Below are 69285 nucleotides of genomic sequence, written 5' to 3' on the forward strand. Positions count from 1 at the left end.
CCAGTGATGGGCCTCTTCCATTCAGACGTATCTTTGGGATATTCTTTTTCCAGCTACTATTAATATTTTTTAGTGAGAACAAAAAAGTATTTTGTGCATATTTAATAAATATGAAAATACTAACATTTCTTTTTAAAAAATCTTTTTATCTTTTATTTTATATTACTTAATCTATTTCTTAATTTATTTCTATTTTTGTGTTTTATAATGTATTTATTAATGGAGAAAATACATATATAATTTATGAATATATAAATATACATACATTGGAGTGGATGCTCTCAAAGTTTTCAGTGATAGAAATGTATAGTCAAAAAATTTAGTGATCAAAAATTTGGAGTGTGAACTTGGAATTTAGCAGATTTAGGTTTAAATAGGGCTCTGTCACTTATTGGCTACATTCTCTTGATTAAAATAATTTATTGTATGCCTTATTTTATTAATGGTAAATTGAGATAAGGCACATAAGGCAGTTACTACAAAGCCTAGCACATAGTAAATGTTCAATAAATATCAGTAAATATAATTATTGTACCTATATATCTCCAAGTTCTCCAGGTTTCCAGGGTCACCCTTTTCTTTAATATTTCAATAAAATAATTCAACTCCTCCCATCCCACTTATGGGAAAGCTAGTATATGCCCCTGATTTTTTTGTAGAAAGTCCTGTCCGAGTACACTGAGAGTGCTATAACAAATTACCATAAATTGGGAAATTATAAACAATAGAAATATATTTCTCACAGTTTGAAGTCTGGAAAGTCCAAGATTAAGGTGCAGGCAGATTTGGTGAGGGCCCACTTCTTAGTTCATAAGACAGGTATCATCTCGCTGTGTTTTCACATGGCAGAAGGGAAGACGGAGCTCTTTGGGGTCTCTTTTATAAAGACACTAATCCCACTGAGTGCTCTATCATGACCTAATCACCTCCCCAAGACCCCACCTCCAAATACCATCATACTGGGCATTGATTTCAACATACGAATTTTGGGAAGACAAACATTCAGCCTAGAGCAGTACTTGAATTCTTCTGCTATGTTACATTTTTTCTGGTTGCCTAATGTCCCTCTCTTGGCTCAGTTCTCTATCACCTGCAGGCTTATCTATTCCTTATCTTACATGACTCTAAGAGTAAGTATTGTAAGACTTTCCTTAAGACTTGTGGATCTATTCACAATAGCAAAGACTTGGAATCAACCCAAATATCCATCAGTGACAGACTGGATTAAGAATATGTGGCACATATACACCATGGAATACTATGCAGCCATAAAAAAGGATGAATTCGTGTCCTTTGTAGGGACATGGATGCAGCTGGAAACAACCATTCTCAGCAAACTATCGCAAGAATAGAAAACCAAACACCGCATGTTCTCACTCATAGGTGGGAATTGAACAATGAGATCACTTGGACTCTGGAAGGGGAACATCACACACCGGGGCCTATTATGGGGATGGGGGAGGAGGGAGGGATGGCATTGGGAGTTATACCTGATGTAAATGACGAGTTGATGGGTGCAGCACACCAACATGGCACAAGTGTACATATGTAAAAAACCTGTGTGTTGTGCACATGTACCCTAGAACTTAAAGTATAAAAAAAAAAAAAAAAAAGTCTTGTGAATAACGCAGGGTAATAACAATTAAGAACTGGAAAGAATTTAAAATTTAGGTATCAAACAATGCCCTTCCTAAGTTCATGGACTGCTGCCCATTGCTGAGAATGTCTTAATAATTCTGTCCAGTGTTGAGCCTGGCCTGTTTCCCTGTTGTTGGTACTATTCTTTTCCTTTCAGAAAATTTTGTCTTCCTAAATGTTCCCTGAATTCAGACCCCAGCCCCCAGTTTCTCAGACTACTGCAGGCTACTCTGTTATGCCAAGGCCATGAGTACAGCTGCAGTCTGGGCACTATACTTATCTGGGGGTGCCATTCACACTGACAACTGAATAATGAATGCTCCCTGGAGTTGTACAGTAAGATAGCCCTGCCTCTTTCCATCAAGAATGGGGTGAATGCAAAAACTTCACTTTCAAAATCAAGAAGCCCATTAGCTAAGAGTATCTTAAATAAAAATGCCATTCACTATAGGTCACTATCTCTCCCTAAACAAACAATTAATAGAAGCTTTTGACTCCAAAGTTATTAGATTGAATTATTAGGCAGAGATCAAGGTCAACATTTTTGTACTTCCCTTCTACAAGTCTCTATGCTGGAACTGGGTCAATAAAACATTTATTAAACCCCTTTCTCAATCAAGTCCTATGTGTCTAGATTTCCTCCCCTTTTCACCACCACCACTGCCAATAGCAACAATACTATGATTACCTTCACCATCATCATGACCTGCTTGATCACCCTGACCATGAACATCACCACCCCTGCTACCACCATAACCATCTCAATCACCACTATACAGCTGACTCTTGAAAGACACAAGTTTGAGTTGTGCAGGTTCACTTACATATGAATTTGTTACGCTTCTGCCATCCCTGAAACAGCAAGACCAACCCCCCCTTCCTCCTCCTCCTCAGCCTACTCAACGTGAAAATGATGAGGATGAAGACCTTAGGATGATCCAGTTCCACTTAATGAATAGGGAATATATTTTCTCCTCTTATAATTTTCTTCATGACATTTTTTCTATGGCTTACTTTATTGTAAGAATACAGTATATAATACGTATACAAAATATATGTTAATCAACTTTACACCATCAATAAGACTACTGGTGAACAGTAGTTAAGTTTTGGGGGAGTCAAAAGTTATATGTGGATTTTCAACTGTGTAGGGGTCAGTGTCCATAACTCCCATGGTTTTCAAGGGTCAGCTGTATCACCATCACTACTATCATGAACATCACAATCACCATCAACATGAAGGACCACTATCATCACCCCAACAATAATGATCACTATCACTACAGTCATTGCTACCTACTTGTTGGCTTTTCTGAGGCCCTGTGGCAATTGTCTGAAAAGCTGTTAAAGCTCTCTAAATTCTTTATCTTGGGAATTCTATAGGCATGTCTGCCAGCTGTCTGCTTCTGACTTTTTTTGTGTATTAGCCAGATACCCTTTCCCCTCATTTCTAGAGAAAAGGATAGAACAAAACTCATTTCCAAGTCCTGATCTCTCGCTTCCACCCAGCCCAACTATAGGCTCTGACATTGGCATCTTCAGGTTTGGGATTGATCCTGAGCTTTGTTAAGCATGTAACCAAGCTTCCGTAATATTGTTTCTACCCTTTTCATCCTATTGTTTCCTTTTGTCTCTGGAGAAAACTCCCTGTTCTATTTCCTGGACCAAGTGCCATCCAGACAACTCTTTAACTCGTGAAAAGGGGTATTGGTAATTGTAAGTGACCCCTTGCCTTTACTGGCTCCTTTGGTGCTTGGCTATCCTGTGACAGAAAACTCTAGCCAGGAAAGTTTTCCATCCACTTGGCATCCCAGTAAGAGACTGAACATCTGCCACTCTTGGAGCCAGCTGGTTTCTCACCCTCCAGAAATGGGAGGTTTCTGTTGAACAAGAACAGCAGGGTTGGGACTGCCTTCACTTGGAGGGTGTGTCAGTGCAATGGTGGAAGCCTTCTCGCAGTAGCTTCATGATCCATCACTGATCCCTGAGTGGAAAATATAAGCATTGTGGCATGCCTTCACAAATAACATTGGCCACAAAGCCACAGCCTTTCTAAAGCCTTTCCATTTTATTTTTAAACTGAATATGGTCTAATACAGAACAGAGAGGGAATGGAAATCAGATTTTAAAAAGTAGGCCGGGCATGGTGGCTCATGCAAGAGGCCAAGGTAGGAGGATTTCTTGAGCCCAGGAGTTGGAGACCAGCCTGGGCAACATAGTGAGACCTCATCTTTACAAAATAAAGTTTTAAAATTAGCCTGGTGTGGTGGCACACACCTGTAGTCCTAGCTACTCAAGAGGGTGAAGTAGGAGGAGTGCTTGACTCGGGAGGTCAAGGCTGCAGTGAGCCATGATCATGCCACTGCACTACAGACTGGGCAACAGAAAAAGGTTCTATGTCAAAAACAAGTTAAAAAAAATAATAATGCTTTCCCTGTAGTTAGAAGCACTTCTATAATAGGAGCTAGAAGCAAAAAGTTGAAACAGTACCTGAACATCTCAAGTAACAAATCAAAAACTAACTTTTGGTTCAATTACCCGAATTGAATGAAAGTGGTATATAGTATAGGTGGAAGCAGGCTACAGTGACTGTAAGTACAAATTCCAGAACCAAACTGTTTGGGTTTAAACTGAGTTCCTCTGTTTACTTATGTGACCTTGATTAAGTTACTTAACCTCTTGAGGCCTTAATTTGTTCATCAGTAAAATGGGAATAATAACAGTACCTACCTCACAAAGTTATGAGGCTTAAAATGGTTAATGAATGAACAGTGCTTAGAACAGTGTCTGGCACCTATGAGTTCTATTATCCCAAAAGTTGTTTCAGTTATATGTCACTTGGCTTTTTCAGATACAATCATAGCAGTAATGTTCTTGTGAGCCCATGTCTGGATAAGAAAGAGCCGAAGCATCTACTTTAGTGTGGAGGGCTCCTCTGTCTTTTCCATCATACAATATGAGGGAGAGGACCTCACAGGGCACAGGGTTCTTAACTTGCCTTCTCTAAGAATCATCTAATATGCTTGTCAAAATTCAGGAAGTTTGAGAAAGGGTCCAGAATCTAGTTTTCACACTCCCAGGTGGTCATAAGAAGGCTCAGGGAAGTTGTAAAATGTTGCAGTAGCATAGGAATTGGCAAATTACGGCTTGTAGGCCAAACTGTATTTTCTTTTTCCCTTACAAATAGAAGCCCAATCTTGTTCAGGTATGGGTGACCACTTGCTTAATGGATAACTCCTATTCCCTAGGGAGTAAATATTGGTTAGTTCAAAGCATTCATAATGAATCTCTCCCCTTGCCAGGGATTGGTTTAGGCATGGTCTTGTGATGCAACCCGGGATAGCAAGACATAAATGAAAGTCCACTAGAGTGTTACTCTAAGGTTTTTCTAACTCTTATAAGACCAAAAAAAAAAAAAAAAGGCACTTCATGAGGATCATCCCTTTCTACATTTGGATGTTGCAAACGAGATGTGGTATTTGGAGCCAGAGCAGTCCTTGCAATCATGAGGGAAGAGCCAAGAGAATCACACAGAATCCTTGGAAATGTTGCACCTTTGAATTAATCAATCTTGAATTAATCTGTTCTAGATTTCTGTTAGGAGAGATATGGAATTCATTATATTAATTATAATTTAAGATACTTTTATGTGTCTTTACTGAAACCATCTAATCACCGTGACCCTCTCCACAAGACTCTTTGGAGAAAGGTACAATAGAGAACAAAGTTAAGTGGATGTCCCATCCTTCAAAGCAAAGCTTCAAATAAGGTCTTCTGGTAAGAAGTTCCTGATTATGAACAATAAAAAGCTGGTTAGAGCTGGGATTATTCTTAATAAGGTTTGAGACCTTAACAACATCTTTCTGAAAGATAATATTCTTTATGAACAAGGGGCTAAAGAAAACTCTGTACCTTGCTAAGCTTAAGAAAGCTATTTTATATCCTGGAGAAAGGAATTTCCTGGGCTCTGAGCTAGTTAATAACTTTCAAACTAGCTTGGTTCTCTTCCCCAGGTAAAAACACCTAAAGGACGCTTGAATCTGCAAAGTAAATTTACTATTAGACAATCTCAATGCTAAGATTTTTCATCCTACATCTTTTTCACTAACCAATTTGCATTCTCCCCCATCTTCCACAAGAGATCTGTTTTACTGGGCTGTCTGACTAACTGTAGTGCTTGCCATTATTCAGTATTTAACTGCTCCTTTGAAGAAATCTTACTTTAAATGGGGTTTGTCTTCAGCATGTAGATGTACCACTTTTGGAAAGCCACTGGTAGTCTACTCTCTTGGAATTTCACACAACTTTTAACACTTTCAACAGGCTTTGTGAATTTCTCACATTTGTAGAGCTCGTTTTAATTATTAATTCATATTGGAACAGTTCTCTGATGATTCTCCAATATCATTACTATTATTTTTACTATTTATATTAGTTTTCTATTGCAGCTATTACAAATTACAACTTAGCAACTTTAAACAACACAAATTTATACTTACAGTTACAACACAAATTTATACTTACAGTTCTGGAGGTCAGAGTCCCAAAATCAAGGTGTTGGCAGGGCTGCATTAATTCTGGAAGCTCTAGGGAAGAAGGTGTTTTCTTATGTTTTCTAGCTCCTAAAGGCCATCTGCATTCCTTGGCTCATGGTGTCAACCTCCATCTTCAAAGTCAGCAGTGCAGAGCATCTTTCCATCTCTGACTTGTCTCCTTATAAGGACCCTTGTGATTATACTAGGCTCACTAGAAGATAACCTACCTCAGGAGTCGGGATTCCTAATCAATAGTGCTTTTTTTGCCATATAAGGTTACATATTGACAGGTTCTTGGGATTAGGACTTGGACACTTTTGTGGGCCATTATTTGGCCTACCACAGTACTTACTATTCCTTCTGCTGCTGCTACTACTGCTATTCTTACTACCACTCATTAAAATTTGATTGTATATCAAGAGCCAGGCACTCTTCTGCTTTACATTCTTTATCCCAGCCCACAAGCCACATACTCAAATTGTGCAAATAACTTTCTTGGGCAGGCTTGTGACTAAGCCATTGCTTTGTGATAAGTAAATGACACTAATTTATCACAAAATTGAGTTCCCCTAACAATGACTCACAAAATCTGCATTCCCACTCTTGTCTAGCACTGACTTGTATGTGCCTATGTTATCAACAATTATAAATAAGACTACAAACTTGTAGCTTAGAAAATATAGTCATAAATCTATAGTAATGGATAGAAACTGGCATTTAGAAATCCAGCTGCATTTATGAGTGGTTGGAACTAATGCTTATATATACTGGGTTCAATTAGCTTAGATCACTGAGACTAATGCTAATTAGACTCATGATTGCTACTCCTACAGGGAATAGTTAATTACACCCAGTTTAGAAACTATGACTTAACTCTTGACCAAAATACTATAAAATGCACGACCTTCAAGTAAGACCTTTGTCTAATGCCCCAAATCTATCACTGCTGTTCAAAAAACAATTTATAAACTGATGGTTGCACAATAATTTCTTATTCTTATTGAAGAGTACTATATTATCTTGTGCTGTGTAGCACCTGTTTAGTGTACTCTTGCGACTCAGATCTGTTAAATGAGATCCTCAATACACTGTGATACACTTTGAAGAGCAGCTCTGATGTATCTAACATGAGGCCCACCAAATAGACAATTCGGCACCTAAGACTTGCTAAGCATTAAAAGGGTTAGAGGCTCTTGAACTGGGTTGAACCTATTAGCTATCTGATTTAAGGCTATTTTAAGGTTGGATATAATTAAGGACATGCACCTAGTTACAAAAGGAAATTATTGAAACATTAATAAATAGTCTAGCCCAGTGGTTCTAGCCTGTTAACGATGAACACCAGTAGCATATGGGAATTATCATAAGGAACCGTTAATCCATTTAAGCATCAAATATGTCTATAGACTAAGTATATCCTGCATATCAAACTTAGATATATACATTTGTGATGAGTAATCCAAGTTTGATAAAAAAAAAAAAAAAATCATTGAATTCCTGGTAGCTTTTGGTCATTCTGCATTTTATAAATCATTAGGCAATTAATAATTACTATGATAATCGATGAGAATGACATATTTAAAATGGCTGGGCACTGCTCCTCTAGCTTGAAGAATTTGGCAAGTGTTCATGAAACACTTCTACCACACAAATACTTCCATTCATGTAAGATTAAAGCTTCAAAAGAGCTGCCATCTGACAGTTCTATACGGGAGTTAAGTCTTCCAAAAGACATGTGAAGAAGTGAGTCAAGCAATAAAATAAGACCAACTAATTAATGCTGATGAAACCTTTCAATAGCATCTTTTTCTTTATGTAACAATAACTTACAAGTAACTAAGATAGAAAGTTAAAGAAGGTAAAAAGTAGTTTAATTTCTTCAACCTGGCTGTAATAAGAGTACTTAAATCAATAAACTAGATGGGACTGTTTTTAAAACTATCTTTTAATGGAAAATGTATCTAGCTTTTAATTTGTAAGTACATGCTGTAAGTTGTTTGTACAGCACTTTACAAAAAAAATTTGCAATGTAGGGTTTTAAAGTTAGACAGTCTCATCATTTATAGTCATTTTAAAAAGTCAAAGACGAGAAAGATGAGAAAATTAACCATGTGGAAGGTTAAGTGATTTGTTCAAGGCTGTATAGTTTAGTTACAATAGAAGAGCTTAAGTTATTTTTTTTAAACCACACGGTAATAGCAACAACATATGTAGTATGGATTAGATTCTAGAAAAGTACTATGTAGGATTTTCTAAAATGTGTTTTGACTGTTAGATTCAAACTAAGGAAATCTAGAAACATTTGCAGTAATCTTATTTTCCTTAAATGAAGGAGGAAAAAACCTCTCATTTAAACTGACAGTATGGTATTGGGTTTCTATTTAGTCAATCTTGGCTCACTGCACCTCTGCATCCTGGGCTCAAGCCTCAGCCTCCTGAGTAGCTGGGACCACAGGCACACATCACTGCACCCGGCTAATTTCTCTATTTTTGTAGAGACAGGGTTTTGCCATGCTGCCCAGGCTGGTCTCAAACTCCTGCAATCCGCCTCAAGCAATCCGCCTGCCCCAGCCTCCAAAACATGTATACATACGTAACAAACCTGCACATTGTGTACACGTACCCTAGAACTTAAAGTATAATAAAAAAAAATTATGGGATTATAGGCATGAACCACTATGCCTGGCGATACAATTCCTTTTTATATTTCCTTCACACCCAGTGAAGGGGACAACCTGCTTATGTTTTTCTCTGCAGCTGTCTGCTGATACAGATTGAGTTTCCCTTACAGGAAACACTTGGGACTAGAAGTGTTTCGGATTTCAGGTTTTTAAGTATTTGTGTATTTCCCAGTTGAACATTCCTAATCTGAAAATCCAGAATCTGATATGTTTCAATGAGCATTGTCTTTCAGTATCATGTTGATGCTCAAAAAGTTTTCGAGGCCGGGTGCAGTGGCTCACACCTGTAATCCCAGCACTTTGGGAGGCCAAGGTGGGCAGATCACCTGAGGGTCAGGAGTTGGGCCAACATGATGAAACCCTGTCTCTACTAAAAAAAAAAAAAAAAAAAAAAATTAGCCAGGCATAGAGGCGGCTGCCTTAATCACAGCTACTCATGAGGCTGAAGCAGGAGAATCTCTTGAGCCTGGGAGGTGGAGTTGCAGTGAGCCAAGATCGCACCACTGCACTCCAGCCTCGTGACAGAGCGAGACTCTGTCTCAAAACAAACAAACAAACAAAAACTTGTCCATTTTCTCCAAGTATTACCTGCAAAATAAAATATTAACTCTTCTCTTGTGAATGATAGTGGACTGCTAGATAATGTACTTTCTGCATATTCCCACTGCAGAAAAGTTTAAGCTGCAAGTTCTGGTTAGGTCTGTTCATTCAGTCACTCAATCATACATTTAACCAACCAATCAATGTTTACAGATCACCAACTATGTATTAATCCAGTGATCTTAAATGGAACCAAAACACAACACATTTTTAAAGAATTACCATAAGTTTTATTTTTGCTTAGTTTTATTAAAAAAATAAATATGTCATAAAGCTTTCTTTTTCCTTAGGGAGAAAAAAAGGAACAAGTCTCATAAAACCAAATAAGCAATGGTAAGGTGTCTTAACTTGAAAAAGATTAGGAGTCACTGGTTTACAAGTTATAATTGAATGAAAGAACTGTAACAGCCACAGTTGGCCATTTCATGCCAATGGCAGCAAACAACAGGATTAACTAGGGCAAAATAAATAACTGTGTGGAAGCCCTGATAAGTGCTTAATAAACAGACTGATTCACTGAGACATCAGTACAGATACATCTTGCTTAAACAATACAAGTTCCTGAAAAGTTCTGTGTAAATGATATAACCACAAACATACCAGGAGAGCTTGGTAACTGAAAGAATTCCATAGTGAATCCTTTTGTGAACAACTACTTTCACTTTTGTAAATCCAGGTATTTGCTTTTTATAAGGAGTATACCTAGTTGCTACCTCTCTGAACTGAGGAAACAGCATATTCACCAAACACTGTGCTCCAGCTGGGCCACCGGCACAATTTCCAAGTTTGTGTTTCTATTAAGTAAGTAGTGTAAGTAAGGTAGTCAGCCAGGGAACCCAGCTCTATCTGACAAAGCAGGTGTAGGAGTGGAACTGCCATCTACCAATAATTCCAGCAAATACTTTTGCTAATATACCTTGTGCAAAACACAGTAATAACCTTAGCAATTCGGCTGTAGATGTACTTCCTTTTTCTAAAACTTTCAGTCACAAGTGAAGTCTAGAACCCCAAAAGAAAGTAATACTTCTAATCCTGAAGACTGCCTTTAACCGAATTAGCTGTCCAACTCCTTCAAATTGGAACGGATGATAGTGAAAGAGACTGAGTTTTCCAAAGTTGAAGGTTAACAACACAAAAATCACATTTCATATCACTAGTTAGTGAAAAATTTTGCTGGTGACAAACATTTTTCAAATGGTTTTTTGTTGTTTTAACTTCCTCTAAACAGAACTCTGAATTCTGGGGCAAACTCTGCAGAAGTTAAAGTCACTGATGTTCTCTGGTTGGCTGATACATTTTAGTACTACCGATAGAAATAAAAATTTCTTTCTACCCACCAGAATTTCATGAACTTATACCAAAGCAGTGATGCTTTGGACAGGGAATATGCATGGTAGTACTAGTTCCTGTAAGTTTTATCAAATGTAAATAAATAAATAGAATCCTCCCATGGCTCACAGCCTCCATTCCATTTGGTCAAACTTCTATCAGGCCCAAGCCACATTTAAATTAGGCTGTTCAGTTTTTCAATTTAATGCTCCTAATAACATTGCTGTCTATATGTACAAGTGTGAATGAAAAGAGTGTGTAATCTGTAGTCTTTTCCACACTGAGTACACTAATAATTAGTATATAATTAAAGAGTAAGTGGTCATTTTAAAACTTGTATTTTTTTTAAAAAAAAAAAAACATTTTCTAGCACTTTAAAAAATGGGTCTGAAAAGTGCCCTATTAATGTCCAATGCTGTTCCCCACCCAGTCCCACCCATTCAAAACCTGCTACAAATGCTGGATTGAGTTCATATCAAATAATTTAGCAGTATCAAGATTTTTCAAATGGAAACAGTGTTACTGACTTCTTCATATTGGATAACAAAATAAGGGTAACTCTGGTCATCATTAAAAATGACAAAAATCTGAGGCTCAAAGAAATTATCCACACAAGAGTCATAAAGGTCACTGGTGACACTGCCAGGATTGACTGGAGGGGGCCTTCTCATGCCATGACTGCCCATTGTGTATCTGCCCGTCAGCACTTTGGCCAGAAACATGAAATGGACTCCTTTGGAGGACTTCTTAGAAAAGTTATGAGAGTAGCTTGCCTTCTTTGCAAAATAACTGCCTTGTCCAAACATTGTAGCATGCTTTCCACAGACTCGAGGGTCAAAGTTGTGTTTGCAGATTCCATCTACCACATCCTGGGATGTTCCATGAAATAAATGTCTCTCATTTATTATCCTGTCACGGCCAAACATTTTCCTGTTCATATATTCCTTTTTCCTAATGGAAAGAACAGACAGGGAATTCAGAAGGATGAAATACAGGTCAATTTAACAGGCATGATGTAGTCATAAACTTCTCTTTATGGTTTTAATGAGTAGGAAATATTAAACTAGTTATCAAGGGCAAAATGCCATCAAAGATTCCATTAAAAGTGGAAACTTACCTTTCCACTGTAGAAAAGCCCTTTTCCTTCTTTCTCCACCAATCATTCACTTGCTTTCTCTTTCATCTTAAATCTATTAAGAGTTCTCATATGTTTTCCTTCCTCCGGATGCCCTCCTTGCCTAATTCCTCCAATCTGAGGGTCTCTTAGATTCTGAGATTCCTGAAATCTAAATGTATTCCTTCCCTTTGTACTACATTAGTTTGTTGACTTGAGAGGCACCACAGTAAAGTGATTAAGAGCAAGGCCTCTGGTGCCAGACTGCCTGGGTTCAAATTCCAGCACCGTATCATAATAGCTGCATGACCTGCAGCAAGTAAGCTTTCTGTGACTCAGTTTCTTCTTCTCTGTAAAATGTAAACTGTAATAATCCTACTTATGGCTGTTATGAGGATTATATGTCAGTTAATACACAGAAAATACGAACATAAATGCTGTGCAAATGTTTACTATTATGTTCCTCATTTGACATTAGCTACAATAAAGCTCTCTTGAACTTCATACATCTGACTCACCTTTTATATTTCTCCCAAAGAAACTGGTTTTGGACTCTCAATATCTGCAAAATTCTGTATTTAAACTCAGGCACAGTCTTATGAAAAAGATTGTAAATGATCCGATAACTTTTATCCTCTGCAGAAACAGGCACTTGGATGAAGTCCTGAGATGGATGCATATAAACCCAAGTTTCAGGGTAAAAGTTTGCTGAAGTGACCCCATCTGGGCAGATGATTTGTGATGAGGAAGTTGCTTCAAGAGGTGGAGGAGCTTGTGTGGGAACCCCACCAAGTGTCCTAAAATGGAGAGGAAGAAACATCAATGTAAAACATTAAGAAGTAAGTACGCCTCACATTATAGTGCTCTATATCAGTGTCTACTTAATATTATAATCTGTATAGCTTAAGTGCTTATTTAAAACATAAAAAATGCTATCTATTAAATAAAAAAAAAAAGTCTTACAGCAAACATTGCCTGTACATGAATAACCTATTATTAGCCTTCTCTGGGCCTCCTTCCTGTGGAGAAAATTCTGGAATGTATAGCTACAAGGCAAACAAGCAAGAGCCAATTCACAAATACCTTTACTTTTGAATCTTAGACTCCTCTTTATTACCTATAGCTAAAGAAACTTTGTTATATGTTTTCTTCCAAATGTGCTGATACTAAGCAGAAAAGATTTCATTACCAAAGGATGTGTGGGTGGGAGACAAAGTAAGGCATGAAGCAAGGAGGGAGCTTATAGGGAGAAAAAAAAAGCTACTTTAATTTCTGTATAAAAACAAACAAAAATTATGGAACAGGACCTGAATGCTGATAAATATTTGACATTTGCTTCATTTTCCAAGATCACATATAGAAACAAAACCACCAATACTATTCAACTTTTACAGCTTTGAGTGTGCTTAAGAGGGAGCTAATCACTATAAACTCTAGACACCAGAATGCATATCCGTGAGCCTTTAAATTCATGTCTTTATTTTGAACAATGATTTTAGATAAGCAGCAGCTTTGGTAAGTTACTTATTCCTGCCTAGTTAAATGCTTAAATTTAAATCATATTTCTTGGCCATTTTTGAAACGGAGAAAAAGAGAAGAAGTAGAGAGCGAGGAAATCCTGACCCTGAGACCTAGTTCAGGGCCAGGTGCTATAACACTCATTGGCACATACTGGTCACAAGGAAGTAATGTGTGCCAAAATGGATTAGGAAACTGAAATTTTCGTAAGAGCTTTGTGACACAGAGACTACAGCTTTGTGTGTCTCATCTCCAAAGAGCATAGCTGACCATCTCTCTCATCATAATCATAGCCATTTAATACTATGTGCCAGTCATTTTTACATACAATGTCACTAATTGTCACAATAACTCTGTAAGATGACTTGGTTATCCCCACTTTTCAAATGAAGAAACTGAGGTTTAGAGAGATTAAATAATTTGCCCAAGTATAGCTAGCAAAGAGCAAAGACAGAATTTGAATCTAGGCCAGGCCCATCTAGATAGTTTCTAATCTCATACTCTTTTCAGTTCCGCATGTTTCACAATTTATATTTTTTTCTTTCTTAAAAACAAGGCTAGAAAGTGATCAACAGGATACTAGGATTCCAACCTAGTTTTGCCTGACACCACCACCACCACATTATCATCATCAACACACAGTCTTTTAAGAGATGACTTTCAAGAAGCTAAAAGTTACGGAAGCATGACTGCCATCTCTAACCCTCACCTTCTACAAGTGACTGTGCCTTTAATTTAATGTGCCTCAAAGTCTCTTGGTGAGACAGAGAGTCCTGGATGGGTGGATCCAGGGCTTACCAAATCTCCGAGGTGCTTTGAAGTACAGGGACAGATTTAAAGTGCTGCTGATTTATCCAACCTTCACAACGAAAGGCACAACAGTTCTTGTCCTCTGCAGCATTTTCTCAGAGCCCACACAGATTCCTTTGGATCCTCAGTACTGATACATTTTTCTGGTACAATGGTAAATTTTTCACTGGTACATTTTCCTGAAGAGAGGCCTCACTGCTTTAATCAGATTCTCAAATATCTGTAACTCCTTAAAAAACCATCACTATTCTGGAGGAATGGCGGGGAAGCAAAGAATATAAGCCCCTTATTTTTATTTAATAGCTCTTCCCTCTATCCAGCTTTGCAAACAAAAGGGTAAGTCCCCAGCCCACCAGGTTTTCTATTATTATCAGGGGTTGAAGTTACCAACACAGTCTTCTGGTTTGAAGGAGAAAGGTAAGATTCTCTGCAAACACTCTTCCCTAGAGGTTTCAGACTGTCAGCCTGTACAGCAAACCTAGCTGTGACAACAGAAGAGATTCTGCCCCTTTTCTTTCTGATATCACTACTATGGACCCGTTCCATAAAATGAAAGCTTCAAATACAGCTTTTTCTTTTTTTGGGGGGGGATGGAGGTCTGTTATTACTAACATATGCTTGAAGATGAGCGGAGATAAATAAATCCTATCCATTCTAACATATTAAACTGGACTATGTATATGCTTAACATCCATTTCAACCCATAAATGCTTACTTGTAACAAGCCAACATCCTAACTTGCCTAAAACATAAAAATGCATATACACATCTGTCTGATGGGCTTCAACACTCTAGTTGCCATGGGTTAAAAAATATATTTCAAGCAATTGCAAATGTGCCTTTATTTTCTGAGAATGATGAGTTTGTATTCACCTCATGGGTATTCCAAAGATATACTGCATGTTTCACAGACTGACACTAGCCTTCTCTAGAGAGGCAAAGTCAAAGGGAATTGAGCTTCTACACAAGGATCTCTGAAGAATGAGCTTTCAGAATCCAAAGTCACCTTTTATTATCTCCCTCCTTCCCCTTACCATTTTGAAAGATGTTTACTAAATCAATTTCAGCGATGAAATACAAATTAATTCATTTTATCCTTTTGAGGGGGGTATTAAAGAAACTGTGCCAGGCATTCTCATGACCATGAGGTGACTGCATGGGATAAATGTTCTTTCAACTGAAAGCACTGAACCCCCAAACCTCTAAGCTTTGTTTGCTTATGCAGTCTCAATTCAAATATTCTAAGATTATTAAAGAATAAACTCCTGTTTATCAGCCCCATTAAAAAGCGAGAGAAACCTTTTAAAAACAGCTGAATTTGTAGAAAATTCATTAAGTCAACCTCCTACTTGACTCCTTCCACTCTTAGACACTGATTCCCTGAGAATTGTGGCCTCTTTAACACCTATGTTTTTTTGTTGGTTTTTTTTTTTTTTTTGACCCTTTGCATTTAAAAACACTTAAAAACAAAACATCATGCCTGTAATCCCAGCTACTTGGGAGGCTGAGGCAGGAGGACTGCTTGAGGACAGGAGTTCAAGACCAGCCTCAGCAACATAGTGAGATCTTGTCTCTACCAAAGAAAAAAAAGAAAAAATTAGCTGGGGATGGCAGCATCTACCTGTAAGTCCCAGCTACTTCGCAGGCTAAAGCAGCAGGATTCAAGGGTTCAAGGTTACAGTGAGCTATGATGATCATACCACTGCACTCTACCCTGGGCGACAGAGGAAATTCTGTCTCTAAAAAAGTTTTAAAGATTTAACAAAACAAAAACCACTTAAAAAAGAAACTTTCTCCCTGGCTAAGATCATAGCCTCTGGAATCTACTTCTAAAATATGCTTTTTGGAACCAATTCCCCTCATCTTTCTCCCTACTAGGTCCTTCAGCCCCACGTTCTAGGGTAGATAGGATCACTGCATTTACCCATCCCACCCTGGTAGACTGGCTATTTCTCTGCTCTTTTCTCATTAAAGTTTATCTACCTAATATTTCTTTGATTTGCTGATCTCTTACTTTATATCTGATTATCAGTTTTAGACAGAAAGATTAAAATAGAAAATTTTTAAAAGAAAAAAGAAAATAAAGAGTAACTATTTTTGTTCTCCTGTAAGCCTATATTATGAATATATTACTACCTAGTAGATATTGAGGGTTCTATTCCAGACCACTGCAATAAAGCAAATATTGCAATAGAGTAACACAATTTTTTAGTATCCCAGTGCATATAAAAGTTATGTTTACACTATATCACAGTCTATTCAGTACATAATAGCATTAGTTCTTTAAAAAAAGAATATTTATACCTTACTTTTAAAATACTTTATTTTAACAATCATCTGAGCCTTTGGTGAGTCGTAGTAATTTTACTGGTGGGAGGGTCTTGCCTTGATGATGGCCTGACTAATCAGGGTGGTGGTTGCTGAAGGTTGAGGTGGCAGTGGAAATTTATTAAAACAAGACAAGGAAATTTGCCACATCAATTGACCCTTCATTTCATGAAAGATTTCTCTATTGCATGCAGTACCATTTGAAAGCATTTTACCCACAGAACTTCTTTCAAAATTGTAGTAAATCCTCCCAAACTTTGTTGCTGCTTTATCAACTAAGTTGATGTAATATTCTAAACCCCTTAAAAAATCTTTACAGCATCTTCACCGGTAGATTCAATATCAAGAAACCACTTTCTTTGCTCATCCAAAAGAAGCAACTCCTCACGCATCCAAGTTTTATCACGACATAGCAGCAATTCAGTCACATCTTCAGGCTACACTTCTAATTCTACTTCTCTTGTTATTGCCACCACATGTGCAGTGACTTCCTCCACTGAAGTCTTGAACCCTTCAAAATCATCCAGGTGAGCTGAAATAAACTTCTTCCAAATTTCTGTTAATGTTGGTATGTTGACCCCCTCCCATGAATCACAATGTTCTTAATGGCATCTAAAATGGTAAATCCTTCCCAAAAGTTTTCCAATTTACTTTGCCCAGATCCATTAAAGGAATCACTACGTATGGCAGCTATAGCCTTACAAAATATACTGTTAAAATAGGAGGTCTTGAAAGTCAGAATGACTCCTTGATAAGTGGGCTGCAGAATGGATGTTGTATAGCAGGCATGAAAACACTAATCTCCCGTACATCTCCATTAGAGCTCTTGGGTAACCAGGTACATTGTCAATGAGCAGTAATAGTTGGAAAGAAATCTTTTTTTCTTGAGCAGGTCTCAATAGTGGGCTTAAAATATTCAGTAAACCATGCTATAAACAGATGTGCTGTCATCCAGGCTTTGTTTTTCCATTTATAGAACACAGGCAGAGTAGATTTAGCATAATTCTTAAGGGCCTTAGGCTTCAACTTAAAGTCACCAGCTGCATTAGCCCTTGACAAGAGAGTCAGGCCTGTCCTTTAAAGCCAAGCATCGACATTTCTCTAACTATGACGTCCTAGATGGCATCTTCTTCTAATATAAGTTTGTTTTGTCTACATTGAAAATCTCTTGTTTAGGTTAGCCACTGTCATCAATGATATCAGCTAGATTTCTGGATAACGTGCTACAGCTTCTACATCAACACTCCCTGCTTCACCTTGTACTTTTATGTTGCAGAGATGGGCTCTTAACCCTCATGAACCAACCTCTGCTAGGTTTAATCTTTTCTTCTGCAGCTTCCTCACCTCTCTCGGCCTTGAAAGAACTGAAAAAAGTTATGGCCTTACTCTGGATTAGGCTTTGACTTAAGGGAATGTTGTGGCTGGTTTGATCTTTTATCCAGACCACTAAAACTTTCTCTATATTAGCAAGAAGGCTGTTTTACTTTCTTATAATTTGTGTGCTTACTAGAGTAGCACTTTTAATTTCCTTCAAGAACTTTTCCTTTGTATTCACAACTTGGCTAATGTTAAGGCATAAGAAGCCTAGCTTTTGGTTTATCTCAGCTTTCGACATGCCTTCCACACTAAGCTTAATCATTTCTGGCTTTTGACTTAAAGTTAGAGATGTATAACTCTTCCTATCACTTGAACACTTTGCTGTTTTATGTGGGTGCTGTTCTAGGCACCCCAAAACAACTGTAACGTAAAGATCACTGGTCAGATCAACATAACAGATACAATAGTAATGAAAAGTTGAAATATCCCAAGAATATCCAAAATGTGATTCAGAGGCACAAAATGAGCACATGCTGTTGAAAATATAGCACTAACATACTTGCTTGACCTAGGGCTGCCACAGACCTTCGATTTGTAAAAAATGCAATGATCTGTGAAGTACAATACAGCGAAGCACCGTAAAACAAGATATGCCTGTATAATGAAGGTATATTTGTGGCATTAATTGTATTGCTGCTTATCTTTATAGTTCATACTTTTACAAAACAAGCCTAAGTTTCAAAAAAAAATAAATAAAAAAGGAGGGCATATTCCATAATTACTTATCTTGAGATCAAAACAGATGCATTTTCACCATTCACTAAAACTTTCCAACAATGCAGAACTTGCATTCTTAACCTCACACAGAAGTTTATCTTCCTTGATTGGCTCAGCATGCCAAGCTGCTGGTCTCACTAATGAGTTCTACTATCTCACCAGGAGGACAATCTATTCTTAACTATTGGACACTGACACTATCTCCAGCTGTGCTAGTAAAATCACAGAAATGGCATTTTTACTAGTTCTAATTTTTTAAGAAACCCTACAAGGTAAAATTTTTCAAACTGGCACTTAGAAGAAAGAACACACTTAACCCAATTCAATATATATTTCTAAAATAAGTCTTACTACAAATTTCTTTTGGATACTGATCATTTCAGGAATTTTTATTTGTATTTTGTTTTTACTGTTCCCCTTGCAATCAATCACAGGATTAGAATCACTAAGATTCTGTCATAACAACTTAGGGAAAACAGTTTGAGCTAGAATAAAAACAGTAGGAATATAAAAATGGTATCTTTACCTCAAAGATCAGCACAAAAAAACAACCATTATGCTAGACCTCTAAAGTTCATAAAACCAAGTAAACCTATATCATTTTCAAAATCCGTCTCTAAAAATAGTATATCTGACTAGGGTAGATAATGATTTCCCTAAAGATACTAATTTTCAAAGGTGGGCATGCAAATGGTAATGTGCCTCACCTTTTGGTATCTATAAAGATGTGCCACTGGGTTGTCTGAAGACGAAAGGAAGAAACGACGCTTGGAAAAATGGAAGAAAAGCTCACCTACAATTCAGAAGGGTGAGTTCAGTCCTAACCTCATATTAAGAAAGCTGTATTCTCAGTATGACAAGTAATTTTAGTGAGTATCACAAGAAGAGGTGGCTTACCTAGCAAATGAGAGTGTACCTTATTTGAAAAGATGAATTTTTCCCATTCAAATTCACTCAAGTAAAAGGAAATCAAAAAATCACCTTGTAGGACTCTCCTCACTTAACCTGGAAGTTTGGCTAAGTTGTCCTGTAACACAGAAGGGTCTCATCTTGAAAGTAGTTTCATGGAAGGAAAAAATCTTCCATGAAGGAGGTGAATGCAAGTTCTGTGCCTCATTCCAGACACAACGATATTTAAGTTGTGGAAAAACGTTAACTCTAAAAAATCCAGTAAGATACTCATTCTTTTAGTGTAACTGGGTTTATTGTAGCTTATTTGCACTCCATTTACTGAGGAATTAAAATCCAAAGAATAATCTGAAATTTCACATTCTAGGGGTGCTAACCAAGGTAGACTCTTAATTTAAGGTATTTTTTCTCTCTAGTATTCAGGAGTGCATTTACATAAAATGAAAGTAAAGATTGAGACTTTATACTCAACACTTACTGTAAATATGGAAGCAGTATAAAACAGGAGCGGAAGAGGGGTCTCCTTTTTATTTCTCTCCTGAAGAATGAATTGTGGAGGATGTAGTGGTTATTCCACATCATAAATCGAACCTCTTTCAGACCCCGAGAGTTGGCTTCCTCAATCAATCGAATGACAGACTATGGAGGAGAAAACAGAAGATAACAAAAAAAAAAGAGGAAAGTTAATAATCATGGTTAAAAATGAAAATTTAACCAAAGGCAAAAGTTAACCTCACAGGAATTTCAATAAAGTACAGTGAGTCTAATTAACTTCCTTTATATGCTAAGATTTTTTTTTTTCCTTCCAAGTATGTAGGGCCCAGGGAACTATTTTATTTTATTTTGAGCCTTAATAATATTATAGAGAGTTTTCGTTCATATTTCTTAAGGGAGTTTTCAAAACAGGAACTAAAGATAGTGATGTTGGCCAGTCCCAGTGGCTCACGCCTGTGAGAGGCCTGTGAGCCACTCCCAACACTTTGGGAGGCAGAGGAAGGAGGACTGTTTGAGGTCAGGAGTTCAACACCAGACTGGGCAACATGGCAAGATCCTGTCTCCACAAAAAATAAAAAAATAAAAATTAGTTGAGTATGGTGGCATGCACCTGTAGTCCCAGCTATTTGGGAGGCTGAGGCAGGAGCACTGTTTGAACTCAGGAGTTCATTATAGTGAGCTATGATTGTGCCACTGTACTCCAACTGGGCAACAGAGCAAGAGCCTATCTCAAAATAAATAAATAAATAAATAAATAAATAAATAAATAAATAAAATTTGAAAAGGTGGTGGTATATAAAGTTCAAGTTCTAAACCCAAAAAACTTCTCAGAGGAAAAACACAGGAACAGTCTGAGTATTCTGAGAGTACATTTTAAACAGCCTTGTATTCTATTTGGAAGGTAGATAACTAGTGATTACCAAGTATTCTGAGAGTACTGTTTTTTTTTTTTTGAGATGGAGTCTCGCTCTGTTGCCCAGGCTAGAGTGCAGTGGCGCGATCTCAGCTCACTGCAATCCCTGCCTCCCAGGTTCATGCCATTCTCCTGCCTCAGCCTCCCAAGTAGCTGGGACTACAGCCACCAGCCACCACGCCCAGCTAGTTTTTTGTATTTTTAGTGGAGATGGGGTTTCACCATGTTAGCCAGGATGGTCTCGATTTCCTGACCTCGTGATCCACCCGCCTCGGCCTCCCAAAGTGTTGGGATTACAGGTGTGAGCCACCACACCCAGCCGTATTCTGAGAGTACATTTTAAACAGCCTTGTATTCTCTTTGGAAGGCAGATACTAGTGATTACTTAAGCTTACTTAATTTAATATTGTGTTTTACAATAATTAACATACTAGGTTTTCTTCTTTTGCTATTGTCTTTAAAAATAAAAGTAAGGTAGGTAAGTTGTTCCCCCCTTTTGTAATGCTGGAAATGAACTTAAATTGAAAAAGTCAGATCTTTGGAATGTGAAATGAATCTCTAAAGTCCATCTGAGGATGTTTAAACGACTCACAATTGTCATTCAGAAGCAAAGTAAACCATCATCATTTTAAAACCTTGCTTTGAGACTGAAGGGCTGTTATCACTGTCTCAGACTAAGGATGCAAGTGCACATAGGAGAAAATTGTAAATAACTGATTTATCTGACCACAGCTCAATAAACATTTCCAAGTACTTCTTCCAGAGACATGAGCGATTGTTTCCATTGGGCTTCTAAAATGCTAAGTGTAACACTTGATCCAATCTCCATAAGCCCAGGAGCCAGATATAATCAAAAGTTATACCAATTCTCATCTCGTGAAAATTACTCCATAGGTGGCAACAGGTCAAAGTATTTCATCTCTATAATGTAAGATTCTGTGGAAAGCATTTTATTTATCTGATAATAGTGGTATGTTATCTTTGGATTTCAAATTAATGGAAAGAAATACATTTTAAGAAAAAGAGAAAAGTTTTCTTGTATCATTGACACTCATAAGCTATTTGATTATATGCATAGTTCTGCCTAGTCATTGTTGTAAAGAAAGAATAAAAGAATAGAGGAAGAAAAAATAAATAAATTTGAAAAATGTACTTGTTAACAAAGAACCTGTAAATACCTCAGGATACTCTCTCCATCCAAAGTGGTCCCTACAGAAGAATTTCCAGACTGTGTGGTAAATAGAGTTGACATTGCTAGAGGGTGGTGTGGACAGCCTTCGTAGTTGGTCAAATTCAGTTGTTTCATACACATTCATGGCATTCAAATCTGCCCAAAATTCTTGTCCTCTAAAAAACAAACAAACAAACAAACAAAAAAACACCAAAAACCTGTTAATACATTTGTAAAACAAAAATATCCAAAAATCTCATTGGACATTAAAAATATATAGCATAGCCTGTTGGTAGAATTTTCTAAACTTGCTTTACTTGGAGTAAAAGCATATTTATTGCTGGTTGTTTCCACAGCATCCATTTCCTACATGCCCTTTCTAATCAAGACCAAAATTTCTAGGCCATGGAATTACAGTAAGATTGATTTAACCCCACAGAACCACTGGCCTAACCCAATCAAAATAAGTCCACCCTCCACTCTACGGTGGGCTGGCCTCAGCCAATCAGGGAGTCAGTTTTACTATGAAGCTATGTAGAAACTAAACATAGACAAAAGAAAATTTCTCTTGAAGCTTGACCTTTTTTTCAGAGGCCATCCGTTTACTTGCCAATATAGGAATACACAGTATTGCCTGATCAAAGACAATAAAAGAAGGGAAAAATAAAATGAATCCAGATAAAGCCAGTACTAATCCACCCAACATCAATATTATCTTTTATCCGGTGGGCTGAAAAATGTTGGCAAAACATGAAGAAAAAAAATAGTTTGGATTATTATGAGGTTTAGCTTTGAGAATACTTTGGTCATCTTATTATCTGGTCTACTGCTGCTGAATCATTACTTTACAAATGTCTCCATACTGCTGGAGGGGAAGTCCCACTATATGAATCAGACTCACTTAATAATTTATAAAAGGTAGACCAATAAAAACATTTGTGTTTCCTCTTTTATGGAACTTCATTACAGTTGGAAATATTTGAACCATTATTTCAAATAACTGGCATAATGGTCATTGTATTCTTCTTTCTTTTCTCTTGTGTATGTTTGAAAGTTACTATAATATAAAAAATTAAATATATGGTAACAGCATAGATATTGTAGCATAGTCTACCACAGATTTCTAAATGGATGTCTACAACACAAGAAATACTCTAGATCTAGTGGCATTCAGAAAGTACATGTGAAGTCTAGTTGCTGAGACAGATTTTCCCAATAATTAACTTATTTCCTTGCTGTAAATTAGGATTTTGAAAAGGATATTAAAGTTGATCTACAGTTGTGCCATTGCACTCCAGCCTGGGCAAAAAGAGTGAAACTCTGTCTAAAAAAAAAATTGATCTATGGGTTTTGTTAGCTAGCACATTTTCCAAAATCTGCTCTTGGAATACTTGTTTCAAAAACTATTAACAGGTATTCTGTGCACAAAAGATTCTGCAGTCAAATATTTGAAAAACTGATTATGCAAATACTTGCCGTTCTCCATCCCAATGTTCACAATTTCTGAATCAGGTTCTACACTGAAAAAAACACTCAATCATACAACCGATGATGCCAAAAAGTATGGAACTTATAAAAAGCAGTATACTCCTTTAAAATTCCTAAAGATCTTGCCAATAAACCCCAAACTTCTTGCTTAGTAAGAGTACTAACTAGTTGGATGTGGTCTCAAAAACAACATATAGTTTTAATTAAGCATGAAATAAGACAATATAACATAGTTTAAAATAATATTTGGCCACTGTTTTAAAATGATTTATGGTAAATAGGAATATTTAATTCAAACAGAAAAATGTTTCTGGGAAATCCTAAAAAGTGAAACAGACAGACAAAACAAAACAAAAAAACAAAAAAGTCCTGAAAACTGGAACTCCTATGCCTAAATTAAACGTCATATCAAGTTGCCTTAAGCAATTTTCATTAACTTCAGGAGAATCTGATGTTATGATTGGGAAGTGAGATAAAAAACTTTCTCCCTGTTAAGACTGTTTCAAGTTTCTAAACATATTTTTCCTGCTTTAAGCTTATCGCCCAGCAACTGTTCCCAATTATGAGTCACAAATCCTCACTATTTCCTTTAAGGAGTTCTTAGAACAGCAGTCATTATGTTAACATGCATTATAATATAAACAGCCAATGCTTTTTGCTGTTTAGTGTCAGATTTTATTCTGGACATCACTCTAGCAATTTCTGTTTAAGCCTGTATTACTGAGACTTCATAGATAATGATTTGCATGAGAAAGACATCTACAACTGCAGCTTTTGCTACATTCTCGTGCATGTCAGTCCTTTGGGCATTATGAAGTTTCTACGACAAATCCTAATTTACTATAATCAACTGTTCTTTGGATTGATATATCAAAGTACTGTTATAGCTCTATTTGATTTTCAATATGCTTTTTCTAAACTTGACAGAGACAAAATCACAAATTTGAAAAACATTAAATTATCTTTTTGTGAGATTAATTTTACCACCTGCTCTCCCTTAAACAGTGAATGCTTTAAAAATCTAAAGCCAACAGATTTTTTTCTCCATAATCTGCATCAGCATAAATATGTGCAATATGGATGCCAAATGTTCAACAGCCACCACATTCTTCTTTACCAAACTATTGTTTCCTATTATCAGAAAGCAGTTACGAGTCATCTATATGTGATAATCGCGATGGTGGGCTCTACTGGGCAATACACAAAGAATTAAACAGATGTAGTCCCTGTCTTCTAGGAATGTTAAGAGAGGAATAACTAACAAAATGTAGCCAAAGAAGCAGTACATCTGCCTGTCTAAATTCATCAGTGGCAAGTACATTCAGGAAATAAGAGACAAAGAATAAACATGCAGCAATATGGAAGAGGAGGTGGTTATTGGCATCCAGTAATGGATACAGGTCAGGAAAATTAAGAGGTTTTACTTTATCAATCCAAGATAGCTTTCTGCCAGAAAAAGAATCTTAGGAGCAGTTTAAATAACAGGAAATATCACTAGTAAGTCAAGAGCTGTGTGTAAGAACAAGGAAAAAGAGGTCTCCAAGCACTTTGCTTCTTGAAAGACAAGTGGAGACAGGATTGGTATAAGTAGCTGGAAAAGGAGACCTTCTAAACAGGGGTATCTGAGAGATGAGGAAATGGGAATCTGTAAATTCCTATAAGGGGATAAAACAAGCGATGTGAGAGACTTCAGGCAACGAACTGAGGATGCTTAAGTCCAGGGTGTCAGAGCCTTAAGATATAAGGTTAGGAATTTAAAGTATTGAGCAGATAAGTTAGAATCAAAGCAGTAATTACAGGATGTTGGAAACTGAGCAAGAGAGCCAGTGCTAGAGATTGAGGGTGTCTTTGTAAAAGCAAGGTGCAATAATCCTTGTGGATGAAAACTCCATCTGGCCTAAAGGCATCTCTGAGGGATGGCCAAAAAAGAGTATGAGTGATAGCCACTCTACAGGAGGATTTATATCTTGCTATTTGTATCACATGGCTAAATCCATCAGTATTCTTTTATCTAAGATACAGCCCTATCATGAACTAGAAAAAAACAAAACCTTGTGAACAGACTGCTGATTTTTGCTATTAAGAATGAAATTGAACCGCTGAAATATTAACAATTCTGTTTTTGCATGTCTCACCAACACACCACCACACATCCCACTATAAGAATCCATATACAACACTAATTTAAAATGCTGAAAAGGACGCCCATTCTCATAATTTAGATGCTTTGTAACAATGGTTCTCCTCTTATTCAACAAATATCTACACATACCAATTAAGCCAACATTTTCCGACATACATTACCAATGCACAGAGCACCAACACCCACACTAAGTCAGAAAGTATGCCACACACATTTCTTTAACAAGTATACTAATATCTTAGTATTTAAGATCCTGAAGAGAAAGTAAAAAGGACCTATGACATGAATAATAAACAGAGTTGGAATGCAAACCAAAACTAAAAAAGAAAAAGATGCTAAATGAAATAGAAAATAGTAAGAACACAACTTCTTTCTCAGATAAATAGCTCTTGGGTTTATGCATCTGGGAGCTCAGTAAAGAGTGTAACCATTTTAGGCAGTTTCTCTATTTATAAAGTGTTTATAACCAAGAAGAAAATGAGACCAAAAAAAAGCAAAGTAACTTAAAGTAGACACATTAATTTGGTACTGGGCTCTGCTTTGGCCATAAAAAAATGAAAAAGGCAAAATGACACAGACCACCAATCGAGTGGGGAAAGGAAACCCTGTGGCATAGTGGGAAATGTGGCAAAAAGGTGGTCAGAAGCAGATGGCCTACCTCTGCTGGGAAAGGTGTCAAGACAGGTGGTCAAAGGAGTTATCCCAGAGTGGATAAAATGTGAGCAAGGTCCAGCTACCAGGCAAACAATGGGAGGCAGGACACCACATGCAGAGTGACTCCATGTGTAGAAGCTAACCAAACAAGGCACACAAGAATAGTGTGCAAGAGGCACACCCAGTTCATGTGGGAGGTTAGAGTATATGTATCTATGAGAAATAAGGGATAAAACTGGACTGGATAAGTTGGCTTGGGCCAGATAATGAAGAGCTTTGTTTACTGTGTTAAGTTGTTAGGTCTTGATTCTATGGGCAGTAGGAAACACCAGTGAATTTTCAACAAAGTCTAGACTTGCCTTTATAAAGGTCACTCCAATTGTAGTGGTATAGAAGAATGATTTACTTATTTATTTTTGGCAGTTGATAGAGAAAACCATTCATCTGCTAAATATTAGGATATTTATCAATATTATTCTATGAACAATCATCTCTAGTTATTAGAACTGCACATGAGACATACGATGAAAGAGGACTAAGGAGGCAATGTAGGAATGATTTGAAGTATTTAAGAGTTAGAATTTAACTGCATGAAGGATAATTACATGTGGGGCAGAAGAGAGTGAAATGAGAGTAGGATGTGTCCCATGTTTCTGGTCTGGGTGGTTGGATAATGGTGCTATTAATGAGACAAATTACAAGACATACAGCAGGTTTAAGTGGCAAGGTGATAGAAATAAAACATAGAACTCAGACTTTGGCATAGGTTGATTAAATACAAAGTTTTCTGAACCCTACTCTGCACAGTTTTAACCAGATCGGTAAGACTTCAGAACTGTGGCTTCCTCCTGCCTGTAAGAGTTAACTGGTTTCTACAAGGATAAGCCTGTGACCTCAAACTAATTAACACATACCTTAATCAGCTAGACTCACCATATACAACTAGTAGTGCCCTTTTATTATTATGATGTAAAGTGAAAATACCTCCCAAAACAGAGTGTCATAATGATAGAAGGATAAAGATTAAATGCAATGTGGAGAGTACTGAGGTTCTGCTACTGGCTTGAGACAGGCATGACAGATGGGATATGTTTGCCGCTGCTAAAGAATTTCACAGGCGAACAAAACATAGCTGGCTTTTGATACCTGGCTTTGATATTTCCAGGACTCATTTAGCAATGCAGGAATATCTGGAAGCTTATATCCCTTCAAGTATTTTACAAGGTAATGAGAATCAAAGCCATGGCATACACAATACCAACACATTTCGTGAAAACAGTGTCATTATTAAAGTTCAGAAAACTATGTATTTGTAATTTGCTTCTTTAGAAGCAAAACTGTCACTTATTCTGTCACTAATTAAGATTTTTTGCTAACACTGCCTCAAATAAGTAGCAGAGGACTGTTGTGGGGGGGCGGCAACAAAACTTATTCATAAATGCTTACATCCAAAGCAACATCTTTTAATACTCACCAGAGGTTAAATTTTTCTTTCACTTTTTTTTTGGAGATAGGGTCTCCTTCTGTCACCTAGGCCGGAGTGCAATAGTGTCATCTAGGCTCACTGCCACCTTGAACTCCCTTGCTTAAACTACTCCCCCACCTCAGCATCCCCAGTAGCTGTGACTATAGGCACGCTCCACCACACTCGGCTAATTTTTGTATTTTTCTGCAGAGACCGGGTTTTGCCGTGTTGCCCGGGCTGGTCTCAAGCAATCCTTCTGCCTCAGCCTTCCAAAATGTTAAGATTACAGGTGTAAGCCACTGCACCCAGCCTCAGAATTTAAAATTCTATACTTAATTACCACACTATGACACTATAAAACTATTAACATAAAACTCAGATCATGGATTTATCTAAATACCTCAAAAGATTTTTGGGTAGGTAAAAGTGTTCCCCACCTTAAGATACAATGTATTTCTCGGGATCAGTTCTTGAAGAAGGGATTATGAGGCAAAATTCTATGTTGCTGCTCCCTTGGTACCTCCTGAGACATCTTGGAAATTCCTGCTTCCAAGAAGGCAGCAAGTTAGTGGGAAGGATGCTGTCTAAAATCACATTTATCTGTGTGCCAAACCTCATGTCTGATTCGTAAATTGTTAGACATCTGTAGTCTTAAAAGTCATTCTAGAAGTGAACCCAGTGAAATGAAAAAGAAAGGATAAGATATAGAAGAGAGGCAGGTAAGTTTCCTAAATGAAAAAAGATAATCTGTTTTTAAACTTTTTAATTATACATTCTCCAAAAGCATGCGGAGAACTAAACAAACATAACACAGCTTATTCTCAAAACAGACTGATACTAAGACATGGCTATTTGCATACATCTAGATGTTTGCTAAACCCCTAATAAATAATACCACACAATGAAGTCCACTGGCCCCAACGCAACCACTAAAAGCAAATTACAATATCTACTTAAGGAAAAGAACCTACTAAAATATTGTTATGCTGGCTTTTTTTGTTGTTTGTTTTCTATTACAAAACTACAGATCAAAGCAAAGAACACAAAAAGACTTTCCAATAAAATGTGGATAAGTCTAAAATCTTTCATAAATAAAAATTACACTTATAAGATCAGAAGATCTCATTGCCATCTATTTATGGTAGTGTGGGACTAAATTTTGCACCATGAAGGTACCAGAAATGTCATACAGTCTTAACTTTTATTCAAGTTCAGTCACATGTCCTAAGATCACAGAAGGCACTATAAGTGAGACAGATTTCTCAACCATGGCCTGATGAGAAAGTGAAACTTAATTTTTGTAAGAACAGCTGGGATAGAAGGCACAGGTTAGTTTTTAAAAGTTGGTAGCATGCCTTATACTACCTTATATTATGCAATCACTGATTTTTATAAAGAAGAGTAGCTATCCCCTCTGTTAAGAAAAATATTTTTAAAACTGAAAGGTTTCTATCTAATCTCAAAGTAAACAATAAAAAATGTCTCCCATGTATTCGAGGCACAAATAGTGGTTAATTCAATTTTTTGAATATAGAATTTGACATCCCTTAAAAAGGAATAAAATAGATGTGTTTATAATTTTTCCTACATAAATATAATACTATATGTAAATGATAAAATTACTTAAAACTAAGTTGCTTTCAAATATCTCAAGTCAGCACTCATTTACACATAAATACTAGTTATAGTTATCATAAAAATATTTTCTAATAATGCCTAGTAAGATATAAACCATTAGCTTAATTTATTTCTGCTTCGACTTTTAAATTACAAATGATTCCCATAAAAAGGTTTTTATTCAGAATTTTCTATTATTTAGCTTTGGCTTTTTCCCCAATTAGTCCAGATGAACTAACTGATCAATGAAAGAATCAGAAATATACTCGTTGGTGACTTACTATGTATTTGATGCTAATAACCCAGAGATGAGTAAACAGCTTTCAGGAGACTAGAGATTTGAATGCATACAAGCAAACTATATATAGAGAATTCATCACTCTGATAGTTCTTTAAACAAATTGCTGGAGAAAAAGACTTCCTATAGAAAAGACAAAGAGTCTTTTTATTGTCTAGGTTTTATAAGCTATAACAAAACCTTTCAACATAGTCTTAAATTGGTAACTTTTTCTGAGGGAGTTGGATTCTACAAAGCCAAGTTTCTGTGATAGATTCAATTTTATCAGTTAAGAGAGTCGAAATTATTTCTGAGTAACAAATTTGTAAAACACTTTACATAATGCTTCTGATGTCCGCCAGCATTTGGATAATCCAATCCAAATGTCAGAAAGCAAGCAAGCAAAGGTCCTTCTGTTTCACATACTTTGCCCTGACTCTGTTGGGGATGTCTTTCTTTTATTAGGATGAGTAATTAAACCTTAGAAGGCAAACCCAGTGTTTATCCTGTGCTAATTTTTACTCTCTAAATGCCTGGAAATGAAAGAGCTAAGCCAGGTGACAGTCAGAAACCAAAGACCAACCACAGCAGGAAATTATTTAGAGTATTTTGTGCCGTTTGCCCTCTCTATACCTTGATCAGCTGCAGGAACTGTGAAGATCACAGGGTGCATGCAAGATTCTGAAAGCACATGCACTACTGCAAGCAAAGTTCACCCTTTGATCCCCACCCTTGCCATTCAAGTGCTGGTGAAAAATTAGACCAAAGATGATCATCCAAACTCTTTGGCTATGTCATATAAGTGGGACAATTTAAGAATTCTCCAAATTAGTTCAAAAAGAAAAAAAAAAGCTAATGTAATAAAGAGAAATTCTTGTAAGTGTAGCCTAAACATCTTTTCTAATCATTACAAGAAGTACGTTTCAACATAAGATTATTCACAAATCCTTCCTAAAATCAGAGGCAATAGCACCAAAACAGAGGACTTCAATTTGCATAAAGAATACAAATTTACTGAACTCTTCCTCAGACAACTTAGTCATGGGCGATTCTCAACACACTCCTTACACAACTTTTTGTGGTACACGTACTCGAAAGTCACTGGTTTCTGTAGAAGGTGAAAAGGAATAGTTGCTCTAGCATTCTCACTCTTGTAAGAACTTATCCTTTCATTGTGATGACCATGCAAAGGTTCTTTACTTGTCCAGTGGGTGTTACCAGTAAGTAAACAGCATAGAGCAGAGAAAGATCTAGGAGACAGATACATTTTGTTGTGTGGAAACCCAAATAGGAATGCTTAGTTAACTCTCTTCTATGCTTGCCTTAGTAACAGTAACTAGCTAAGTCAGCAAGGAAAATTGGAAGTTTCACAAATGACAATTAGAAGTTTATTAATGTCATCAACTTCTAAAATTTGAGTTCCTAATCACGGAATTGATTATATTTAGCTCAAGTCTGCAATACTGTCCTCTTCACAGATTGAATATAAATCTTTACAAACAGAATTTATTGTACATAAAATCCTTAATTTTCAAAAATGTATTTCAGAATATATCACTTGTAATGTCAAATTCCCTATTCACAAGGAATTATTTATATTAAAAATCTGAAGCTTTCAGTTACTGTGTCAGGGATTGGGGTGGATTAGGTTTAATGTTTGAAGGAAGAAATTTTAAATTGGGGTGAGTCTGTATACGGTATAATTTTCAGTCCCTAGAAAGCACTGTCATAAACAATCTATAAATATAAAAATGAGCCCTATTTAGTTTTGTTAAAGAAATTCCTTCACATCAGCCGGGCGCGGTGGCTCACGCCTGTAATCTCAGCACTTTGGGAGGCCGAGGCAGGCAGATCATCTGAGGTCAGGAGGTCAAGACCAGCCTGACCAATATGGAGAAATCCCGTCTCTACCAAAAATACAAAATTAGCCGGACATGGAGGCGCATGCCTATAATCCCAGCTACTCAGGATGGCTGAAGCAGGAGAATCGCTTGAACCCAGGAGGCAGAGGTTGCGGGAGCTGAGATGGTGCAACTGCACTCCAGCCTGGGCAACAAGGGTGAAACTCTGTCTTAAAAAAAAAGAAAAAAAAAAAAAAAAATCCTTCACATCTAAAATGTAGCTTGTTTGCTCCTAGAAATGGTGAACTTCAGAAGCATTTCATTCCTTGTACAGTTTATGTTTAATGTGTTGCAAAGTAGAGGTAAAACTAAGATCTCAGGCTATCACCTATTTCAAACCCAGAATGAAAGGGAAAATGGCTTAACCTTTGGCACTGTGGTCTTTTTCAAAGATACAAAATCTTTCGAATTCACTTTACCTTAAGACCCCAATCTTATTATAAAAGGGAAACTCTACTACTTTTACAAAGTGAGTTTCTTTCAAAACTTTGACAGTGTCCAATTTGAACTAGCCATACAAGTTGTGCCAAAATAATTATCTTGCAATTTGAAATGTTTTTTCCTTTGCAAAAAATGACACACACATGTACTAAGTTTTCCTTCCACAAAAAGACAACTGCAACTCACAAATTGGAGACTGATAATTATTAAAGGTTGTTGGCCAAGGTTAAGAGGACTTAAGGTCCTAATTTAAATGCAATCCAGAATCACCACCATCAGACAAAGGATGCAGAATCTGGTGGTCTCAAATCAGGAGATGATAAATAAAAATAAAAGAAACCATGGGAAGAAAGTCATAATTTCAAATAGCTGTATTTTTGTAGCATTCCTTGAGTAGTCAAGGTTTGCATGGACTACATACTGCTTTACCCTTTAGGAATAGCACCCAAACCCAGAATAAAACTGAGGATCACTAACCACGATTAGAAATACACAGAAGAACTTACGAAGTTTATCTTTGCTTTATAGTAGATTGTAAATCTATGATCTAGAAATTCTAGTATAATAGGATAATTCTAGTATAATACAAAGTAGATTTACAGGGACACAACAGAGCTATCAGTCAAAAGTAGCATTTTTTTTTTTTTCATGCCCATTATGTGCAGAATGAAGTTTTAAATACTGAATGGAGTTACTACTATAAATTGAGCACCCCAAATCTGAAAATTGGAAATGCTTCAAACCCAAAACTTTCTGAGCACCAAGATGATACCCAAATGCTCACTGAAGCATTTCAGATTTCAGATGCTTAACCGGGGCACTATGCAAATATTCTAAAATCCAAAATCTGAAACACACTGGTCCCCAAGAATTTCGGATAAGGAATATTCAACTCGTATTCCCTTTTGTTCTTACTTACAATAAAAAGTAAGAGCTTTGGATTTAACTCAATGATAAAATATATAATGTATCATGCAATTATTTTTAGGGTATGCCACATAACCTTATAAGCTATTTCCTCCAACTGTCTGATTTAAAAGTTATAAATCTTTTTGACAAGGTTCATTTTCATTACCATAAATACATCAGGAAAAGAATGACCCCATCCTGAAGCCAGGTGGCAGCTGCTTCAAAAAGTCTAATCTGCGTATTGATGAAAAACCAAAAAGGGAATAAATGATTGCTATTGATTCCCATGATAGCTCTACACAGATCCAGTAACTTCTCTGGATTAGTATAGATAGAAGCCAATTAGTTGTATTTCATATGTAAATAGTAGCATAAAGAAGTACAAAAAATAATTCATTGGATTGCTTTATCCTAAAGCACAAGGCACACATTTTGAAAGTCACTTCAAACACAGTTCTTGCTTATGGAGCTCTCTTTCTCTTAGGCAGAAATTTTTAAAATAAATTTAAACTCATCCAGCTGTGTATATTCAAGAACTACCAAAAGTCACAAGGCATAGTAAGTTTCAGCTGTTTTCCTCTCTCCAGTGTTATCAATAACACATAATGAGTTAGTTCATACATCATCACAGCTGTGCACGCCACAGCTAACTTGGCTAATTTAACTACTCCAGTAGAGTTCAGGAGCTTGCTCTAGTTTAGCTAATTCACTATGCAAGTCATATAGGGATTATAACAGTATACGCTTTTTATGATCATTGATATACATTTCTCTTTTATATAGAGTTTCTGTGAAGTCATCTAATGGCATTGTCCCTTGGACAGATTTTAAAAATAGACTTCTAAGGGCAATTAGCAATCAAAATCACTCAGCAACTAAAACTGACAACACTCTAGCCTTAAGCCTTAAAGCAACTAAAACTCCCTATCAGTGAGCATTAATCCCAAAAGAAAAAAACCCTGTCCTCTGAAAAAAATTAATAATGGATTCAGGGTTTACAACTTTCCTCTTCCTCTTCACCTCCACTCTGTTTCAATAAATTCAGAATTAGAAATAATCACTGGTCATATGTGCACCTGCAGGTAGCCTCCAAAATAAGGTTTGCAGTGTGTCCCTTCTTGATAGGTGGAAATAACTAGAAAATTGTTCTGGCTCAATTTAAAATGAATGTAATATGAAACTAGTGGTGATCTTGTTTGCTAAAGAGAGATTTGCACAACCTCCATAATTTCAATTATCCACAACAGTACTCCACAGTGTGCAAGGCTCTTTTAAAACTGCTTAATTCTGCCATCCGATGTCATCGTCTACTAAGGATGAGTGCCTACACTGTTCGAGACTGTGCTTTCTTAATCTAAAACACAACACTCAATGTTGTTTCTCAACTGTATATTTGGAATTTGGAAATTCTCCAAGGCTCATCTCGTGTGCAAAAAAGAAGCCTCAGCATCTATATCTGGGAAGTTCATACACACTAGTATGCAGTTGATGTTGGCAATGAACGTTTGTAGATGTACAAAAGCAGAATGAGAAAGCAAAGTGAGATTACATCATAATTTCATTACAAGGAATAAATAAGCATGTATTATTGAAATCCTTTCTTAATGTGCTTTTAGTATCTGAGCATCTTGACTAAAAAGTTGGAAAGGTCCTGTGAATTTATCTAGTTCAACTTCCTTTCCAATTTCATTCCTGAGAATAAAATGAACACTATACATCTAATTGAGATTTAGGTATTAAATCCAATACATTTGCAAAGCTAAATAAAAAGATTTTTATCTGTACAGTTTGAAACTATGAACTTTCGTCTCTGCTAGAGACCCAGAACTATGAACTTTCCCCAAGTATCACACAATGAAGATGTTATGGATACAGAATATAATGATTTACCAAACCATATAAACTACTGAAAACAGTGGGATAAACAACTGCCATTCATTATTCATTATTTCTGAATCCAAAGACTGCTGGTTCCAACTTGGACATATACACAGCTGAACACACACTTCCTGGTTATGTGCAATCTGCACAGATAGACCAGCTTTACAGGCCTGACCACAGAGATTAATAGCTTTAGCCAAATAATGTGGTAACCATGTGAACCTGGGCTGCTTCAGCTTGTTTGTGAATCTCTCAGCAAGGCTCAACATGCCGTTATCTGCATCTTGTTGCCAGGAAACACAACATCGCTTTAGAATACAAGGAAAACCAGGTTGCAATGACCACAGGTCAACTTCCCAAAAGCCTAATTTTTGACACTTAGCTATCTACTATATTACAACATTTCTTCCTGTAATCTTCAGAGAACTTCACTTTACTAGTAATTTAACAGTTAACACTTTTTGTTATTTTCCCAGGATTGGACCACTTATTACCACTAACAATGTAGTAGGAGCAATGATAATTATAATAATTCACTTATACTTTTCTTTTCCCAAGTGTCAGATAAACATCAGTTTACTTCATTAAAACTGATTTGGAAATCAAGCACCCATTGCAACTACCTCATAATACAATAATGCATGCTTATGGGCCTATATCTATGTCTGTTCTTAAGCAAAATAATCTTACCAAAGGATAAAAAACACCCATATGCTCCTGACCTAAGAATTCCTGGATTTTCTAGGATCAAAATGATTGTCTTGCCTTGTTCTCATGGTAACAGAATGTCATGTGTTGGCCAATAATCCTGCTAGTTTCTTCCTGATCAATTCAAACAGATAGAAACTTAATGTACCAAGATGCTGAAGTACTCAGCGGACTGGAAATTTGCTTCATGAGAGTGAAGTGGGAGCCACTGTTCTGCAGAGTTTTGCAATCTGGAGATAGAAGGATTAGAGTGGCTTTGAGAGTATATAAAATTAATTACCCTTGACATAGCAATTAGAATTGCTAGCTCATGGGCAACAGAGATTTTGGAAAATACCTTATTAAAAATATTTTTAAGATAAAATGGAAAAACATTTTTCTCTTCCAATGCTGGTTTGAAAAAGTAAGTTAAAAGTACTTAGCTGTATTATAAGACTTTCACTACAGAAGCAAGGTGGAATCTTGAATGTAATATATTATCAAGATAATACATTTACAGTCAGGAAAACTATACTCTTGATATGACCTTACTTTTATCTCATAGGGTCTTCTATGTAATACTTTTGAATTTGGGCTTTATACTGTTTCTCTTCTTGTTCCACACTTCCCTTTTGAAACACAAAATGCAAAGTTCAAGTCTCATGATAATTAAGTTGCTAAAAAGACACATGGATTTCTGTACTATATAACTGAAATATTAAAATTATTAAAAGACAACCATTTACCCATTACTGAAGGGAACGAGATAAATGAAAAAAAAAAAAAGAACAAGTTTCTGTAATGTGAACAAGCTCTCGCACCAGTCAGAATTCAGAGGGCTGACATGAAAACTATCAGAATCAGACAACTTGGAAATGGTTTACTGCCACCATTTGCTGACTCTCTAAATACATGGGTAGTGTAAACCAACATATCTGTGAACAAAGATGACTCTTAAGGAAGTGCTTTCTCCTGGACTTCTGGGATGGTATATTCAGTGTATTTCCACTCCCCTCTCCCCACCCCCAATATGGGTCATGCATCTCAGTACTATACCAGGCCATTCAGTAGCTATGAAGGTGTTAGGTTGCCCTCATGGCCTCCCCAATCAGGCAGCATGGACAGAAGTGCTCTCCTCTCCCTTTTAATTTTAATCCTTACTGTTGGTCATACACAAATAGCTATTAACACCACACACTTTAGCTCCTTCTATGCTACAGGAGAAATAACTTAGAGATGCAAAGATTAATGCTTATTATATAGCCATTTTTGCATAAGCAACTTTACATCAGGCAACTATCATTTTCTTCATTTTAAATTTTAAAGAAGAATTCAGATGTAGAAATACCAGTTCCCTGCCAGTGAATGCTGCTTAGACATCCATACTAAAAGAACTGAGTTATGTGTATACACACATCTGGCATACCAAAACTCAAGGATAATTGTTTGAGTAATAAACATACCTTAACATAAATTCATCCCTTCACCGATTGTTAAAGGACTCTTCCAAATTAAAAAAAAAGTATCCTAAATTCTGGAAAAATTTATTTTATCTATAATACAAACTTAATGGAGAAAAGCTCCAAGGAAACTAATAAAAAGATCCAGAAGTATGGGAAGAACTTCTGAATCACTCACAGAAAAGATGTTTATACCATTCGAAATGAAGAGGGCCACAAACATCTCTGACAATACTATTCTTCTTTAAAAAATAACAGCTACTCAATGTGCAGAGCTTTAAAATTAAACAAATTAGGTGTTCATTATTTATGTTATAGTAAGATTCACCAGACTTTCTTTCAAAAGCCAGCCTTTCTTGGGTGATTAAAACAGTATTTAATTCACAATATTTAATGTATGTGCAACTTCTCAGTCACACGCACGTTGAACTGAGTGACATATGAATTGTTCAAATCATAAAACCTTCATTGTCTGGTTGAGTTAATAGCCTGCATTCACCCACCATGAAAAATCAGGATAGCATAGTCAAAAGAATAATAGTGGAAAAAAAGAAAACCTGTTACTACTGAAAGAAACCACCCTACTAAGCTTTTAGGCTTCTTTACCATCTCTATAGCATTTAACAACAGTTCTACACATTGTTATAAATACATACCCATACTTCATTCTCATTCTATCATTTTCTGGGTTACAGTAAAATCTTTCCAAGTGCTCCTGAGAATCATTGAATACACTCTGCCACTTTTGAGTAGTTGTCCTTTTGATCTGCCAATGATATGGCAAGACGGTGTGGTGCTTCAAACAATCCCTGCCATAAATACAAGTGCCTTGCAGAAAGTCCATGCAAATTTCAATTCCGTTCTCTTGGTGAGTGTGGTACTGCAATTGGTTCACGAGCTCAAACACGAGGTCAAGGGAAGCCTCTTCACTTTTGTCCTGGAAGAGCTCAGTACTCAGTTTATCACTGGTGTCCAAAATGTATTGGATTGTAAAACTGTTTTCTTGGAAAATGCCTGGAACATAATCTATGACTTTGTCTAAGCAGTCAGGACTAGTAGGAACATCACTTGAAACTGGGTGCAAGAGATCAGTCTGGAAGTGACCTGCTGTAGAATCTGCCACCGTCCCACTGAGGGTTTCTGATGGAAAGCTGTGATCTTGGATTGGAACCACTTGTTCTGGAGCTTCAGTGGAAGGATGGGCTTCCGGTATCTGGTCCCCAACATTTGTCCTATCAGGTATCAGAACAGACATATTATTTTCTGCTGGTGGGCATGATGAATTGATTTCCATGGCTTTCTTCATCATAGGTTCATGTAAGCTGTTCTCATCTGTACTCTGGTTCCTAGATCTAAAAACCCCATCAAGCGAGCCAGATTCTAGAAGAGTGTTTAATATTGGCCTCAGAGACCTCAGGGTTCCAGTTCCCAATCTTTTCTGATCCTTTTTCTTAAAACAAGTCTTCAATGGAGTGATCTTCTCAGAGAGTCTCATTTGGCATGAAAAGTTATCAGGAGGAGAGGGAGGCTGCACTACACAGTCTGGCTCAGGTTCGGTGGTTTCCATTTCCATGATGTGGATTAGTTCCAACTGCTCCTCAGAGTCTAAAAATTCTACGAGGAAAGGAAGGAAGATGCTCATTTACAAACTGACAGCAAGTGGATTTCATTCATTCACTAAAATGTTTTGTTTTTGTCCTAATTCCCTGAAACCATTCCTCTTATACTATATTTAGTTTTTACAGGTCAATGTTAAATTTTATTGAGAAATTAAGGCTCCAAAGCACCCAAGGCTATCCAAAAGCACCCAGCAGGTAAAAGTAGAAGAGTCTTTCAATAGGCCACTGGCATGCATTTGTGGGCTGAATACACAAGAGTTTGAAATTCTGCCAGGTTATGAATTTTTACTATAAGGCTAGAGTGGGGTGGGAAATGGGAGGTAGAAATAACTGTGTCTAGATGATGACAGCAGGGAAACCACACTTCCCCTCAGCTTTGCGGTTCTCTTCATAGTTGTTGATGTATCACCTATCTCATGAGTTGACAAAAAGTTTAAAAGTTCATCAAATGAAAGATAAACTTCAAACTTAAACAGTGAGTGAATTTAAGGGTATAAGAATATACACAAGAAACAGGGGCTCTCAACTGAAATACTATATGGGAGAAAGCCAGGAGTTTGTTAAGCATTTCTATATTCAGAAAGCTCTAATATACTATCCAAAAATGTTGAGTCTACTTTTGCAACCCCCAAAAACATTACCATTACTGATGGAATATAAGGGTGTGTTTAGTAACGAAGCCCCATCAGCAACAACCACTGCACACTGTGTCAGAAGACAAGCACAACTTGGTAACACAGAAAAAGCCTCCTAGTTCTCGTCCTTAGAAAAGTTACATATATACATTTTTAAAGGGCAAATGGCATATTTCTCATCCTTAGAAAAGTTACATATATACATTTTTAAAGGGCAAATGAAGGCATATTATAGAAAAACAAAACAACAATATAAAACACGCACCAAATTTCAGATTCCTAATCAACTACTGAGACAAAAAAAGTCCTTTCTTCCAAGAATCAGACCCCTTGAAAAAAACTGAAATTTGAAAACATTTACTGAGATTGTGCCAGGTGAGAAAGGAATGGTGATGAGCAATTAATCCTCTTCTCTCTTGTCCAATAAACTGAGAGAGATCTGTGACGCAAGGTCCCATGACTTAATCAAATATGCATCCTAGGTGCCCAGTAAAGTGCCTAGCTACCACAATGCACACAGCTGGTGTTCCACATATATTTTGTCGGCTGAATTACTTAAGAAAAGCACATATCAAATGCTTAGTTCTTTGGTGTTTGTGGGTCAACAACGAAAGATAAAACTGAGTGTCCCCAAAAGTGAATATTAAAAATCTAATTGGAGAGAGTCATAAATCTATGTGTAAGAAGTCCATCACATTCAGAAAAGTAAAATACAAAGCACAGTTTATAACAAAGTGTTAAATGTACAAAAGTACAAAAGGAAAAGGCAGAAAAAGGAGAGTTCACTGTGAGTTGGCATTGTTAGGGAAAGCTTCACGAAGAAGAAGGGATCTGACATGAGACATAAATCAACTGGAAAGCAGCCAAGCCAGGCGTTATTATTCATCATTTGGTGCTATTGCCTCAAGGCACAATTGGCACAGAGGGAATTGGTATTCCCTCTCCACCATACCAAACCGGACTGCGCTTTCCCCACGCGCACACACTCTAACCACTCCTATCAAACCCAATCAAGGTAAAAGAGACACTAAATCGATTTTATTTATATGTGTGTCTGCAAGCGCGCGCGCAACTTTTCCTATTATTGCCCTTCATCAAACTCGGAAACAAAACTGGGAGGAAGCAGCAGAGAACTGGAGGAGTGGCTGGAGGGGGAAAGCCACTAGAACCTAGTTCCTCAATTAGTTTTCATAACAGAAAAATAAAGATGCGAAGGACACATCCTCCGGTCTCCAGCTGCAGGCGACACACCGCGACACCCCGCGACACCCCTCACCTCGTGACGCCGGGGTTCTCCAGCACTCCCGGCCGAATGCACTTTCGGAAGAAACCGCCGCTCCAAAGCCTGCCCGCCCGCCGCCGCGCGACACCCCGGCGCCGAGCCCGGGTCCGAGCGACGCCTCCTGCCGGCCGCGGCGGTTTGCTCAGCTCCCGGTCCCGGGCCGCGCCAACTCCGCGCAGCGCCGCTGAGGCGCCGCCCGGCTCTGCAATTCCGGGTGTTCCCGGGCGTCCCCGCCCCCGCCTTCCCCTCAGCAGGCGCCTGGGCGCCCCCCAACCCCTGTCCAGCCTCCTTCGGACCAACGACCCGCCCCGGCCTCCCTACATCCGAGAGGCCACTCGCAGCGCCTTCTGCCTTTAATTCTTTTTTATCCCCTCAGCCCACCTCCCGAAGAGCGTCCAGCGGGACTTGGGGGCTCGCAGAACTGAGCTGCGAAGCGCCGGGGAAACGCGGCTGGCGCTTCCCGCGGCGGCGGGGAGGAAGACGAAGACTTGCGCGCTCTCAAAGTTAACGTGAAAACAGCTTCCAAACTTCTGGGCTGCAGCCCGAAACGCGGGGTAGCCGGAAGACTCCCGCAGCCGCCGTGCCCTCCCCCGGCTCTGGGAAGGGCTCCTCGGCGCCTCAGAGCACCCGGGGTCGGCCCGCGGGGGAGGCTGCATAGACGCGCCCCCACCCTGACCAACGGGGAAGGGGCAGGCGCCGGCGACCCCAACTAAATCCTTCGGCGCCTCGGTCTGATGTATACACCTGCCAGAAGCTCTAAGTGCCTAAGAAGTGTAACCAATTCCATCATGATGCTGACGGGACCCGAGTGAATTCGGTACAAAGGGCAGTCTCAAAATCAATCACCCGATCCGCGAGAGCCCGGCACACTCCCGGCGCGGGGCCGGAGCCGCGAGGCCGGCGCTCGCACTCCCCGCTAGGGTCCCTCAGCCCCTCAGTGCCCTCCCGGAGCCCTTTACCTGAAAGGGACCCTGAGAGAACGGACGACAGGAGCCGAGTCGAAAGCAGTGTCCGCGCCGGAGGTCAGCGCCGAAGGCGGGAGTCGGCGTCTAGGGACCACAGAGCGGCGACGCGGCCAGCCGCGCACGGGCCATTCCGCCGCCGCGAACGCAGAAAGCCTCGATCGCGCTCCGAGTCCAGCCAGCTCGCCTGTCACCTCGATCTCTGCTTTAAGTGGCTTCCGGTCGCCTCCTCCCGACGGCCCGTCGCGGAGGCGGAGCCTGGGCGGCCGGAGCGCGGTGGGGTGGGGTGAGGAGGCCGGGCGCTCAGTGGGTGCCGAGAAGAAGACCCGCCCCCTGCGCGCGCGTGCGCGTTCGTTCGAGGGGAGGCGCGCAGGTTGTGTGCCGTGGACTTGTGTTCCCGCGAGGGGGCGTGTCCTTTCTCGCGCCGGCGGTGTCCCCGCGGGTCCGCGTCTCCACGCGACTGTGAGAAAGGAAGGCGTGTGCCGCGTGGGACGGGCTCCACCTGCCTGCGGACAGATGGTGGGTCACTTTGTTCCGAGGAGACCCAGGCACCCGAGGGAGGATGTGAAACGGAACGACCCGTTTCGGTGCGGTTGGCTTTGTTTATTTGCCTCCTCCCCAGACGCCTCCAGCCCCTGATGTCGACGCACCCTGTGAGGAAGCAAACGGCTGCCTCCGCCACTGCCACCAGACGAGGTCGCCTGCCCCGCGCCGGACAGGCCGGACGGGCTGCGCACCTGCGGCGGCCGACTGTTTCGTGGGCTTTGTACGCCACCTTGCAGAAGGGGAACCTAGCTCTGAGGTTTTGATGATAAAAGCTCATTTACTTGTGTTTTAAAGCCCACAAACGCCGTAGTGACTAATTTATTCATTCAGCAAATGTCTCTCAGAGCGTCTATTACGTACCAATCATGTAGCCTGGACTTCATGCCTGTCCTCATGGAGCTTGCAGAGCACCTCTGAAATACACAGCACATACAGAATGGCCATATTTTCTGGGCTGTAAAATACTTTAAAGTGTAACTCCATATATTGAATAGATTTTCAGTAGTGAAGGAAGAAACAATACATTTAGTTCATATAATCCGTATGTATGAAAAAACAAAAGTGCTGGTAATTCCAGACATGGAAGTCAGTAAAACCTAGGAGCTAAAAGGTAATAATCATAGACATTATGATTCTAAGCCTTTATTAAACTGTTCTAAACCAGACTGGGTAAGCACACCAGCAATGAATAGATTAAGGATGTTATCTCCTCAGCAGCTTATTTCAAATTGCATCAAGGCAGGGCCATTAAACTAAGGTGAAAATGATATGGGCGGAATTCAGAGGATAATAGGTAAAAGATGAAAAACTTTATATTTAAAATCTTACTGAGACAGATCTTGGTCTGTGACTACTCATACATAGAATTGCCTAGAAGCTCATATTTGAATTTACCGTATTACTCTTGGCTTTCTATTTTTCTTGTTTGTTCTGTTTCTTTTCTGTCCTTTTGTGCCTTCTTGTAGATTATTTTTAATTCCACTCCCTTCTAACAATTAGGTTGTTATACATTCGTTATGCTTTTAGTAGTACTTCAGTTATTTATTGCTGTGTTCAAACTACCCCCAAAATATAATGACTTAAAACAATGGCTCTTTTATTTGCTCATGATTCTGAATTCTCTGGCACAGGAATTCAGTCAGGACATAGTACAGGTGGTTCATTTCTGCTCCATAATGTCTGGGGCTTCAATTAGTGTGGGCATAATGGGGCCTGGCTGGAATGGCTTAAGTGGTCATAAGTCTTGGGACTTGAGGATGGAGATGGAGTTTCATGACAAAAATGAACGTGAACATGATGTGGAAAATATGGAGATGGAAGCCACAAGCTAAGGATGCTGGAACAGAAAGAAGTCTGTTAGCTATATACCTTGGTTTTTCTCTACATGGCTTCTCCATATGGCTAATTTAGGCTTCCTCACAGCATCATAATCTTAGGATTGCAAGAGGGGACATTCCAAAAAGACAAGCCTCAATGTGCAAGCCTTTACTTTTATCATGCTTACTAATGTGTCACTGGCCAAAGCAAGTCACATGGCCAAGCTCAGCGTCAGTGTGGGAAGGAACTACACAAGATTGTGAATATTGGGAGGTGTGACATATTGGTAGTCATTTAGATTAGGGACAGACCACCTTAATCCAATCGGAGAATAATTAAAAGTTACTTCCAGGGTATAACCCAGTTCCAACTTAAAATCTTTTCTTCTTAGGTCCTGAACTCAAAATTTTTACCCGCCCAATCCCACACCCACTCCCCTTGAGGCAGTTGAAAACTCTGGCTAGTTTCTCAGCCTCTCTCCACTACTGCTTTCTGAATGTTAATTGCCTCAAAGGGAAAAATGGCACCAAACTCTGAACTCAAAATCTTGGATTTAGGCTCCTCAGACTGCTGAAGTTTTACTGCTCCAGAAAAGGTATCCTCTACAATCTCTACCTTGGATGTGGCCCATCTTTTTTTGAAAGAGGGATGACAATGTGCCTACCTGAAAAATTCATTTCCCTAGATCCCTTGCAGTTATGGATGGCTGTGAGATACACTTCTAGACACATGCTTGAGATTTCTAGAAAAGCATTTCCTTTCCTAATACAGAGTCACCCCTTGAATTTCTTCCTTTTGTTCTTTCTTCTAGAATAATAACAGGATGGAGATGGAGTTTCATGACAAAAATGAAGGTGAATATGATGTGGAAAATATAAAGATGGAAGCAACAAACTAAGGATGCTGGGGCAGAAAGATAGAAGGAAACTGGGTCACTCATAACATCTTGAAACTGCTGTAGCCATCCTAGACTGGCTGCCTCTAGACTTAATATGTTTAAAAAGTAAATCCCAATTTTATTAAACTTGCCTGTTCTGTATAGATGAACACATTCTTAGCTAATAAACTATCATGTCTCCTAACTAGTCTTCTTCTAGGCTCTGCCAGTTAGATAGTAATGTGAGTTGGTATGTCAGAAATAGAAGAACAGTCACAAATACAACTCCTGTAACATTTCCTGATAATTCTGTAAATATACCAAATTATTGTAAGATTAAGAAACATGTTAATTAAAGAAAAACAGGAAGTAGAAGAAATAACAATGCCCATAGTTGAACCTTTTAAAGTCTCATTTTGGCCACGCAGTGGCTCATGCCTGTAATCGCAGCACTTTGGGAAGCTAAGGCGGGAGGATCAGTTGAGGACAGGAGTTTCAGAGCAGCCTGGCCAACATGGTAAGACCCCCATCTCTATGGAAAAAAAATTTTTATTAGCTGGGCACGGTGGCATGCACCTCTAGTCCCTGCTACTTGGAAGCTGAGGAAGGGGGATTGCTTGAGCCCAAGAGGTCAAGGCTGCAGTGAGCTATGGTCACACCATTGCACTCCAGCCTGGGTAACAGAACAAAACCCTGTCTCTAAATCTCATTTCAACACTTTGATATAGTTATGATCTGTCTTATTTATTCAAGGTATTTTTCTATATTTTACCTAACATTATGTCATAAACAGCTTTCCATGTTAATATTGTCTTTTAAACAAATAGCTGTTTAATGTTCCAAGTAATTATATTCTTTGCTTATCTAGTTCATTCTCATTGCACATGTCAATTCACTTTTTTTCATAACTTATTCACTGCATATCTACTACATTCCAGTAACTGGACTAAATATTTTAAGTACACATAGATGAATAAGATGTGGTTCCTCCCTGAGCACTCTTCAAAACTACAAAAGACACATATGTAGATACAATATATATGTATACATGGCATATGCATGTGTATACTTTTTATATGTGACTCTAAGCTATTTAATAAGCTATTTAATTGCCTTTTTTTTTTTTTTAATTTTTTTTGAGACAGTATCTTGCTCTGTCCCCTAGGCTGGAGTGCAGTGGCGTAATCTTGACTCACTGCAACCTCCACCTCCAGGTCCAAGTGATTCTCCTGCCTCAGACACCTGAGTAGCTTTGATTACATGTGTGGGCCACCATACTCAGCTGATTTTTGTATTTTTAATAGAGACGGGGTTTCACCATGTTGGCCAGGCTGGTCTCAAACTCCTGGCTTCAAGCAATCCACCTGCCTGGACCTCCCAAAGTGCTAGGACTACAGGCATGAGCCACTGCGCCTGGCCAAATTATCTTTAAATATGCTTATAGAATGGAAATATTTTAATTTCCAATTCCTTTTATTGATAATTTCTGTCATTCTTATCTGCCGGATTTGCCTTTAGCATGACTGATCAGTTATCAGTAGAGTACTTACAATGAACAGTTTATTAATATAAAAGCCATTCCTTCTTACTTGAATTTCAAGTGACCCAAGGCCTCCAGTTTTCATTTTCATTAACAGTAAGTGCTATCAAATGTAAATACCAATATTCTATTGCTTTCTGTTTTCATAATTGTTAATTTCCTAACATCCTTCTTGTGGAAAGATAATCATTTTTTGTTACCACATAAGGAAACAGTGAATAACATGACTCAGAGCAGAATGAAAAACCCGAGATTTGAAAACAAAGGCTTTGTCTTTTAGCTTTGCTGTACTAAAATACAGTATTTCCCATGCTGTATATGGGAAATACAGCCAAGTTGTGTAAATGGCAGACTGACAACTCCTTATCTAAGAGGGCTAAGTCCAAGCTATAATGTTTTCTATGAGTGTATATGTAAGAGTAATTTATTCTTTAACTCAAAATTGCATATGTGCATATATCTCATATATCTAAAGTGAAAGAGGCTGGATGCAGTGGCTCACAAAGCACTATAATCCCAGTGCTTTGGGAGACCAAGGAAGGAGGATTGCTTGAGGCTAGGGGTTTATGACCAGCCTGGAAAACAGTGGGACCCCATCTCTACCAATTTTTTTTTTTTTTTTTGAGACAGAGTCTTGCTCTGTCACCCAGGCTGGAGTGCAGTGGCGCCATCTCGGCTCACTGCAAACTCCGCCTCCCAGGTTCACAGCATTCTCCTGCCTCAGCCTCCAGAGTAGCTGGAACTACAGGCGCCCACCACCACGCCCAGCTAATTTTTTGAATTGTTTAGCAGAGGCGGGGTTTCACCGTGTTAACCAGGATGATCTCCATCTCCTGACCTCATGATCCGCCCGCCTCGGCCACCCAGAGTGCTGGGATTACAGGCGTGAGCCACCATGCCCGGCTAATAAAATTTTTAAAAAGAAATTAGCCAGGCATGGTGGCAGGCACCTATAGTCCCAGCTACAAGGCAGTTGAGGCAGGAAGATCACATGAGCCGAGGAGGTGGCAGTGAGCCATGGCCACATTACTGCAATCCAGCCTGGGCAACAGAGCAAGACCCTGTCTAAATAAACAAGTAAGTAAGTAAGTAAATAAATAAATAAATAAAATGAAACTATTATTATCTAGGCAACTGAAGTACTGTTTTTTTTTTGTTTTTTGTTTTTTGAGATGGAGTCTCACTGTGTCGCCCAGGCAGGAGTGCAGTGGCGTGATCTCCGCTGACTGCAAGCTCCACCGCCTCCCGGGTTCACGCCATTCTCCTGCCTCAGCCTCCCTAGAAGCTGGGACTACAGGTGCCCGCCACCATGCCCAGCTACTTTTTTTGTATTTTTAGTAGAGACGGGGTTTTACCGTGTTCGCCAGGATGATCTCGATCTCCTGACCTTGTGATCCGCCCGCCTTGGCCTCCGAAAGTGCTGAGATTACAGGCGTGAGCCACCGCGCCCGGCCGTACTGTTGTTTTTAAACATATAAAATTTATTATTAAAAATAATGTCTTGATGTTGTTATAATGAACTAACTCCTGGAACTTACCCGAAGGAAGATTTCCTATTTCCCTGCACTCGTGGGATTCTAGAACAAGATAAGATTTGGGCTGTAATTTGTTTACTTCTAGTAGGTTTTAAATATGATGTTGGTGGGAGAAGATTAGAAAATGCTCCTAGGGAATATGTCAGGCAGCAAGGTAGGGAATTAATGAATTAAAGGTAACCTCAAAGGTAGGTTGGTTTAGAGCCTGTCATGAACATGCTTTGATAAATGTAAACTTAAAATTCGTATTTTCACAAGGTGATGCACCTTGCAGACCATTTCCAAGTTTTAAAAATATCTCTCAGTTATAGTTTCCTCCCTCTTGAAACTCACTTTTTTCTCTGCCTCTGACGAGGCAGCAGAGTGCTTCTGTCTGGGAAAGGTGAGGGTTCCAAGGCCTAGTAGGAAATGAAACAGATAAAGTGTGAATAGGACAAGTTCTAAAACGCTTAAGCAAGATCACAAACTATTCTGATTATCTAAGATTTGCATTTGTAAATTGCCTAATCATCTGCTTGACTGTTTTGTTTTCTCAAGATCCCTGATACTCAAGTGTTCTCTTCGATCCCCTTCAGTTTTGGACCTGTTGAGTAATTCTTACAGCACATACTGAAAGTACTGTCTCATCTAACTGGCTTTAGTTCTATATGAGATGATTTCCTCAGAGAAATCCCCAGATGTTTTCCTGATCATTCAATCAATTGATTCAACACACATTTATCTAGTAGTAGTTATGCAATGGTGACTAAGACAGTCTCCATTTGTCAGTTTCTTGTAGGGAAGTCTGTGAACTGACCACCCAGAATCACTTGGGAAAGCCTGCTGCAGATGCCCTAGTCCCACCCTAGTCCTCCTGAATCTCAGAGAACAGGTCAGGAGAATCTGCACTTTGCAAAAATTCTCTAGGCACTACTGTTTTAAGAGCTCATAGTCTTTTAAAACACTTGCGAGTGGGGAGGAGGTGGCTTATGGGTGTGGCCAAGTAGGAAGACAAACACACTAGCATGGTAAGTGCCATAATAGAGATTTACATGCAAGGCCAAATACAGTCAGCCCTCAGCATCTGCACACTCCACATCCACAGATTCATCCAACCATAGATCAAAAATATTTAGGAAAGAAAACAGTAAAAAAATTAATGCAAATAAAAATACAATATAACAACTATTTACATAGCATTTTATTAAGTAGTATAAGTAATCCAGAGATGACTTGAAGTAGATAGGAGGATGTGCATAGGGTATGCAATTACTATACCGTTTTCTGTAGGGGACTTGAGCATCCATGGATTTTGGTATCTTGGGAGTTCCTGGGACCTTGTGCCTGAGAATACCGAGGGACAGTTGCATAGAGATGATGAATTAAGTCTAACTATATTGTCAGAGAAGAGGATTACCATCAGCAGATTTCTTGAAGTAGCTAGAAGTATTATTCTTTAGAATGTTAAGAGACTCTGCTGTTTTTTACTTGGGGTACATCTAAAATCCAATAGAAAAAAAAATTTAAAACCTCTACTTAAAAAATAAGTGAATTCCCAACTAAAATTAAAGATCTTGATAATCGTGTGCAGAGATCATCTGAGTTAACAGCACTTCTACTTGTGTGAATTTATCCTGAGGATATACTTAGAGTTTATGTGCATGGGTTTGGTTGCAAATATCTTTCCTACAGCAAATAAATTGTGACTGAGTGCTCATTTTCATCCAGCCCCAGACACAGTTCTCTGTGGGAAAGCTTTCCTCTCCCCATTTCTTATACTGTCAAAGACATTCTGGGACATGAAGAGTTCCCATTTTTGCTATTCAGGCACTGAAAAGCCAATACTCTGTTTTTATAGTAAAGAAGGTTTTTGGTTTATTTGTTTTGTTTTCCCCCAGCACAGTAATAGAATTTAGAAATTGAATTCATTAATATTCCTTGGCAGCCTCACTATGCAGTCTCCTGTACACGGCATATGTTTTCATGTTGATGTCCAAATTCAATATGGTGATTTTGGCAGACTGGACATCCTAGCCATTCACTAAAGAGAGATCATTCTGATGCTCACCTGCCTTTTATCTCTGACTCCTCCACTAGGTAGATAGCTCCTGGGTTTTTAAACTGGCCTGCACATGAGAATCACTTGAGCCACTTTAAAGAAATAGATATAAATAATATATATTATATAAATACATTTATTATGTAAATAATAATAAATATACATTTACTATATATAAATATATATATATATTTAAATTTCATGGGCCCTAGGATATCTGTTGAATAGGGACTGTGTTGTATTTGTCTTCTCCTCTTTGGTTCCCAGTAGGGCACTGGACATAAGTCATGTAATCAATGACTTCACTTATTCATTCAACACATACTCTTGAGCATTTGTGTTCTAGGTACTTCTAAGTGCTAGGAATACAGTAGAGAATAAAATAAATGGTCAACTCTTAGCATTCTAATAAGAGGAAGACAGGTGGTATCAGGTGGTATCAGGTGGCGATGAAAGCTGTAAAAATAAAACGACATGATAAGGATAGGACAACCACATACTTTATCAAAAAAGGACACTTTGAGAATAATTATTCACAATTATGTCAATATAGTACAGCTGAAATCAGGACTTTCGTGGAAAAAACAAGATATGTGGTCACTCTACATAAGGTGTTAGAGAGTACTGTGGAAAAGGAAATGAAGTGTTTTCAAAAATATGATGTGCTGTTACTAGAAGGCCTCCCCAGAAAGAAAACATTTAAGTAGAAGCCTGAGGACAATGAAGGCATAAGGGAAAGAGCATTCCAGGTAGATGGAATAGCATGTGTAGGGACAAGCTTTGCATGTTAGAGGGAAATCACAGAAGCCAGTTTGATGGGAGTGGAATGAACAAGAGTACTGTTGATGAGGTCAAAGGGATGGCCAGAGGCCAGATTTCATAAGATCTTTTAGGCTAGGCCCATGGTAAGGACTTTGGATTTTACCCTGAGACAGAAATCTATATAATTTACCTTTTAAAAGGATCACTCTGGTGTTGTGTGGAGAGGATGGAAAGAGTGAACACAGGAAGATTAGTTAATAGACCAAGCAAGAGATGGTGGTGGCCTGGATCATGATAATAGAGAGAGGTGGTTAGATTCTGGACACATGCTGAGGGTAAAGCTGAGAGGATTTGGTGTATGAGGGAAACTGAAGAGCCAAAAATGGGTCCTCAGTTTTTGGTTTAAGCAACTAGAAGAATGGATCTGTCTTTCACTTAGATGGTGAAGATTGTAGGAAGAACACGTTTTGGGGAACAGGGAGAAACAAGAATGTAGTTTTGGACTTGTTAAGATTGAGACATATTAGATATTTAAGTGGGATAGTGGGAAATTGCATAATTAAGTCTAAAGTTTAGGGGAGACATTGGAGCCACTTGCAACCATACCTAAGAAAGTCCCCATTGCCAAACTTACGTAGCAAACATGTTCATTCATCCATTTTACATGTAGGTTAATTAAGAGGTCTTAAAAGTGTGTTTTTTAGAAGAGGAGCAGTGGGCCATATTCTGCACTTGCAGAGGAGGGAGATTTATTTTCACGAAGTCTGGGAGTGAGGTGTTGCCCAGTAGTGTGTCCACTCATATCATATTTCTCTTACAGAAGGAAGCTGTAATCCCTATAAACATGAGCTAATTTAAAGTTCCCATTACCCAATTGTGACCTGATGACCCCATTCTGGGAAGCTGACTGAGAAATGACTTTGAGGCTAAAGAAATCAAACAGTTGATATTTGTGTGTTATGTGACATATTCTTTCTTTAGAAAGAAAAAATAGCCAGGCCAAGCATATGAAAATAAAATATCAGTACAGGCTCATGCAAGTTCCTAGTAATGTAAGCCTAAATTTGGCCTTAAAACAAAAACTTATAGTATCAATTAGCATTCCCATTATTTATTGGCTTCTTGCCTACAGACTTTAAAGAAGCAGCTGTCTTTTATTTTCAAATGCAAAACAGATGGAAATTTATGGTACCAGGAAAATCTATACTAAGCCAAATAAAACACTTGCAGCATTATTTACTGTATGCATTATTTTTACTTCATCACCTGCCTGAGACTCTTTGGTTTTTATTTTTCACTTTCTGAAGAGTTAGCTAAATTAGAAATCAAGACTCTGAATGACTTTTTCTCAATTATCAGTGTGTTTACATTGAAACAAAGATAACCTCTTGGTTTGAAAGTTTTGCAAAGTCACCAAAAAACAATGTTACTTTGGTTAAAAATAACTCTCTATTGAAATGAAGTAAATGTCAGCATTAGAGAAATGGAAACCAAAACTTTTTATCAGACCTCAAAGTTGAAAGGCAGGAAATGTTAGCTGCATTGACAGAACCCTAGGTACAGGGAGTTGGTGAAAATAAATAGTATGGTTACACAGATAAGTGACCCAGAAAAGAACTTGTTGGTTGACATAATTTTTATTTATTCCTCTATTTTGTTGAATGCCTGCTACAAGTAGTTGCTGGGCACACAATGGTGAGAAAAGCAGACATGATCTCTGCCTTCATGTTGCATATGGAAGAAGACATATTAACTCAAATAACCACTCAAATCAACTTACAACCGTAAACTTTAATAAGTGCTTTGAAAGAAGCTTTTCCTGCTGAAGAAACATTTGGTTGGCTCTGATGATGGAGTAAGCATGAACTAGATCAAAAGGATATGGGTGGGAGCAGCTAATGGTGGTCAGGGGACAGAATGTTAAGTGCAAAGCCAGAATCGTGAAGCTGTGGCATGCCAAAGAGAACCACTGTGTCTGGAAAATAGAAAGTGAGAAGGAGAGTGGCTGGATATTACTTGGAAATGTAGACTTTTAGGCCTCCTAATTAAGAATTCTGAAGAAAAATGGATGTCGTTGAAGTGCTTTAATTAGGAAAATGCCATGATCATATTTTAATTTTTAAAAGTAAAACCGTAATGAGGGGAACTTTCACTTCCAGTAATGAATTAGGCAATTCGGCTAACACTCTTACCAAGTAAAACCACAAAAGTTGGACAAAATATTTTGAAATTTACTCTGAGAGTTAACATGACAACATCTGGAATAATATCTGGGAGAAGGAAACTCAGACATGTGAGTAGAGCATTTAGAACCACTTTTCCAAATAGGAGTCTGAGAAGCTGAATAGAAATTTTGACAGACTAACAAGGATAGGGAGATAAAACTGAAGTTCAAGGAAGGTCAAGGGGAGTGATGCCAGGTTTTGGGTTGGGACCCAAAGGACTACGTGAAAGTAAGGGTAAACCAGAAATAGGCCAACCTTCCTGGAGGGTTGAACCACCCACTTCGGATTCTCTCAGGCCTTCCAACTGGATTGAATTAAGGTGATGTAGGATTGGTACTGGCCTTAATCTCTTACTAGAAGCACATATAAAAATTCCTTGAAGAAAGATAACATTCTTCTTGGTCTCAAACTATTTTTACAATGATCCAAATGCAATATCTAGCACTCATAAAAAATAACCAAGAAAGCATTCACAAACTGGTGGGACAAGTCAAAGGACAAAGAAATCAAATTGAAGGTCTTCCTACAGGCCAAAATAGGGCAATTTGAATGATAAAAAGAATAATGATGGTAATTCATTAAAAAATAGTGGATAAAAAGAAAATCCATGAGCCTATAAAAATACTCAGAAAAAGTTGGGGGCCCTGGCACAGTGGCTCATGCCTGTAATCCCAGCACTTTGGAAAGCCGTGATGGGTGGATCACTTGAGGCTGGGAGTTTGAGACCAGCCTGGCCAACATGGTGAAACCCTGTCTCTATTACAACACAAAAATTAGGTGGGCATAGTGGCAAGTGCCTGTAATTCCAGCCACTTGGGAGACTGAGGCAGGAGAATCGCTTGAACCCTGGAGACAGAGGTTGCAGGAGTAGCCACTGAACTCCTGACTCTTTCTAAAAAAAAAAAAAAAAAAAGGAGCAAGAGGGGGTACAAAAAAAGAGGGAAAGCTTTTCTTTATAGAAGAATGCTAGCTAATAAATGTGGACAGATTGACAGAATTGGAAAATCACCATTTTGCAATTACAAAAGTAATAATAATAGTATATGAGGTAAACTGAAGAGCCGGGAATGGCTCTTCATTGACAATGAAAGGATAATCAATGGATACTAATGCCACTAGGTGAGAGGTTGGAAAATAGTCATAGTTTCCAAGTATCTTCTTATACATTACTCATTAATAACAAAGAGATAATCTGACAGTAGAGAAATCCAACACATACCACCTTAACCAAATGATCAAGCTCAAAAATGAATACTGATGGGACTAATGAACATTACAAGCCTTCTGATATTAATGAATAAAGGAGGACAAACCATCATCTATGTAGTGTTGTTGCCAAAATATTTAATTTAAACCCAAGCATTAGACAAATCCAAATAGTAAGACATTCTACAGAACTCTTTAAAAACTATCGATGTCATGAGAGGGGGAAGAAAAGGCAATGGAACTCTTCTAGATGAAAGGAAAGTAAAGGCTATGCCTAAACCTAATATAGATACGGGATGTTTTAAAATGCTATAAAGGATGTTATTTAGGCAGTTGAAGAAATTTGCATATGTAGTGAATATTAGATATATTATGGTATCAATGTTAAATTTCTTGAGTGCGATAAGAGAGAGATTGTGATCATGTAGGAGAATATCATTGTTCTTAAAAGAGATACATGTTGAAATGTGTAGGAAATGAAACATCATTTTATATGTAGAGGACTTTCAAATGGTTCTGTAATATCTGTATCTGTACATATGCATGCAGTCTTCATTTTGCAGGACTGTAAAAAGATACGGTAGTACAAGATTATAAAAATGACCATGCAAGCTGAAACTACAAAGTGATCTTAATAATCAATGGGGAAAATCACAATTGTTCTGTCACCTTTAAAAATGTTAACCAAAACATTAAGAACACTCTTATGGTCAGTCATAAATGCAGAAAATTGTTATTTAAAAAAAAAAAGCAAAACTAACTTGTATTTAGTGCACTGTAATTTAAAACATTAGAAATATTGAGGATTAAAGTGTTTTATTTCTTTGTTAAAACTTACCAAAGGCCAGGCGTGCTGGCTCACACCTGTAATCCCAGCACTTTGGGAGGCCAAGGTAGGCGGTTTGCTTGAGCTCAGGAGTTTGAGACCAACCTGGGCAACCTGGTGAAATACTGTGTCTCTAAAAATAATAAAAAAATTAGCCAGGCGTGGTGGTGTGTGCCTGTAGTCCCAGCTACTCAGGAAGCTGAGGTGGGAAGATGGCTTGCGCCCAAGAGGCAGAGGTTGCAGTGAGCCATGATCATGCCACTGCATTCCAGCCTGGGTGGCAGAGCAAGACCCTGTCTCAAAAACAAACAAACAAACAAACAAACAACATCAACAACAAGAAACTTACCAAGAATAATTTGAACAGTGCTGCTTCTTCTGATTATATAACTTATCTTATGGATGAAGCATCTTTTCTCCACTTTCACAAATCATATTCCTTTCTAAGTTTGGATTAGCTTGCATTATTTTATCCTTTGCATTTTCACTGTTGTGAAATGTTTCTAAAGAGATTTTCTAATTCTATCAAACTACCTACTTTTTTTGTGAAGTTTTTTGGCAATGTCACTTCCTCTGGGACATCTTCATCCTTTTTTGTCACAGCCACTGTCTTCATTAATGTCAAGAATTTCACCTTTACTAAGTTCCCCTGACTGCATACCTTTAGTCTTTCTAATGATCACAGTGTCAACATTGCCATAGCCAACTATCTTTTCTTTAACTCTATGTTTGATTTGAATTTCACTTCCAATGTTACTGCTTCTCATGTTTTTCCTTCACTTTCATTTTCCTTGGCCAATTTCCTCTTTTTAATATCTATTTTGTTTTGTTTTGTTTTGTTTTGTTTTTTTGAGACAGAGTCTTGCTCTGTAGCCCAGGCTGGAGTGCAGTGGTGCTCACTGCTACCTCTGCCTACCTGGTCCCAGTTCAAGCATTTCTCCTGCCTCAGCCTCCTGAGTAGCTGGGATTACAGGCAGGCACCACCATGCCCAGATAATTTTTTTTTTTTTTTTTGTAATTTTAGTAGAGACAGGGGGTTTTACCATGTTGGCCAGGCTGGTCTTGAACTCCTGACCTTGTGATCCACCTGCCTCGGCCTCCCAAAGTGCTGGGAGTACAGGCATGAGCCACTGTGCCCAACCTTTAATATCTATTTTTATAAAATATTATGTGAGTTTATCACTGGGAGACAAAGAAGTAACACAATTTCATGTCTTGCTGTCTGTGCATGAACTGAAAAACATATGTGCAGTGATCAATTGCTGACAGATTTTGAAAGCAGTGAATGATTGGTCGCTGTCACTGATCATGATGCACATTTGTTAATTACATAGTGATTGGCAGACTGAAGTTCTTGCAGTGAAGTTTGTACTTTGTGTAATTACATTTAGTAAGCATAGTCACTGAAATTTGAATCATGTCACTGGGTAACTGCCTTTGTTTGTGTATATATATGTATGTGCATATATACATAGTTATGTGTGTGAATCTAGAAAAAGGGTATATAGATAGCCCATTGTATTATTCTTGCAGCTTTTCTGTCACTTTCAAATTTATCTTTTTTTTTTTTTTTTTTTTGAGACGGAGTCTCACTCTGTCGCCCGGGCTGGAGTACAGTGGCCGGATCTCAGCTCACTGAAAGCTCCGCCTCCCGGGTTTACGTCATTCTCCTGCCTCAGCCTCCCGAGTAGCTGGGAGTATAGGCGCCCGCCACCTCGCCCGGCTAGTTTTTTGTATTTTTTTTTAGTAGAGACGGGGTTTCACAGTGTTAGCCAGGATGGTCTCGATCTCCTGACCTCGTGATCCGCCCGTCTCGGCCTCCCAAAGTGCTGGGATTACAGGCTTGAGCCACCGCGCCCGGCCTCAAATTTATCTTAATAAAAGTTAGGGGTGGGAGAGTGGGAAGGAAGCAGATCATAAGGAGATAAGACAATGCAATAGAAAATCTAGAGAAAGAATAGATAATAAAAACAGACAAACAGGGAATCCAGAGACTAGAAAATCCTATGGAATCAAACCACCTGGATTTGAATCTCACTTTAATTATCAGCCATGTGATCTTAGACAAGTTATGGAATATCTCTTGTTATCTAATATGTTTCTCTTAAAAATTAGGGCTAAAAGAATATCTACTTCATAGGGTAATATGGATGGTTAAATAACTTTCATATATGAAGTAATTCTAAGTGTACAGATGTGTTAAGAGGGGGAGACTTTACTATCTTTAGATACTAATAAGAATCCAGAAGAGAGAGGTTGAAGCTAGGAGAAGAGATAGTTAATGGTGTATCCTTCTTAAGAAGGTGGGAGGGGATGGGATCCAAACAAGAAACAGAGGAGTTGGTCTTGCACTAAGACCATCTCTATTTTAACAGGAAGGAGAGAGAATAGGATGGGTGAAGGTATAGGTTGGATAGTGTATTTGTTAGGGAGAAGAAGTTATTTAATTTTGTAGTCTCCAAGAAATAAAAGGCGAGGCATCTTCTGAGCATGGACAGCACAGTAGGGGATTAGAGGTTGAAGACAGCGTGGAAGACTTGAGATGACTCTTGCACAGAATAAGAGAGCCTGCTGGCCAAAGAACTATAACAGCATTGTTGGCAGTGTGGAGGGCCCAGAGTTGCTGACCTTAAAATTATAGTTCTATCAGTCTGCCCTTTTGTGTTTCTTACTTCAGCTGCCAGTGGCTCGGCTGCCTTGGCGCAGGCATGGAGAGTGTGAGCTGTTGAGTTCATCCAGGATTGAGATTTTTTCAGATGGATGTGAGGAAAAGATAGACAAGAGAATTTAAGGTATTGGCAAGGAGATTACTGAAAGTATGTACCATGAAATCTAACCTGGGAGGGAATTAGTCGTAGGTCGTAGGAGAGGGCTTAGTGATGAGGGAGAAAATAGAGGGGACCATGAATTAAGAAGGATCTCCTTGAGGCCATTGTAGTAGTCCTAGTGAGAAGCGTTTAATAAGCAAGCTGATCATTTCCTAAATTGGGGAGCAATGTGCTGTGTGAACAGGATGTTCAACTGGGGCCCTTTCTCTTTTAGTTTTGACTGAGACCCTAAAACCTTAAAGGAAAACAGTAGGTGCCAAAATGAGGAGCTATATCACTTGGCGACGTTTGCCAAGGGAGGGTCAGTGTGGTTGTGTGACCCTTAATTCCTTAACCACCTGTAATGTGTACAAGTATTCAAATTGAGAAATTGAGAGACCTGTTTTCTTTGGAGAATTGTTGGAGTGCCTTGGGTGTTTCTTTCCCTCTCTCACGGGGAAAGGTAGTGGTATCCCTGTCTCCTTAGCTCAAATAAGGATACTGTATCGAAATCACCTGAAGAGGTTTAAATGTGCCTCTGGAGTTTGAAGAGCATTAAGGACTGGTACAAGTAGCTCTGTGCAAATCATCCAGGTTAGAGAAGGTGGGGAGGAAAGGGGAGAAGTGGGCAGGGGCACTGGGAGCAAACTGCGCATCCACAAGCAGTGAGGCAAGGGTGGGTGACTGTTTCTCCTGAGCCAGATGTGGGCCTGTGGAGAAGCTTGCCTGGGGCAACCTCAGATGCCAAAACTGGCTGGAGGGGGTATGTGACCACAGGGAAGGGAGTGGCCAGGGGCTAAGGAGAGAATTATAGGGGGCGAGCCTGAGGAGAGTCATTGCCTTCACAATGGGAGAATAGTTGGATGTTCCAAAGGGAAGATCTCCCTGAAATTCACAAAAATACCCAGTGAAGGAAAGAGTGAGCAACAGGATTCTGCCATGCCAAGAGGCTTCCATAGGTGACTGCATCTCTGCCTACCAAGTGGGACCTTGATGACCTCTCCTCCCTTTTCCTGATCCAACCCTTGAAGGACACAGAGGTAGTTAATTGGGGGGTTAAGAAGGTGGGTGTGGGTGGACAGAGAGTAAGGAGAGGGAAGAAGCAGCCATCTGTATTTTCATCCCTTCTCCCCACCCCCTCAGGTTTTCCAGTCTGCTGCAGCAACAAGATGGGGGTGGGGAGGCTCAAACTTTATGAGTGTCATTCAAATTTTATTGAACATTTTAATTACTGAACTGAGACCATTCTTGTGGCTGAGTTACCAGGAGAATTTTTATGACCTGAAAGAAGCCAGGAAAGTAAGTCTGCACTAGGAACAAAGAAAACAAACAAACAAAAAAACAACTAGCCTATAGAGGAGTTGGAAAAGCGTGATGGATATGGTTTAGATCTGTGTCCCCACCCCAATTTCATGTTCAGTTGCAATCCCCAATGTCGGTGGTGGGGCCTGGTGGGAGGTGATTGGATCATGGCGTTGGTTTCTCATGAATGGTTTAGCACCACTGCCCTTGATGCTATTCTCAAGATAGTGAGTTCTCGTGAGATCTGGTTGTTTGAAAGTGCATAGCACCTCCCCACTCTTGCTCCTGTTCCTACCATGTGAGATGTCTGCTCTCCCTTTGCCTTCCTCCATGACTGAAAGCTTCCTGAGGCCTCCCCAGAAGCAGAAGCTGCTATCCTGTCTATACAGCCTGCGGAACCGCAAGCCAATCAAACCTCTTTGCTTTACAAATTACCCAGTCTCTGGTATTTCTTTATAGCAATGCAAGAATGGACTAATAGAGTGATTTAGACAAAAAAAAAAAAAAAAAAAACCAAACTTGTATTATCGTTCTACTCTATAAAATTCAGTTCATTCACTATAATACTGATTGCATCAGGTTAGTAAAATAATGATAACAAGGTCCAGAATGTGGCTGTGTATGTAGCTGGCCCTGATGGAGTGGACTAGAAGGTCATTGAGGGTGAAGAAGTCAAGGTATGAGAAGACTTGGTGATGGCTGAGTCATCTTTGTAGATAATGAATTCTTCCACGATGCTGGCAAAAGTTGGGGTTTACAGACTGCAAGCCCAAAGTCAGTGGTTCTTAAACTTTAGAGTGTATTAGAATCCACCTAGAGAGCCATTAGAAGATAGAGGGGCCCAGGCTTATTGAAGTAGGATAGGGCCTGGGCTTCTGTATATTTTCAACAAGTTCTCAGGTAGTATGAAATATACAACAACATTTGAGAACCTCTACCCAATATTTAGTGGTGAGTAGTAAGTGATCAATAAGTACACAACCATATCTACCCGAAGAAAGGAAGAGAGAGCAATTTAGCCAAAGAGAAGGAGTTCCCAGGAAGCAATTTTTTCTTTTTATTACATGAGGGTAAAGAAGGAGTAGTCCTTCTTTAGTCTAAGAACAGTAATAGGGACAACTAGCCTCTCAACCCATTATCGATAACTGTTCTTTTTCATTTTTTTTTCTTTTTGTGAATATGAGTGTTGTGGATTGAACTGTATCTCCCCTGAAAAAGATCTATTGAAGTCCTAACCTTTAGTACCTCCAAATATGACCTTATTTGGAAATAGAGTCGTGATAATTTGGAAATATATGTAATCAGTTAAGATGGGTCCCTAATACAATATAATTGGCATCCTTATAAGAAGATGGCCACATGCAGACACAGAGACATACAGTGAGAATGCCATGTGATAATGAAGGCAGAGATTAGAGTTATGCGGCTGTAAACCAAGGAAGGCCAAACCACCAGAAGCTATGAAGGGAGAAAGAAGGATTCCTTGATAGGTTTAAGAAAAACCATGGCCCTGCTGACACCTTAATGTTGACTTCTGTCTTCCACAACACTGAGATGGTACATTTGTATTGTTTTAAGTCACCCAGTTTCTGATACTTTGTTACAGAGGCCCTGGGAAACTAATACAATAAAGTTGAGATATTTCTTTCTTGGTGTGCCATAAATCATCTCTCCTACATTCGGCCCATGTTGTGTTTTTGTCCCCTTTGCAATGAACTTACAGTCTCTCTCAGGTCAGAGAAACCATGTTCGAATCAGTGGATGATACCATTAGAACAACAAGAAAAAGAAAAGTCTACTGCTTCCCAACATGCTTAAGCTAAAAACACAATATACTTTATATGTTCTTGATGGAGTAGTCAGCCCCCACACTGGCGTCTGCATTTATTATTGACAAATGAGTCAGTTCATATGAGATTGGTAGCTTATTTGAGTAGGTGTATGCTAAAGTTATTTTGAAAAAAGGAAAATAAGCCTATAAATATACTTATATGCTACTTTCATGAGAAAGCACTTCTCATGAGGAATCTTTATTAAACCAGTTTTCGCAAAAGTGCTGAGAAAACTCAGCAGTCATACATAATGGGTTTCACTTTCAAAAGTCCGCCCACCTCCTTTGACTTTCATAACTTCTCTCCTCTCCCTAATATTGAAGGAAACTCTTGGGCCACAGATGGCCCAACAGACCACACTAACTGATCCCAGGAAATATTAAGTTTCCAATTTATTTAGCAAAGCCTACAGAAACCAAGCAGAAGTGAGGTGCCATTCAGAGTAAGAACAGAGAAACATACCAATCCCATTCCCATGTCCAGTGGTCCCTAAGAGAGTGCACGGCTGCCTGTGACCCATCAGATCAAAACATACTATAGTCCAGAAATGCTGCTTGTAGAAATTCAGCTTGCAGAAAAATAAGTCAAAGGACAAGGTAAGGGACTGAGTTGGCTTATAGATTCTAGAGAGAAGATAGAGCCAATGGTTGCTAGCTGAGCAGAGTAGTCGAGGATTTATGCCTGGAAGAGGGGTTTTGTGTTAAATCTCCCTTTTTATGTCAGGACCTTGAGCGTGGACTATAGGAGCAGACAGGGTAACGTCAAAGGGGGATCTGGCCTAAACATTTTTTTTTTTTCTTGAGACAGAGTCGCACTCTGTTACCCAGGCTGGAGTGCAGTGACACAATCTTGGCTCACTGCAGCCTCTGCCTTCTGGGTTCAAGTGATTCTCCTACCTCAGCCTCCTGAGTAGCTGGGAGTCAGGTGCGCACCACCACGCCCAGCTAATTTTTGTATTTTTAGTAGAGATGGGGTTTCACCATGTTGGCCAGGATGGTCTCTATCTCCTGACCTCGTGATCTATCCACCTCGGCCTTCCAAAGTGCTGGGATTACAGGCATGAGCCACCGCACCCAGCTGGGCTAAAGATTCTTATCCCAGCTTTGACTGCACATGCATGCTTTCCAAGCTCTCTCTTGAGTCATAATCCAGCCTTCTGTAAGATATTTTCACTTGGATGCTCTGCAGCTACCTGAGTTAAGCTCATCATACCTAAAAACTTAGTTCACATCTCACCTCCATCTCCCTCCCCAAAATCTGTCTCCTCCTCTTGAATTTTCTTTTTATGTACTCTCCCCAACTCCCAAAGAGAGTTGTCTGCTTGTGCTGTCTCAAAATGCTTTACTTCTCCCACGTTCTCTGATCTGCCTTCAGCATCCTAGATATTTCCGAAGCTGCCTGGTTAAAGCCTCCAGTGACCCTGGTAGCATGCAACTGAATAGTCTCTTCACTTGTCTTCATGCTCATTGCTCAACAGCATTCAAGCTGCATACTTCTCAGCTGACCATTCTCCTCTCTTGATCTCTAGTACGTTACCCATCTAGTTTCCCTTCTACTTTGGCTATTTCTATATAGTCTTCTTCAACTTCTAAAATATAGAGTTCCTCTGACATTTCTTTAAATACTATCAATATATACTGATAAACTATATTTCTAATAGGCCCCAGACATGCAAATGTAATTAGTAACTCAACCTTTCTCTCTGTCTCTCTCGATGTCTCTCAGGCATCTCAAACATAATACACACTCCATCAAACTCTAGATTCCCTTGAAAGCCTCCGAGCTCTGTCAATCCTAAGTCTTTACAGCTCAGTAAACTGCACTCCATTTAATTCAGATCAGAAATCTCTCCCTTTCCCTCATCTCCCACATCTAATTCATCTGTAAGTTCTGTGGTTCCTACCATCCGTTCACCACTTTGATTTAAGCCAACATCTGGACTCTGGAAATGGCCTCCAAACTGATTTCTCTGATATACTTCCTGACATCTTCAGTCCAACTCTGCCCAGTATCTTCACTGAGAACAGCTGGAGAGTAAACATTTAAGAACTTACTGTGGCTCACAAGGCCATGCATAATTGGGCTTTTGCTAGTCTCTCTGAGCTCATCTCATTCCGTTCTCTTCTTCGCCCACAGAGCTTAAACCTGCTGTCCTTTCAGTTCCTGGGGCTAGCCCAGCTTTTTCCTGCTTCAAGGTTTTGCATAAATTGTCCCCTTTTCCTTTGAACACTCTCTGCCTACTCCATATATATATGGAATATATATATACACACACACATATATATGTATATATACACACATATATGTGTAATTATATATATATGTATATATCCTTTGCCTAACTACACTTAACATTTGGTACAGCAATTGATACATAGTAGGCTCTCAGTATTTGTTGAATGAGTGCAACGAATGGATCTGACTGGAAAATTCTACCAACAACCCATTGGTCAGTGAGGAGGACAAGGGGAAACCACTCACTAAGTGCCAGAAACTGCCTGTTAGAAAAACAGAATGTTCTTATAGATACCTATATTTCCTTTTCCTTAAAGATTCTTATTTCATAGGGCAGATTAAAAAATAATCAAAATATTCAAAGAACAATATGTAGTGTGAGACTATGTAAATACTTTAAGCAGAAGTTAAGATATAAATAATAAATAATAAATACTGGCAGCAGTACAGAAGACAATTAATTGCCAAATGATTAGTACAGGCTCATGGTTTACAACACTTTCATCAGTAAGGATTTGTTCATTATGCTTTTCCAACAAGGACCTCATATTTTTGAAAACATTTGCTTACTAAACAAACTACGTTTACCATTTGATAATTGTTTTTCACTTTAAATCATATGTAATCCCCAATTAGACGTATATAATCCCTAATTAGGGCAGTTAGTCAACATAACAATGCAAGCCAAAAGCAAGATCAGGTATGTTTGTTTTAATGTCAATAAAATTTTACTGAGCTTTTCGAAATATTTAAAATATCTTGCCAACCCCCACCTGGTGTTTCATTCAAAGCTTTAGCTCGTGTATTTTGTAAAGAAAATAATACATATGGTTTGTTTACCATATGTATCTTTTTTCTTCATGAAAATCTCCCTGTGTCTTTTTGCAGATTAGTAACTGTAAGTGAATCCGGTTCCTTGAGGGAGAGAAAATTCTATCATAGTGGTATTTTGAAAATGAGTTAATTGAGGTTTTGATAGTCTACCAGAGCCAGGATACATAGCAGACTCCACCACAGAATCTGACGTGCTTCCTGTTTTCTCTACTCATCATGCAGCAGTAAAAAGAGAAATGAAGAGAAAGAAATGAACAAAACTTTCCTTTTTAGTGAAACTATTGGATTTCTTTTTATCCTGCCTTAATGGTAGGAAGTAACACTACACACTAGTCCAAACTAATTTAACTACTAAAGCTCTAAAGTTCTTTGTTCTTCCTTTGAACATGTATATGTAGTTTTAATCATTTCAGACAGCATGGGTTCTCAAGAAGTAATTTTTGTCAAGGAAAGGAAGAATATGTAAATATTTTATATACATAATATGAACGCTCATCCATATGCTTTAAATGGGTCTGAAATAATCAAACTAATGATATTTTTCAAGCTGCCACTTTGAGAACATTTCCTAAAAACTGACCATTATTAGCAAGATCAGTGTTTCTATAGAGGTATTTAAGATATTCAGGTAAATCATGTTACATAAGTTCTGAAGATGAACAGTGTTAATCATATAGTTATTGAGCAACTTAACACCGGAACTCAAGATATTTCAATTCATAATTTTGCTAACAGGTGCAGAATCTTCTATTTTTTTATAGCTTTTGTGTGGGAAGCAAGCTGTAGTGGAGTTGGTGGCAATTTTATCTTACTAGACAAATGCTTGATAGATCAAGCATTTTTGGTACTTAATGTGTCTCACAATAGACCCAAATTTCACTTCTTTTTCCTGTTGAGATGTTCACAAACATCCCCCATCTTAAGACTTAAAAGAACTTTACAAATAAATATCATTTTCCTGCATGTTTTAGCCATAGACAAGATGAAACAAGTACATTGACTGTTCTGAGGTTATGAAGTCTCTGCAAAGCTGGAATACAAAGCTGTAGGGCTTTTGTCCATTAGGTATATATAAACTTTTTATTTCATTATGGTAAAATATCTGTAACAAAATGTGCCATTTTAATCATTTAAAGTATACAATTCACTGGCATTAGCAACATTCACAATGTTATGCAATTATCACCACTATTTCCAAAATTTTTCCATCACCCCAAAGAGAAACTCTATCACCAGGTACATTTTTCATGCAATATGTTGAATAAATGTTTATTCACTAAGAAATAGTTCATCCATTAAACAAATAGTTATCAAGTATCTACCATGTGTGTAACCCTCTGCTAGAAACTAGAGATGAGCAATGAGAACAATGTGAGATGAAAAGAATAAACAATGGAGAGAGTGGCCCATTTTCAGAAATTGGTGCCTCTGGAGGCCAGCTGACCAACTAAAACACCAGTAATAACATTAATACTGTCTAAGCACTTTAGTTATATTAATTCATTTAATGTTTACAACAACCCTATGAGGCAGGTACTATTATTATTATCCTGATGTTACAAGTGATGAAACTGAGGCAAAGGGGGGTTAAGTAACTTGCTCAAGGTCACACAGCTAATAACAGTTGGAGCTGGGTTTCCAACCCAGGCTGACAGACTCAGAGTATGTACCCTTAACCACTGTGTGCAACCTAAACAATTTTTTTTAACTGAGGCATAATGGACATACAATAAAATGCATGCAATTTAAGTTACGATTCAATGAATTTTAACAAGTGACTACAACCATGCATAGCATAATCAAGAAATAGCACATTTTCCTCACCTTAAAATGTTCCCTTGCACCCTTTTGCAGTCCGTGCTCCCTGACCCATAACCCTTAGTTTTAGGCAACCACTAAACTGCTTAATTATAGATTAGATAGATTTTCCTTCCCCTAATTTCATATAAATAGATTCATACAGTACTCTTTCCGTCTGGCTTCTTTTGCTCAGTAAACTTAGAGATCACTGATGTTGTTGCATGTGTTAGTAGTTTCTTTAACAGTTGAGTAACATACTACTGTATGTATATATCTCAATTTGTTTATCAGTTCATCTGTTGATGGACCCTTGGGTTGTTTGCATCTTTGACTACTATGAATAAAGCTGCTATAAGCATTCATGTACTAATATAAGCAAATGTAGGGTTTAATTTATTTAGGATAAATACCTACACATGAGATTGGTGGGTTATATAGTAAGTATGTGTTTAACCTTTATAGAAACTATTGCCGGGCGTGGTGGCTCACGCCTGTAATCCCAGCACTCTGGGAGGCAGAGGCGGACGGATCAAGAGGTCAAGAGATGGAGACCATCCTGGCTAACACAGTGAAACCCTGTCTCTACTAAAAAATACAAAATAATAATAATAATAATAACAGGGCGTGGTGGCGGGTGCCTGTAGTCCCAGCTACTTGGGAGGCTGAGGCAGGAGAATGGTGTGAACCCGGGAGGCGGAGTTTGCGCCGAGATTGTGTCACTGCACTCCAGCCTGGGTGACAGAGCGAGACTCTGTCTCAAAAAAAAGAAACTGCCAAATTATTTTCCAAAGTAGTTGTAGTGTTTTATGGTCCCACTAGCAACGTGTGAGAGTTCTGACCATCCATGTCCTTGTCAACAGCGAGTATTTCAGTCTTCTTAATTTTGGCCTGTCTAAAGTCTAATGGATATGCAGTGGTGACACACTGTGGTTTTAATTTGTACTTCCTTGAAGATAAATAGCGAGTATCTTTTCTTGTATTTACACAACATTCATATATCTTATTTTCAAATCATTTGCCCCTTGTTTCATTAGATTATTTTTTCTTGCTATTGAGTTGACTACTTACTATTGAAGGTTTTTAAAAATATATTCTGGATATCAGTCTTTTGTCAAATATATGTTTTGCAAATATGTTCTCCCAGTTTGTGGCTTGTCTGTTCATTTCCTTAATTTTGTCTTTAAGAGCAGAGGGTTTCATTTTATGAAGTCCAATTTATCATTCCTTAATGATTTGTCCTTATTTTTATTCTAAGAAACTTTTGCCTATCCCAAGTTCACAAAGATTTTCTCCCATGTTTTCTCATCTAGTCTTTTACGATTAAGCATGTGGTTAGTTGCAGACTTTCATAAATGTCCTTTACTATGTTAAGGAAGTTTCCTTCTGTTCTTGATATGCTGAGAGACTGTCATAAATGAAGCATTTATGAAATGCTTTTTCTGTATCTATTGAGATGACCATATAGTGTTTTCCTTTTTTCTGTTAATATGGTGAATTACACTGATCACATTTGAATTTCAAATCAACCTCATTTTCCTGAGATTTCACTAGATCATGATACAGCATCCCTTTAAATACTACTGGATATGATTTGCTAATATCTACTGAGGATCTTTGCATCTGTGTTCATGAGAGATATTAGTCAGTGTTTTCCTTTTCTTGTTGTAATGTCTTTGTCAGGTTTTGATATCATAGTAGTGGTGGCATCACAAAATGGGTTGGGAAATTTGCCCCTTCAATTTTGTAAAGAATTGATACCATTTTTTCCTTAAGTGTTTGATGAAATTCACCACTAATGTCATCTGGGCCTGCAGTAAAACCCAGATTAGAACTTTAATTTCTTTAATAAATATGAGGCTAATAAGGTTTTCTATTTCTTCTTGAATCAAGGTTGGTTATTTATGTCTTTTAAGGAATTTGTTCATTTCATTTAAGTTGTCAAATTTATTATCAGAGGTGTTCATATTCCATTCTTATGCTTTTAATATTTATAGAATCTGTAGTAGTGTTCCTTTTTTAACTTCTAATGTTGGTATACTTTTCTTGTTGATCAGTCTACCTAGAGATTTAACAGTTTTATTGATCTTTTCAAAGAACCAGCTTTTGATTTCATTGATTTTTGTCTTTTGGGTTCTATTTTATTGATTTCTGCTCTTATACTTATTATTTTATTCTTTTTGCTTACTTTGTTTTATTTCCTCTTTTTATCATTTGTTAAGTTGAAAGCTTTATTGATTTTAGACCTGTCTTCTTTTCTAATGTAAGCATTTAGAGCTATAAATCTCCCTCTAAGCACTGCTTTTGCTGTATCCCATACATTTTGATATGTCGTATTTTCATTTTTATTATTTTCAAGATGTTTCCTAATTTCCCTTGTATTTTTTCTCTACTGCATAAATTATTTAGAAGTGTGTAGTGTAATTTCCAAGTAATTAGGAATTTTTCAGATATCTATTTTTGATTCCTAATTAAATTCCCCTGTGGTCAGATATTATACTCTGATTTCTATTTATTGACAGTTGTTTAATGGCCTAGAATATGGTCTATCTTGATGATTATTCTGTGTGTATTTGAAAAGAATGTGTATTCTACTATTGTTGGGTAGAGTAGACTACAAATGTCAATTAGATCAAGTTGATTGGTAGTGTTGTTCAAGTCTTCTGTCCTTACTGATTTTTTGTCTACTTGTTCTATTAATTATTGAGAGGGAAGTATTGAAACCTCTGACTATAATTGTGGATCTGTCTATTTTTCCTCACATTCTATTAGTTTTCACTTCATATATTTGGAAGCTATGTTATTAGCTGTCATTAAGGACACACTTCTCCAGCTGGAAAGAAGTCAAATGATTTCCAGGCCTATGAGAACACTGTGAATTGTTTGGTTTACAACTCCCCAGTCATTTCATAATGAAGCTTCTTTGGAATTTCCCCTTATGTCTTCATGATGACTTATTCAGCAACGATCTCAAGGGCAGCCCTACCCCTACTCAATTTTCTGAAGCTCTCTCTCTCTCTTTTGTTAGTAGAATTCTCCCTCCTACAACTCTGCTATTCCAATCCCAGCTTCCACCTTCTGAATTTCTAATCTTTCAATTTGGCAAGACTGCCACATTCTGCTTGGCCATGCCACACCACCATATGAAAAGTATCCTAGGCAGAAAGCTAGTACTATTGCAGGGTTCATCTCATTTTTCTCCCATCTCTCAGGGTTCAGAGCACTGAATTACCTGTTGTTGTTCAATGACTACAAACAATTGTTCGTACATTTTGCTTAGAGTGGGAAGGTATGTCTAGACCCAGTTATTCCATCATGATTAAAAGCGGAAGTCAGTAACTTTTGAAAAGAGGCCAAAGTACTGCAATATTGACAAATTATAGCTTACGTAAACAAAGGAGAATTTTAAAAGGAGAAAACCCATTGAAAAATACTGGAAATATTTAGATTTCAAGAGTTTCAGGAACTCTGAAAAATAGTTTAACTAGTACCCCTGACATCAAGCGTTAATTATTCTGTTTGAATTAAGCCAGAGCTAATATTCCTAAGGATTCTAAAGATTCTTGCCAGCTTTTAGGATTTCAGCAAGTAGTGCTTATTTATTCATTCATAAATAATACATTTACATATATCTCACATTAATTATGACCAATTTCATAACTTAGTAAGCATTCATTCATCTTCTTTCTCCAGGGATAATAGACATAGAGCAGAAATATATTCCGTGTTATATATTTGTGTTATGTGAATGTTCAGAAAAAACCAAACTTTCATACAGTAGTTACAGATAAATAATGGAATCTTCAGGAACTCTCTTTTCTCCCCGATGTCTGCTGAATAATGACTTCTTCCCAGTGGCTGGTCCTACCATCACCTGAAAAAAAACTCTTCGAAGCTTCTGATCTACTTCTTTCCTCAATTTTTACTTCACCCCATGAGGCAGAGTTAGGATTTATGGTAGGAGGATAAAGGGAGAAAAGAGAATAACTATGAATAATATTAGCATTGAATATTCAGCACTTTCAATATGCCATATATTGTGTTCATTAG

At 38.3% G+C, this 69285-nt stretch overlaps 1 protein-coding gene across 4 annotated transcripts; it reads right to left on the reverse strand.

Annotated features, from left to right (window-relative positions):
- Positions 1-9661: 9661 nt before the first annotated feature.
- TIPARP (TCDD inducible poly(ADP-ribose) polymerase) lies at positions 9662-42505 on the reverse strand. Of its 4 annotated transcripts, none has more exons than XM_021934724.2 (6): positions 42463-42505; positions 37715-38672; positions 22143-22311; positions 20035-20195; positions 12416-12694; positions 9662-11734 (listed from the first exon to the last, which is right to left on the reverse strand). In XM_021934724.2, exons 1-6 carry the CDS (start codon positions 42467-42469, stop codon positions 11287-11289), a joined length of 2022 nt encoding a protein of 673 aa, XP_021790416.1. In that variant the 5' UTR covers positions 42470-42505; the 3' UTR covers positions 9662-11286. The 4 variants fall into 4 exon arrangements, with proteins under 4 accessions (XP_021790416.1, XP_009199743.1, XP_009199745.1 ...); XM_009201479.4 differs by lacking the exon at positions 42463-42505 and adding an exon at positions 41554-42003; XM_009201481.3 differs by lacking the exon at positions 42463-42505 and adding an exon at positions 40589-40798.
- Positions 42506-69285: the final 26780 nt, after the last annotated feature.

The sequence above is a fragment of the Papio anubis genome, chromosome 2, assembly GCF_008728515.1.
Source record: "Papio anubis isolate 15944 chromosome 2, Panubis1.0, whole genome shotgun sequence".
Taxonomy (NCBI): domain Eukaryota; kingdom Metazoa; phylum Chordata; class Mammalia; order Primates; family Cercopithecidae; genus Papio; species Papio anubis.

What these genes read in the sequence shown, in the direction of transcription:
- TIPARP (XM_021934724.2), bottom strand. An exon ending in GATGGAGAGAGTATCCTGAG is followed by an intron (nt 20,196 to 22,142) that starts GTATTTACAGGT and finishes TCTCCTCCATAG; the next exon opens with TCTGTCATTCGATTGATTGA. An exon ending in ATACTGCTTCCATATTTACA is followed by an intron (nt 12,695 to 20,034) that starts GTAAGTGTTGAG and finishes TCTCCATTTTAG; the next exon opens with GACACTTGGTGGGGTTCCCA.